The sequence below is a fragment of the Pinus tabuliformis genome, chromosome J, assembly GCF_031772625.1.
Source record: "Pinus tabuliformis cultivar Carrire ecotype Pingquan chromosome J, CPIR1, whole genome shotgun sequence".
Classification (NCBI taxonomy): domain Eukaryota; kingdom Viridiplantae; phylum Streptophyta; class Pinopsida; order Pinales; family Pinaceae; genus Pinus; species Pinus tabuliformis.
This window is the reverse complement of record NC_142295.1, coordinates 106,459,910-106,531,998: the sequence shown is the minus strand read 5'-3', so window position 1 is coordinate 106,531,998 and position 72,089 is coordinate 106,459,910. Positions and strand designations below refer to the sequence as shown.

Sequence of the window (72,089 nt, the reverse complement as noted above, 5' to 3'; positions counted from 1 at the left end):
CAGTCAGCAAGACCCCCCCACTGACTGTTGGGATTGTGTAATGCATAGTTCTAGCTGGAAGCCAATCACCTCTATGAGCCAAGATTGTGAAATCCTTCCCAGCAGTTGCCTAGTTTGTTGCTTGGTCTATTCTTGAAGTGCTTTTAGTTTCAAGCTAACATTTGCATGCCATGAGTGTCCTCTTTGTCTCCAAGTACAACATTTTTTGAGAAAATCTCTAGTAGTTACAAGTAACATGGCTTCCAAGAGAGCTACATCAAAGGATACTGTCAAGAGTAGCACTGGGGAAGCAATTGAGTAGGTGTCAGTGAATTTTCTAGTTTATGCAGACACTTAGTTGTTCATTGAGAAGGGCATGAAGTTAACATGGCAGGAAATCAAGGATATCTTTGCACAAGACTTCAAGGAAGATCTAAAGGATCGAAAGGTTTATATCAATTTCCATCAGTCAAGCTTACATGAGGTTGCATGCAGGTACCCTGCTTTCACATATGCAGATGTCATCCACTAGATTGTCTCACACACTGATCCAGAGACTATGACATTGAGCAGTGCCAGTGGGATACAACTTACCAAATCCAGGGTGGAGAATGATCAACAAATGTATCATTTACCTCAGTCGGTGAACCACACGGATACAATTTTCTATGCCACGCACAACTTTGGGAACAATAGAGATATTGTAAAGTGCTGGGTGAAATAGTCATCAAAGTTCAAAGTGACACCCAATCATGTTTACAATAAAAAGTGACTTAGGAAGGCCTACTAGTTCTTGATCCTGTTTGCATGTTGATTATACTGTCAAGAGAGCATAGAGACCTTTCTGGAAAATTGGGTGGTTGTGTTGGACCAGTTGGTGAATGATAGAAGGCCATTCAATTTGTCAGATTTGTTGTCTCTTCTGCTAAAATCCCATGTGACTAATGCCCGAAATCCACCCAAGGATGAGAAAGTGAGATTCTACATATCTATGTATCTACTTGATGAAATCTGTGCCCAACATCAGTTTCCTAGCATGAGTTGTACATGGACATGAAAAGAGGCTTCCATCAACATTTATTGCAAGTTTCTTTATGATTGTAGCTACCAAGGAGTTATGGTGAGGCTAACTGACCATTTCATCATCCTGGTGTAAAAGTTTATGTTTGAGTAGGATCCACCTTGCATGTCCCACGAAGCAATGGAGGCAATACTTAACATTGCAGATTGGTATGCCTCACCTAGTGGCACCTTCATCAGGATGTTTGGAAGAGAGAAGCCTCTACATGTTCTACCAAGGTATGACATAGACAACTTAGTCATGCAAGAGGTCTAATATCATATCTCCATAGGGTTATTAGTAGGGCTCCATAGGAGGAAGAAGGCACCATGGCCCTCTTTTCCTTTGCGGATTGAATTGTACGAGATTAAGAGCTTCAAGTACGTGGATGCCAAAGTTTAGGAGATAATGAAGTTCGAGTTCAACACCAAAGACTATAATGATCCCCATGGTATTTTCAAGACCCATTGTGCGAAGGTGTACTATCCATGGATCCATGAGACATTTCATTGGGCAAAGGAGGACCCTTAGAGGTACTGTTACAACTACTCCAAGCTTAATGAACCGATCAATATAGCCACAACATAGAAATATGCTCTATAGGTAGTAACAAAAACAACAATAAGCAGCAAGCCAACACAAGAAAATGGTAAGAGGAAGATTGTTGATAGCCCAGAGGGGTAAAAAAGCTACAAGTTCAAATAATATTCTATCATTGAGAAAGAAACTTTGGCAGCGGAGGCATAGAGGCAACAATGCATAAAGAGTGTAGAGCAAAGGAAGAAAGAAAAGAAAAGGCTGGAGGAAGCAAAAAGGAAGTTGTAGGAAACAGAGAATAATTTGAAGGAAGAGCAGGAGCTAAGAAGGAGAGAGAGGGAAGAGAAGTAGAAAATGGAAGAATAAGAAAGCCAAGGTGCGATGACAGAGAAAACAACACCCATACAGGTTGAGGAGTTAGAATAACCAGCAACTGAAGAAGAGGGTGAGAAGATGTAGGATCAGGAGCTTGCTCAACATATTGAGAACCAGATCGAGGTGATGGACATGGAGTTGGGGCAAGAGTCACAAGACCAAGGCACTGAACTGATACCGAGAGCACACAAGGGCTCCTCTCAGTCCCCACCTCCTCCAATGTCAGAAGCAGTCCCGAGTGAGCAAGGAGAGGCTATGATCCTTGATGATCATACAGTGATGGATGTGTACAATATATCATTTGACGAGTTGCAGAGGAAGATTATACAAGCATAGAGAAAACATTTCCTAGATGATCACACGTCACCTGCATTCATGAGGGAAAGGGTGATAGTGACAGATGTGAGAAAGCATCCAATTTCCATGGCCGATGCCACCTTAGCTTATGCAGGAGACACGAGCTCAAATGTCAAGTTCCTGTTAGCTGAGAATGAACAGATGGTAAAGAAATTGGAAGTAGCGAGGAAAAAGGAAAAACAATCCGTAGGTTCTACAATGGTAGAGATAAGAAAAGTGATACTTGATGAACTATCAACTCTTAGACTACCATGTAGAATCTCTATGACGGATTTGTTAACATGCATAAGGAAGTTTCCCATCTGTATGGATTTTAGTAGTGGAGAAAAAGAGTTGTCCATACTCTTAGGGATGTATATGCTACTATCACCCATGTGCAAGAATGGACAATGTGGTACAAGGGAGCCTCGCTTCACTTGCCAAAGATGATGAAGTCGCAGGCAAAGTTAGACATAGAAAAGATATGGATGTTGATACAGAACTCTGAGAAGCTCACCCCATTTGTGAGCAACATACATGTTTCATATGCACGATTGTATAAGAGTTTGGATGTAATGGTGAGAACGCATAGGATCTTGCCAATCAGTTCTCTCACCGAAGCTAAGCATAAGAACCAAGTCTAGCTAGAGATCGACATGTACATGGAGTAGCTAAGGCGAGAGGCCACCAACGATGACTTGGAGCTAAGTGCACAAAACATGCATAAGTACATTGGTGGTCCTCCATGGTCAAGACCATGTTGCACATGCTTTAGGATGACTTGGACAAAGGTTCTAGGACCATATACCCAAAAGCTATGGAGGCAAGAGTCTGGTATCATAAAGACACCATCAAGCAGTTTGGGGACATCTGTGGTGTAGGAGTATCCTCTCTGTGGACAGAGACAATCCCTCTAGCCCAAGATAGTGGTTATAGCTGCAAACAAGAAAATCTAATGTAAATTTCCCTAGATTAGAATCGAATAAGAGGGCCTACCTCTTATTACTCTAATCCACTTGATGGTGTTCTTGCTTCCTTGCTCCAGCTTCCTTTTGTTCCTTTTGTTCAGATACCTGAAACAAACATGCAAGAGACAATAGAAAACGTGATAGCATAAAATCGAATTCAATATACTTAAAAGTTCAAGGAGTTCTAAGCTATCAAATGTAATATTACACATGATATAGGAAATAAACCATTAGTTGTATTAAAATAAACTTCAAAAAGAAATACAACTGAAGCCTTGACGTTGCATGTTCCCTTTGATGTGTCTAGGTTCCAACACCACTATAAGCATCTCATGATTCACCCTCAAAACAATGGAAGTTCAAGGTCTCTTCCCCTTTGCTCCAAACCAAATAAAACTACAAGCTTATTCTCCCTTCACACACAAACTAGAAGGCTAAGGTTCTCAAGATGGCTATCAAGATTTGCAGATTATTTCAGCCCTTTCATTAGTTAGTTGAGGTTGGAAAATGAGGAGTTTATATAACTTTGATAGAGGGGAAATGGATCCTCTTATGATGGGAGAGGCCTTATCCCTTTTGGTTTGTTCCATTTTAATTGGGAAAATAATCCCAAACAGTCTCTCTCGGCTCTATCTTGCTCTAACATTTACTAGACTTTTCTTCACGAAGCTTCTAGACCTGGAAGCTTCGACTTCATTTTTAAAAACTTGCCAAAAGAGGGTCGGCGCGGGTCATGAATGGCTTACCAGCATCGTTCAGTGCTAGGCCCAATGTTAGACTCTACAAATCAGCGTAGGGAAGAAACTGAGTGCTAGTGTCAGTCTTGAAAACTAAGTTTGAAGGAATATTCTTGGGAAATGATGTAAGAGGGAAATGTTCTGTAGATGAAGAGAGATGTAGGAACATGTTCTTCATGGCAGGAAAGCACATGAGGGTAACTGTAGAGGTCCTCCAGGATCGAGGAACGAGGAGTACAAGGACAGTGACAAAATGCAGTGTAACAATGCCCTGTAAAGCATGAAGGTCGAACAAGAGTGAGGGGTGAAATGATTTACGAGTAGATGCATGGAACCAGAGACCGCCATCGGAAAACCTGCAAGCAAGCATAGATACATATACATCACTGAAATCTCTGATACATGAATCATGGTATGGACACAACCATCCAGAAGAATATCATGTAAATGGATCCAAGGTATGGGCGCAACCATCCAGTAAGAAGGATCATATCAAACCCAAGGTATGGTCGCAACCATCCAATAATGAGAAGGATCACATATAATAGACTCATGGTATGGTCACAACCATCCATCTGAAAGAGACATGTATGTAAGCATGATCATGTCACATTGCTCTGCAACTTGGACTTGTGTAATCTGAGTCCAGGGTCTTGCGCTCCAACATGACCCAATCAAAGTACAAATTCTAGCATGTGAATAGATGTGATTACGTCGAACATGTTGAAAAATCACTTGATTACAAGTCAATGATGTGAAATGTTAACAAGTGTGATAGAAACCACCAATAATGACAATGGCTCTCAAGGTACCAACAACAAAATTCACAAAGTGTGAATAAGGAACTAAATTTGAACACACGTGAAGTCACTCGATCGAAAGACAATAATGAGAACTAGTCATTGAGTGTGAAGAACTTGCCATTAGGGCATGCAAGCTCTAAGGTAATGGAAGGGAGTCTCTTAGCCAACTTCCCGGATAATGAGTTGAAGTCAACATGAAGTGATGTTGTTGAAGGAGGGCCATGATGTATCCCACATCATCAACACGAGACAAGGGATGCAATGATTATGGATGATAACGAGAATCAGGAATGAGTGTAAACTGTATAAGGATTAACTCTTGAACATATCGGCGACACGACTCTGGAGTTTGGTAGCTTTTGGATCCATAGGGTTGGAGGTCATGATGACGTGGAAAATATCATATAGAAAGGAAAAAAACGGCGGCCCAAACCCAGGAAGGTCAATGATGAAGTGCGGATATCCCAACCCAACATGAAGAAAAAAAGTGTCATGCTTAAGAGTGACAAGCTGCCAACACAAATGGTAAAAATTTCCAATTTTCCCCCACCATTTCTGGCAAGTACCCCAATTATTTTTTATCACAAGCTTGAAGGGGATAACATATGCTTGTAATGTAAGTCTATCCTTTAGATAGATCTGACCTAGTAAGATTAATGAGCCCTAGGAAGGAGAAGCTTGTGTCCGTCATGGTGACGAATCTGATGCCATTAAAGTTTAATGAGTTCAACAAAGGGAAAACTCGGTATCTTTTTCATGTTTAGAGAGTTTGAAAAGACACAGAAAAGAAAACTCCAAAAGGTCCCTTTTCGTAAAGTTGTCTCTCGAGCCTGAAAAGGTAGAAAACAATACTCGAAAGAACCTCTTGACCATGTCAGCCAAGGAGTACCATTTACGAGGTCAAAATGACAAGAACTCAACAATATTTTCATGTTTTGAGAGTCAAAAAAGGGCTTAAAGTGGAATCCCCATTTTTATATATATTTAACGAGTCAAAAAGGGAAAAATACTTGGCAATCTTTTCATTTCAGTTTTTTATGAGTCGGGAAAAGAGCTTAAATACGACTCTAGTTTCACATCACCATCAATAAACCATCACCTGTCATTTCACAAGAAGCAAATGAGTTATCCATTTCTAAGGAAAAATGGTAAAAAATAATTTTTTTAAACCCTAGAATAGAAAAAAACCTTATAAAAAGGGAAAAAGTAAAGCATTTTTTACCATTTACCTCTTTTACCTCATTTGGAGTAATGTTTACCCACTTGTGCCCTAAATATTCAGGAGCAGATTGCTGTTGATTTAGGAGGTTGATCGTCGAACCGTCTGTTGCAGGTAAGAATTGTGGCCCTACTCTTTGTATTGATGACCGTTTTTCATGAATTTAACCATATTTTTGGGGTTTTAAGGGACTTTTGGAAAAAAAATTCACCCTCGATCGGTGTGGGATCCAGGCATGGGACTGCGCCAATCAGGGGATTTTAGCACGGGCTCTCATGCCATCAACACACTTGTTTTAAAAATAATCGCGCTGGCAGAATGAACTGAAATTTTCAATTTTCACCCAATTTCATTGCCTTAAATCCGAAATTTCTCCTTCAAGGATTGATGTTAAGTTGAATGCAGGGTTTTTGCAGGAAAATTACAACAAGAAAGATGGTGATCGAGTGGAAAGAACATGAGCATGAAAGAATAGGTTCATTGGCATTCGAAGATCCAAATTGTTTGGATGCATTGAGAACCATGGGCTCCTCAAGTTCTTTCTTACACCAGGGCTATGGGCTCAACTTGAGCTACTATAATACTTGATCAGTTTATGGGACATTGGACGGGAGGTATTTGTGATCCATGACCAAGAGCTAGAGCTAGAGACCTCAGACATTTACTTCATTACCGGACTGTCTCACAGAGAGGAACTAGTCCAATTGTATGGAGGTAGACCCATTTGGGCAATTGTAAACATGCTCCTTGTCAAACATTGATCAGGAGCTTTGAAATCTACAAGTGGCAATATCGATATCATGTTGATAAATGATATTGTATTGAAGGTGTTTCTCTTAACCATTAATCGAGTGGTTGGGGATCAAGCACCACACAAGTCAAACAAATCTAAGTTCTAGTATGTGGTAGACTACATGATGTCCACTGTCTTCAACTAGGTAGAAGCCATGAAAGTGAACATGAAACACCAATTATCCAAATGCAAGGCATGGAACCTAAGGCAATTTGGATATGGTTCTGTTCTAGTGAATTTCTTCCTAGAACGGATCTCACTATTCCACTATTAGTTAGCGTAGGTGAACCCCCCGATGCCACAAGATCCATAGATGGTCCATTGGGGTGAGCTGATGCTTAGGACTAGAGGGGGCCAGCACATGTCGTACAATCCCACCTTCTTCGTGTGGCTCAGATGATAGTTGATCATGGTGTAGGATTGGCCATACAGCGAGACTGACTTCCACGGTGATCCTCACATGCCACTCCTAAAGGGAGAAGACTTTGATGATGGAGGTGAGAAAAACAATTTTGGTATTTTGTTTTTTTATTGTTTTTGCATATATGTATTCGTGACATCTTGATTTTGTAACTATAGATGTTGGACCAGAAAGACCAGTGGGGATGTCCCCTATAGCTAGATGCGTGGATTGATAGTTCGAGGTCGCTCCTTATCAGGAAGGAGTAGACAACAAAGAAGAGATTGCCCGAAATATAGAGGGCTTGACCAGAGGAATCCTAAAGTACACATGGATCGAGGACATTCCTTGTTGTTATCAAAGGCACATGGTGGGGGTGTCAGATTAGATTCAACAATTACTAACTTGTGTAGTACGAGCAGTAACATGTTATCATGATCACCACGAAGAGTAGTCCATAGTTTAGAATTTATAGTTTTGAGGCCTGCGAGCCATGGATGTATTCAGAACACATATATTATTTTTTGGATGTTGATGTATCACACTCAAACATTATCAACATATATATATATATATATATATATATATATATATATATATATATATATATATATATATATATATATATATATATATATATATATATATATATATATATATATATATATCTATATATATATATCTATATATATATATATCTATATATATATATATATATCTATATATATATATATATATATATATATATATCTATATATATATATATATATATATATATATATATATATATATATATATATATATATATATAGATATATATATAGATATATATATAGATATATATATATATATATATATATATATATATAGATATATATATATATATATATAGGTTATATTTCTTGTTTATTATGATATAATGTTTTTTCACATATTGTGTAAATGTTTGTCTAAAACATAATTAGCCAATGCATCTATTAATGTATTCATATGCCTAGGAATGTGATGATATGTAATATAATCAAAATTTCTTTCCAAGAGACGAATACAAAAATAAATTCTCAATATCTAAGGGTTTCTGACAAAATATTGCTCATTGATCTGAAGAACAACAAGTTGTGAATCAAGGTTAACAACCATTTCTCAAATGTCAAGAGCAATGGCCTCTAACAAGAGTTCGATAACTCCACTATATTCATCAATGTTATTGGTTGTTTGACCCAAACAAATACCTTGAAGACAAATCAACTCACCATGAGGGGCATAAATAGCCCATGTCATAGATGATAGATTCCGGGTACTACGACAAGCACCATTAGCAAAACTAACGTAAGGATTCATAGACATCTGCAAAGCAGGTGAAGACATAATAAGCAAGAAAGCTGCTTGAAAAAGCACACCAAACCAAATTTCAAAAAAATGAATAACACACCTATGTACACAAGTAACCATGCAAGATTACTCACGCATAATACTTTTTGAGGTACAACCCATTGCAAGGCTTGCTCAAAGGGTTACCCTCATAACCAATTAGCTCATAGGACCCTTTTTATAATACACACTTGACAATAATGGGCCCATGCCACATGGGTTTGAATTTACCTACCCCTAGCTTATAGTTAGCTTGGTCATACAACAATACCAAATCACCTTCAGAAAAATCATGAGGAGAGACTGACTGATCAAAATGGGACTTAACTCACTTTTTGTGAGCTTCAGTGACTAAAGAAGCAAGACGGTGGGTTTCATCCAGTCATTCCAAATATAGGAGACACTCTTCTTGAGGTGAGGTTTCAGGGAGTAGTTTGACAACCAATTTGAGTGAGGGAATTTCACATTAAATCGGTAGGGTATATTCCAGACCATAGACAAGATGGAAAGGTTTGAATCTAGTTGCATCTTTAGTCAAGGTTTGGTAGGCCCATAGAGCTGAAAAAATCATGAGATGCCAATTGGATTTGTGCATCCCAATGGTGCTTTGAAGCATAGTAACTAAAACTTTGTTCGTTGCTTCAACTTGGTCATTGGCCTGAGGGTAATACAGAGTTGAGCTGTCATGACAGAAGCCCAATTTCGAAGTCAGCTCAGCCATCATATAATCATGAAAATGGGAGCCATGGTTAGTGACAACAGCTTGAGGCACTCCGAACCTGGTAATCACATGATTGAATAGAATTTGTGTCATCGTTTTACCATCAACTGAATATGTAGGCATCACTTCGACCCATTTGGTGAAGTAATCCACGACAATGATAATATAACCATGTCCCCCTGCTGAATGAGGGTTACATGTTATAAAATCAATGCCCCATTTTGAAAGGGGACCAACGATAATAAAAGAGTGAAGGAGAGTGGGTGGGGCGTGCATTTTCCATTGATAAATCTGGCACTAGTGGCATTTTCGGAAAATAAGAATGCAATCCTTAAAAATGGAGGGCCAAAAATAACCAACATAGAGGATCTTTTGAGAAGTGGCATAGCTAGACAGATGAATGCCACATGCGCTAGAATGGAAGTCATTTAAGACTCTTTCAGCCTCATCGAGAGTTAAACATCGGCGAAGAACCAAATCAACACCGACACGGTATAAAGTATCCCTAATGATGCAATAAGGTTGGGATTGATGCTGAATGCGTCAGTGATCATCCTTGGACAACGCAGAACGAAAGGTAGAAGTTTAGAGATACACGATGATATCACCGTACCAAGGATTGAGAGGGATAATTAGAAAGAGAGTCTCATCGGGTCATTTCTCATCAGCACTAGCAGGGAGAGAAGCAGAGGGAAAGGAGCAAATTAACTTAGCAAATACAATTAATTTCTGTGATTTTGTAGTAGTGAACACCAAATCAAATTCCTGGAGGATGACAATCCACTTGGAATATTTTCCCACAAGCAACTGACAAGTCAGAATATAAGTCATGGGATTGCAATTAGAAATCATGGTTGTAGTGCCAAGGAGAATATAATGTCGAAATTGTTGGAAAACCTGAATAGTAGCCAAAGCCAACTTCTCGACGTGAGCATAACGAGTCTTAGCATCGAGGAGATTGTGACTATGGTAATAAATGACATGTTCATGACCTTCATTGCCATGTTATACCAAGACCATAGAAATAGTGTTAGAAGTGGCAGCTATATAGGGGAAATAATCACGATGATAGTTTAGAGGATGCAATAAAGGAGCATTAACGACGATAACTTTCAAGTCATCAAAATACTTTTGTGCAGTGTCATACCAACGAAATGGAGATCCTTTCTTAGGATATTGAGTGAAGCCTGAAGCTAGCTCAGCATAGTTAGGCACAAAGAGATGAAGGAAATTCGCTCTTCCTTGTAGACTTTGTAATTGATGAGACGAAGAGGGAGGGGGTAGATTAACAATAGCCTTGACTTTGAGAGGATCAAGATGAATACCATCATTCAAAACAATGAAACTAAGAAGTTGTTTGGACTCAACACAAAAGACACACTTATGCAGATTAAGCTGAATGTTATAGTGTCAACAATGAAGAAATATTTGTCGAAGGTGATCGGGATGGTCACAACGCTTACGTGAATGAGCAGGGAGATCATCCAAATAAGGTTGAACGATGTTTTTAATGTCATGAAAATCATAAGACATCGCCTGTTGGAAAATAGCCTCGGTATTTTTAAGGCTAAAAGGGAGCTTTTTATATGAAAAAGTCCCCCATGGACAAATAAAGGCGGTCTTGTGTTGATCAACGGGTGCAATTTTTATCTGGTTATAACCAGAAAAACCATCCATAAAGGAGAAAATCTCACTCCTAGCACATTCATCTATAATTTGGTCTATAAAAGGAGTGGGATAATTGTCCTTCAGACAAGCACAATTAATGTCATGGTAATCAACACAGACCCGAATGGTGCCTTGCTTCTTAGTCACCGATACAATATTGGACACCCAATTTGTCAAAGGAATAGGATAAATAAATCCAGCTTTAAGAAGTTTTTCAACTTCCCCCTTAATGGCAACCGCTTTTCTATGGTGCACAGGATGAAGCTGTTGGAAAATGGGCTTTGTGTCAGGATAAGTCATAATTTCATGAACGACTATAATTGGTTCAATTCCCAGAGTTTCTTCATATGACCATGCAAAAACATCTTGAAACTCTTGAAAAATATGAGTGTAAAGCTTGATCTCATCAGGAGAACAAGTTACCCCAATGTGAACGTTTTCAACGATACCAGACTTAATAGAAATGTCAATAGGCATCGTTTGGGTAATATTACCCATGTTCCCTTCCGACCAAACTTCATGGATCATGATAGGCGTCTGAAGTGGTTGGGTCAAGAGACGAGAAGAGAACTTCTCAAGATAGGTAAGCATGGCTCCTTAGCTAGGTAAGAACGAGGAACGATGATGAGTATAATTCCAAGGTGCTTCCTCAAGAGATATAATTTCCATGATACTTTCGTCAGTAGGAAACAACTTGATTAAGGGATTGGAAGATTCCGAAGAAGAAAGCTAAGGAGATTGAGAATACACATCGAGAGATGTACATAAAGGAGTATGATTAGTAGATACCAAAGACGAAGCCAAAACAATCTCCACATAATTAATCTCGTCGGGGCTTAACGGCATGACATCATCCCATGCATCAATCTGATCAGGAGGAGGAGGAATGACCCAAGGATCAGACTTAACCGAGATCATGTTGACTGAGGCAACATGTGGAGGTGGGAGAGGAAAAATACCCATCAAGGTGGGATCTTTGAAAAGTCCATCCCCCACACTCTCATATGAAGCACCAATATGCTTCATGTAAGGAATATTTTCCATTCGAGGAAGAAGAGGCAAAGAAAGATAATTGGTCGGCCGTGATGATTTTCCCTTGATGAGGAAAACAGAGCACACAAAACAGAGAAGAGGCTAATGCATGCATGGCATGGGTCCAACTCCACCCAAGTAGAATATTATAGTTAATATTTGCATCAACAATTTCTACTTCGACATTAACTGTCTTACCTTCTAAAGTAATGACAAGATTAGGAAGGACACCGAATGGTCAAGAATCATGTCCATCAAATGCTTCCAACATGTTAGGTGATTGGTTTAGGGTAGGAGAACCGATTGTCTTCCAACAAGACATAGACATGATGCAGGAAGAAGCACCTTCATCAATGACATTCCTGCGAATTGTCTTTTCATTAATGATCACTTGAATGAGAAAGGAAATTTGATGAGGTAAGCACGAAACATGGTTTTCCAGATAAAAGAAAATAAGGTTTGAATCAGATGGATCAACACCTCCAATGGCTGACGGTAATTCTTTTCGCTGAGAGGGACAACTTTGAAGGACCTTGAGAGCAGACATAGCTGATGGTGCTTGAGCTAGAAATGAATGAGGAAAGCCATAGCGAGAGTGTTGAAGTCACTATAGGTACCTCGAGGTAATTTGATGTACCATTTCACTGCAACCCCTGTGAGAGTTCTTTGAAAAAGTCGGCGGCAGATAGAATCATCAACATACGAATTGGAGGAGCACCAGAGGTGATATGTCATCAAGTGGGCTTACGGATCCTCCTTTGCTTTTCCCTCAAATTTCAGGAAATCGCTTGGAACTTTTGTTGGAATTGGAGGCCAGTAAGGTGAATGAAGGATATGATCATTGGTGAGCCTTGAAACATCTAGCAGTTACAACGTGGCCAAGAATGGAAATTGCGTATTAAAAGGCATTTGGGGCCTTTGAACAAACCCAAACTGTGGAATCCCTCCTTGCTGGTAAGGATTTTGCCCCCACAGAGGAGGATTTTGTCCATATGGATTCTAATTTCCCCCCATTGTAGGTTACCTTGCCCATAGGGAGGATTTTGTCCCGAGTCAACTTGATACTGTCCTGCCATAGATCGTTGATAGGCATATAGGTTAAAAGGCTGTTGAGCCTGTTGACCTTGGATGTAAGGATTTTGAAATTGCTTACCCTGGACATACAAATTTTTCACCTGCTACCCCTAGACATGAGGATTTTAACCCTGTTGACCTTGGACATAAGGGTTTTGCACATGCTACCCATGGACATAAGGATTTTGAACTTGCTACTGTAGGGGTTGACCTTGACCTTGCAAAGTTTGATCATGGCCCTGAACAGGTTGACCTTGCTGATATGCATAGACGGCCTGCTACTACAGAGGTTCGTTGTGCTATTACAAAGATTTACCTTGTGGCTGCTACAAAGGTTGGCTTTTCTATTGCACCGGTTGACCTTGTGGTTGTTGCAAATACTGCCCCTGCTATTGCAAAGGCTAGCCTTGCGAGGACAAAGGTTGGGAGGATTGTTGAACAAACTACATCTGTGACTACAAAGGTTGCTACAACTGTTGTAAAGGTTTCCCTTGCAGTTGTAGTAGTTGTCCTTGTTGCTGTTGTTATCACTGAAATTGCTGTAGTTAAAATTTTTTAGCCTGGCTTAAAGAGTGGGTGTTTTCGCAGCACCTGAATTCTTTTCAGCAGTTTCGCAGCGCTACCTGTTTGAGTGGTTTCGTAGCGTGCTATGAAACTGGGGATTTGTTCGAGTTTTCATTGAAGGCCCAGACTTCAGGGGTTAAACCTTGTATTCAAATGCATGAGAAGGATGGAAGTGAATGATTAAAGTGAATTATTAACTGGAACTACATCAGCAATATAAATCAAGGTGGTAATGGAGAAGTGGCTCAAGGCTTTGCTGCCTTTTCTAATACACCGGTTGCTTATTCTGTTTCCTCTTAGTCTATCATTTCAATGTTCACATAATGGTTGAAGAATGATTTGTCACCTTAAATACTGGTATTTGTGAGATCCCCAGAAGATTCCTCTGTGAGAGCGAAAATTGCAGCAGTTGCCACATTAGATGTCCTGGCAAAGAAATTTGTAGGGAACTTTCCCAGTACCTTTAGTGACTGTCTTAGTCCTGTTGTTGCAAATCTCACAGCAAATGATGTAGCCCTTTCCTCAGGTTGCTTGCATTGCATAGCTTCTTTTGTTACTGAACTGGGGCCACAAGCATTGGCTCATCTTCCTCACATTATTAAATATATCCTTAAAAAGACATGGCGGGTTTGCTTGTCTTCATATAAAGAAGCAACAGTGTCTAAGATGGCAGACTTTGAAGGGAACACAGCTTCTGGGGGAGCCTTTTTGATTTCTGTTCTTAGTGTTTTAGAAGCAATTGTGCAGAAGCTGGGCGGGTTTTTGAATCCATACTTGGAAGAAATTGTTGGTCTTTTAGTGTTGCATTCACAATTTACTACTGACTCAGGTTCAACAGTATGCACAAAGGCTGCTTCAATCCGCATTCTCATGTCTGAAAAGATCTCAGTGCGGCTTTTGCTTGATCCGATTGTTAGAATTTATGGAAAGGCTGTAGAGAATGGAGAAGCTTCTGTTTCAGCCATTTTTGAAATGCTAGCAGTTGTCTCTTCTAAAATGGACAGACCATCTGTTGTAACTTATCATGCAAAAATATTTGAGTTATGTCTGATAGCTTTGGACCTTCGTCATATGTTTTCGAGCCTCTTACACTATTATGGAGGATTGAACCCGCGTTATCAAAGGCAAACAGAGCGAAAAGTTGTGGAAGGACAATGGGATTTCCAAGAGCTAAGGCCGCTGCATTACTTGTATCATTTTGTCCGACAATATCCATATGGAAGAGGCGAAGGCAGATATGAAGAATGCAGTTCTGAAAGTGTTCATGTCGAAGATCGAAGAAGCTAAAAGCCAGAACCTTATCAATATGAAGGTTGAATCAATTTTGGAAGATTTGTCTTCGGGATTATTAGAGTCTATGAAGAGACACGTCTTTTGGTCCCGTGGCAAATTCATGGAATAGCTTAATGTATGGGCGCAAGTGTTTGATGAAAGAGACGTAGCTCATTATCATCGTGGCCTAGCTTCATAAGACCTCTTTTTCTACGCAAACAGGTGGCAGGGGTGATCAATAGTCACTGTTGTTATAATGAGACATCTGGCAATTATGTTTCCAGGAAAATGATCAAAATGCGTATCAATTCTGTTTTCAGCTTCCCAAATTATCGGCTTTTATTGGAAGCACGCCAGAGAAACTATTTTATAGGAATGACAACCTTGTTTCAAGTGAAGCAGTTGCTGGAACCCGCGCTCGAGGACATAATAGCATGGAGGATTTACAGATTGGACTATTGATTTCTTTGTGCACCTGTAGCAAAAAGGTTAAATCAATATGCTAAATATGTAATACAAAAGTCAGAAGCATAGCAATTTGGGTAGCCTGTAATGTAAACCGCTCTACATAATAGGTGGTCGATTCCCTAAATGTCAGTTGAATACCAGAGAGTTGTTGACGGATTGAGGTCGATTTGATTACTTTGTGTTTACTGTCGGTTGTTGGTATAATCGTTGTGGACCTGTGGTTGTTATATGCATTGAATGGAGCATATCATGGTACCGGTGAATGAGGGAGGTCGAGAGTGCCTGATGAATTAATGTGTTGTTGTGTATGAAAGTTGATTGTCATGTGGTTGTTTGAACAGAGTGTCTGCAAGCTGGATTTCTTATACCTGAAGGATGATGGATGGGCAAGCAGATGATGACTCACAATATAAAGATGGGGAATACAGGAATCTAATTCTTATTATTGGGATGAAGACAATACTATTCAACGGGTTAACTATCAGATAAAACGGGAAATATCAACCATGAAGTTGATTAAGCATCCAAATGTTGTCCAGCTGTATGAGGTTATGGCCAGTAAGACAAGAATTTACATTATACTTGAGTTTATATCTGGAGGCGAGCTCTTTGACAAAATAGTTAACCATGTAAGGTTGAAGGAAGATGAAGCAAGGAGATACTTCCAGCAGCTTATTAATGCTGTTGATTACTGCCATAGTAGGGGTGTCTACTATAGGGACTTGAAGCCAGAAAATTTGCTTCTGGATACATATGGAAATCTTAAAGTATCAGATTTTGGCCTAAGTGCACTGTCTCAACAAGTCAGGGATGACGGTTTGCTTCACACTACTTGTGGAACACCCAATTATGTTGCTCGTGAGGTCATCAATGATAAAGGTTACGATGGGGCAACTGCAGACTTGTGGTCATGTGGTGTCATCCTATTTGTTTTAATAGCAGGTTACTTGCCTTTTGATGATCCAAACCTTATGACATTGTATAAAAAGATATATAAATCAGATTTTACATGCCCTTCATGGTTTTCTTCTGGTGCAAAGAAATTAATTACAAGGATTTTGGACCCAAACCCTAAGACACGAATTACAGTACCTGAGATTTTAGACAATGAATGGTTCAAGAAAGGTTATAAGCCACCCAAGTTTAATGAAGAAGAAGATGTAAATCTGGATGATGTTGATGCTGTTTTCAATGGTTCAGAAGAACATCTTGTTACAGAAAAAAAGGGAAACAAAACCAGAGGTGATGAATGCATTTGAACTTATCTCCATGTTCCAGGGTCTCAATCTTGGCAATCTCTTTGAAATGGACATGGGTATGGTTAAGCAAGAAACGAGGTTTGCATCTAAACGCCCTGCAAACGAGATAGTATCAAAAATTGAGGAAGCTGCAAAGCCTCTTGGATTCAATGTGCAAAAGAGAAATTACAAGATGAAGATGCAAGGTTCAAAGACTGGAAGAAAGGGTCATTTGAATGTAGCTACAGAGGTATTTGAAGTAGCTTCTTCTCTTTTTATGGTTGAAGTCCGCAAGGCTGGAGGTGATACCTTGGAATTTCATAAGTTTTACAAGAACCTTTCGGCAGGCCTAAAAGTATCTCCAGAAAGCAGAGGAATCCGAGCATGCTGTTTGAGTTTGTTTTTAGGAAAAGCTATTGACATTGAAGCCTGGCAGCTAAACAGGATTATTTGCAAATTGTTGTTCATTTGTTGGAATGAGGAAGATCATTAATAAATGTAGCACAGTGTTAGCAGAAAACCAGTGAGGGGGACTGTGTTTTTAAATCACACAGCAGTTTCGTAGCGCGCTACGAAACTGCTGTAGGTGATGATTTTAAAAAAGCACAGAGCAGCTAGTGTAATACTGTGAGCAGGACTTGTGAAAGAGAGACATCTGTCTATGCCACCTACAGTACATTCAAAAACATGGTAGTACTTCATGCCTGGGGTTGTTAAATGATTTGGGAACATGTTGCTACACTTTCGGAGAAGGTTGGGAGACATAGACCATTATAATAGGAGCACACTTTCTGGTCATTAAATGAGCCATCAGCGCTTTCAAGCATCCCAAGTCAGCGTTCATTGCATCCGTAACTCAGCCATATCAGATTAATTGAAGGAGGACAGCTGCCAAAGCATTCAAGAAAGTATCAAGTATACGAGGAGAATGAAATTAGTATTTTAGTTTTATTAGGATTGTGTGTAATTATAGTTCAGCATGTTTGTAATTAATGCATTAGTTAGTAGCATGTAGGAATAGTTAATAGCCACCTTCGAGGCTCCCCTCATGCTGGAGGAGGAAGCTCGAGGTGTTTTAGTTTTGCTTGCCTATATATGGGCCAAGGTTAGATGTAGAAAGGGTTGGATACTTAATAGAAAAACAGTGTTGTTTTGGGCCATTGTAAGACCTTTTTTGACAGTAATAGTAAAACAGAGTTATTCTCTTCTCAAGATTCTCGAAGGATTGTCATGATCAAATGTAGTGATGATGTGTTATACTTTATGTTATTTTATGGTTTTGTTGTATGCAATCACTCAGAATTCATAATTATATGCTCTGACTTCCTGTGTATACAGCAAGCTATGTGTTGGTGGAATATGTTTGACATGTAATGCTTAGAGCCTTGATTTCCATGAGGTCACTGTGTTTTCCTTGTTTACTTGATATTATAGACTCCATAGCCCAATGAGAGCTAGTTTGATGTGTTTCCAACCGGTTATGCTTTCATAAGTGAATAAAGAGTTAGCCATCTAGTGTTTGAAGGATTTTATTAAGAGTTGTGAGAGAGCCCTCTCTGATTAGGAAGGCTAATTCCTAATCTAAAGTTTGGTCTGAAACAGTTACATGAGACCTTGCTTGGTTGCAGTCCCTAGTACTGGTTTTGTGATAACAGCTGCAATGCTTTCCCTTGTTGCTGCAAAGGTAGCTGGATAGTTCCTAGGTAGTTCCCGAATTGAATCTGGCCACACCCACCAGACACAACAGATTGGCCAGGCTAAACATAAGGCCTAGCTTGAGGAATGTAAGGTGGGGTGACCAAGGCTTGTGAACCATATGGAACATAAGACGGTCAGAATGGACCATCAACCACGTATAGCTGCTGGTATTAGACGTTAGCTAACCCAGATGGATCGACAGGGTTAGGAATAACACTGTAGAAAGGTTGATTCATTCCAACCACGTGAGTTTGTGATCCACTCACATTGGTTTGGCCTGACATCATAGAGATATTCGGATCTTGCACCCCAGGTAGTGGCATAGTCTATCCACTCACTGGAGGGGTAGAAGAACTTATTGAGACCTTACTTACCGAGACTGTCGGTTGAACCAGAAGAGTTGGTTGAAATGACGAAACAAGCGGAGACAAAATGGTAGGTTGAACCGAAACTAAAGTAATTGCAGTTCGTACAATCGGTCAAGAGGTCTTGTTCTGGATGAATGAACCTGATGTAGGCATGGTGTCGGAAGACCAGATAGGATTCTAATACAATGATGAGGCATTGGGAGTGCCCAAAACCAACTAAGCTAGAGAGGTATAACCATGTGCCAATAAAGGCTCACTAAACTAAGGATAGATGCTAGACGGGATGGCTCCTGTATAAGAGAAACCTTCTGGAGGGAACTCATATGGCTGCTCATCACCCACTTGAGGAGTGTGAGTGATAGAAACTTCCAATTGACTCGGAGAGGAGACTGGAATTTCTACTTATGACTCCATAGGAAATAATCAGCGACGAGCCGAAGATGAATGTGCAGACAACTCCAACAGAACACCATGCTGATCGTATGGACTATAAGGATGCTGTGGAGATACCACAAAAGGGTCTATAACCAGTCCTCATGGACTATCAAAAGTATAAGGACTCTCAGGAGTATGGATAGGATTATCAGGGGATTCCAGGCCAGATTCGTAAGGTGCCCCAATATCTAATAGAGGTGGATGAGAAGACAAAGGTTGAATACTTAGAACAATTCCAAGTTCAACACCTTGATCCTCAAGTGACTGCGGAAGTTCAGGGAAAGTTTCTCTGGATGACCTTCCAGATGGAGGAGAGGAAAAGAAACAAGGCAAACCTAATGGTTCAACCACGATGACTTTGTCTCAAACAAAAGAGAAGAGATATTAATTTCAAGGATTTAAAAATATATTAGGGATATACTCATGTTGTGGTCCAGAATACGACTATCAGGAATGTGATGTGATCGTGGGAAAAGAAAATTTAAGATGTTGAAACACACTGATGCCTTTTCATGTTTTAAGAGTCAAGAAAAAGGCAAAGATGACTCTAGTCTCTTTCGGTTTGAATGAGCTCAAAAGGACAAGTGCTCGATGATATTTTAAATTTAAAGAGTCAAAAAGACCAAAATGACTTCTCAGGATAATCTAGGAAAAAGGGATTACTAGGTAACCATGAATTGTAGAATACCTCTCGGCGAACCGAGAAGTATGGGCAGACAATCTCCTTGAATGCTATGTTCGGTTTATCATGTTTACAAGGTGACATACTCGTATTCCTATGGATAAAGGATTGTAAACCTAGTGGGGTCTCCCTTCATATACACGACGATACAGGGAGCACAAGTTCATACTAGCATTGTCTAATGCCAAAGTGAACGACAACTGCTAGGTTTAAATACGCCAGAACACATTTCTAGCCTAGACCACTAAATGTGAACATTTAGTTTCAAATGCAGCTTAGGTTAATTGAATATATTTTAGAAGTTTATCTTGAAATTAAGTCTTAGTTTTTAGGCCCTATTGATGTCACCTAAAAAACTCTTATGTGCAGCTATATGAGACAAAACCCTTTCAATTCGATGAATGCTTACACTAATTGAGAGAAGGGAAAACAATCAATGAAGCAAACAAGAAATCGATAATAAGATGACTCTTCACTACTTCGCTTTTCAAAACAAAATAATGAAAATCCTTTCCACTTCCTACTCTTCTTATCAGATGCACTTCAACTAGTCCTTTTAATAGTAAAAGAAGTTCATTTGATTTCATATGCTCATGATGATGCGATTCTAGCTTTCAATGATGCCAATCAATGCAACATATTAATTAATCAAACTAGAATGATGTATTTTATTCAATGGAATGTTAAAATGAATCTTTCACATAAACATTTCAATGAATATTTCCAAACACCCAAACACAAATCAAATGCAAAGCATGACAAGAAGAACTCCTTTCAAATCAAATGCAAAGATTCAACCGAAACAAATTGAGCAATGTGATCTATTTTTGGAAAAGAGATGTTCAAAAAGAGAAGAGTAAACGAAATTTTTTCATTTGTTCAATTGAAACCAAAGCAAGATAGATGCAAGGACCAAAAAATGAAATGCATGAAGCAACAAACCAACAACTTGACTTGATGAGCAGACAAACAAATGAATGGACAATGACCTAGATGCCCTAGGGACACAAACCATCCAAAAAATCAAAAAATCAAGTATGGAAATCTCAAACCAATCAAGAAAACAAATCAAGCTAACAAAGCATTCTAGCCAGGGAGAATACATGCAAATAGGCCGAGAATCAGAACCTATGAGGACAAGACACATTGGCAATGATTTAGGGGAAACCCTGATTTAAACCTACAGGCATCAATGCAATTGTGTAACTCTCAGCATGCGCCAAAAAGGGCTGTGGTGTGACTGTTGAAGAGGAACTTGTGCTGGTCAGCGGGACTGTCAGCAAATTAACATATCAATCAAGGGATTCTTAGAAAAAATAAATTTTTTCACAAACCAGAACCAGATCTGTCACTCTAAATTCAAGAATCAAAGCAGCAGATGACTTGAAGTATAGATTACCAAAGAGAAAGAGTGAAACAAGAAAAGTTGTCACAAATCATGAAATGAAAAACAATCCAAAGAGAGGGATGGGTCCCTAGCAGAGTTGCCAATTTTTGGAGTAGGAGTATCCTCTCTACGGACAAAGATAATCCCTCTAGCCCAAGAGATTGGGTCTAGCCACAAACAAGACAATCTAATGTAAATTTCCTTAGATTAGAATCAAATAAGAGGGCCTACCTCTTATAATGCTAATCCACTTGATGGTGATCTTGCTTCCTTGCTCCAGATTCCTTTTGTTCCTTTTGTTCAAATTGTAGGTTTTAACCCCGTATAGAAATTACTTGCATAAAAATTCTAAAACATAGAAAATAAACAATGTGAGATCATAACACATAAAACACATATACACAAAGATTTTTCCCTGGATCCCAAAACTGGGACTACTAGCTTGATTTTTCATTATGTTCCTTTCAATGTTACAATACATAATTATACATGCCGAAGCATCCAATACCATGTACCGAAAACCATCACGTCCAAAGCACATGTGCGAAAATCATGCACAAAACCATAGGTGGGTCTGCCCAACCTAACATAGGGTCCAAAACCAAAATTTTCTGGGGTGCTGCCTCGGACCCCATAAAGTGGGGTTAGGGGTCCCCTTCAAACCCCCTGTTAACTACGTGGAAAGAATATAACACAACCCAACATTCTCCCACTTGTTGTTTTCTTTCCATACGGGGCCACAAGAGAGCTTAGTCATTTTCCCAACCCTGAAATTCCCATTATCTCTCTACACCAAGAGAACTTCTCAGAGCTCATAGATCTTGTCAATGCATCTACAATATTCTTCAAAGTGTCCACCTTTACCAGCAACACCTTTTTGTCTTCTATCATATCCCTCACAAAGTGATACTAAACATCAATGTGCTTTGTCTTTGAATGATATGCAGGGTTCTTTGCCAAGAAAATTGCACTTTGGTTGTCACAGTCTATCCTTATAGCTCACTGTACTAACCCCATACTTGAACACAATCTCTACAACCAAACTGCTTCCTTGCTTGCATGAGTGGCTACCATCTATTCTGCCTCTGTATTTGATAGTGCCACTGCAGATTGTTTCTTACTCATTCAACTGACTGCACCTCCAAATAGGTTAAACACATACCCACTTGTAGATCTTCTCTGATCCAAATCTCCATCCCAGTCTGCATCAACAAAGCCACGAATATCCAAATTTTTGTCCAATCCTGGTCTTCCTTGGTAGCACAAACCATAATCACTAGTGCCACGCAAATACCTGAAAACCTGCTTCACTGCTGTCCAATGCTCCTTTCCTAGTTTTGACATAAACCTGCTCAATACTCCCACTGCATGTGCAATGTCTGATCTAGTACAGACCATTGCATGCATCAGGCTACCGACTACACTTGCATATGGAACATGGGACATGTTTACTTCCTCTTCTTGTGCCCTGGGACATTGTTTAGTAGATAACCTCACACCTACAGGAATAGGAACCTTCACCGGTTTACTATCCTGCATATTAAACCTCTGTAGTATTGTCTCGACATACTTCCTTTGGTTTAACCAGAGCTTCCTCTTTGTCCAATCTCTTTTAATTTCCATGCCCAAAATATAGTTTGCAGCACCAAGATATTTCATGTCGAATTTGGAGGACAATTGGGTCTTCAAATCCTGGATAATTTCTTTGTCATTTCCAACCAGCAACATATCATCCACATACAAGACCAGATAAATAACACAGTCACCAATTAATTTAAAATACACACAGTGATCTGCTTTACTTCTGGTGAAGCCAAGTCCCTATATAAATGTATCAAATTTCTTATACCACATCCTTGGTGCACTTTTCAGATTTACTATCCAACTTGGTTCATTTCTCCTTTGGAACATGTACATATGCATCACATCCAAATACCCTCAGATGTGAAAGAGAGGGTTTCTTACCAGTCCATACCTCTTGTGGAGTCTTATCATCCAACGCTAATGAAGGTGACCTGTTGACCAGGTAACATGCAGTATCCACCGTTTCTGCCCAGAATTCTTGTCCTAACCCGACACCACTGAGCATGCTTCTTGCCCTTTCCATCAACGTCTTATTCATTCTTTCTGCAACTCCATTTTGTTGAGGTGTATATGGAGTAGTCTTCTACTATGCTATACCACACTTCTTATAGAATTCTTCAAATTCCTTACTGCAAAACTCTCCACCATTATCTGTCCTCAGCATCTTTATCTTCTTCTCTGTCTGGTTTTCCACCAGAGCCTTAAATTCTTTAAACCTGTCAAAGACTTCAGATTTCTTCTTAAGGAAATATATCCATGTATTCCTTGAGAAGTCATATACAAATGATACATAGTACACAGAATTACCCAGTGATGGAACCTTCACAGGTCTAAACACATCACTGTGCACAAGTTCTAATATTTGTTTCACCCTCTTACTACTAGAGGAGAAACTCACCCGATTCTGCTTCCCATATACACAATTTTCACAGAAATCAAAATCTAGAGAGCTATTACTCATACCTTCTACCATACCTTTACCATGAAGTATTCGAAGGCCTTTTCTCTAATATGTCCAAGCCTTTGATGCCACAACATGGTCTTCTCTCTAGAGACCACCAGATTTTCTGCTCCACTATCAAGAACCACAGAACTATTGCACCCATCAATAACAGTGATACCTTGCAGCTTGTACAGAGTTCCAATCTAAACTCCTCGCATCAATGCCGATGCTCCCCGAACCATCTTGTAGGTATCCTTCTCAAACACTGTTTTTACACCTGCATCATCCAACTTGCTAATAGAAATCAGATTTCTGGCTAATGCAGGAATATGTAGAACACATGGAAGTGTTCTAACCCTTCCACCTTGCAACTTCAACTTTACTTTTCCACGACCAATGATTCTAGCCTTCCTGTCATCCCCCAAGAAGACATCACCACCATCACATTTCTCATACTCGGAGAACCACTCTCTATTGGGAGTGAAGTGAAAGGATGCACCTGAGTCAATCAACCATGCCTCATGATCTACATGTGTACTTGAAGAAGCCAAGTACACATCCCCACCTTCATCTGAGGTGGTTTTCACCTCTACAAAAGGAGCCTCATCAGATCCCTTTCCTTTGTCATGAGCTTTAGATTTACAGTCCCTTTTGTAGTGCCCTTCCTTTTGTCAGGCGGAAAGAGTCGATAGTGCAGACACAACCAACCTCCCTAGGAGCCTAAGACTCTCTAGTGACAAACAAGACAAACAAGAGCGATCCTTCTCTAAACATGCATTTACTATACGAGAAATCAAGTGTTTAGATCCTACCTGTAGTCCAACGCTGTTGTAGCAGTCCAGCCTCGTCGATCCGGATGAGCTCCTCCTTCACTTCGAAGCCTGCATTCACTAACAATCAAACGATTAAATAGCACTTGATAATCTCATAAAATAAAACATATTTAACACATAGACCAAGGAGTACATGAAACAACTCATAAATAACAAGTTATTGAGAATAATGGACTCATTTGCATTAATAGGAAACAAAAGGAACAATTACAACCTGAGCCTTGGTGTTGTGCAAGTTCCTCCCAGGGTCCATCAAGAGTTCTCCTTTACTTTGACAAAGCTCACCCACTTCCAAATAGAACAAGAAAAGATGGTAATCTCTCCTCACAAGCTTCTAAATGGGAGTCCTAATTCCAGCAGCATCTACCCTTAGAAATGTTTAGCTTCCAACCTCCCCTCCTTCTGGCCCAATGCCTGTATTTATAGTGCTCAAGAGGAAGTTAATCAGGTCCACCATCAATGGGATAATCCCCTCTTTGGATGGGATAGCTCCCTTATTGATGGGATAAGTTCCTCTTTGGTAGGGGTACATGAACCATCTGGAGGTGCTTCATACACGTCAAACATACTTCTAGAAACCTCTAGAAATGACCACAAGTAACTTTTTAAAGATGAAACTTGCGCATTTTGACCTTTACAGGGGTACGCACCTGCCCCTTTACATACAGAGCGTACAAGTATGCAGCTTTTGCGAACATTAGGTGCGTACCCGCAGGTAAGGCCGAGAGAATCTGCGTACCCAGAGATAAACATATTTACAGAGACTTTCTCTCTTTCTTGAAGTTTGACATGGAGAGCAGAGGCATGAGACTTGCCCAGGAGGATAGCATGACTGTTGATGGAGCCATACTAACTGTAAATAGCCATGGTGACATTTTTTAATGTAATAGATTGCCCCCTAAAGTGCGAAGCCTGTAGTAGATTAGGGTTTTGTATTATCTAGGAAGGGTGAAGCGCTTTATCATTTCAAGGATTATCTCGTGGAGAGCCTGGTCAGAACCTGCAATTTTCAACACAAAATACATGTATAAGATTATATCATCGTTGAGGTAGGCATTCCCATACTCAGATCAAAACTTTAACTAACAGACTAACTACTCTGATACAGGAATGATCTTGCAGTACATCATAATCATATACTTTTGTAGACACAGTATGGGCGCAACCATCTGTTTATGATTAGTCTACTTAGATAATGAATACAAAACTCCTTGCAGCCTGGATGGTGGAAACTAGATCCAGGGTCTTCATTTCTACCTCCCGAATTGGTACGATTCTAACCATGCGAATAAATGAGTTGATGTCGAACATGGTAGAAACCACTTGATTACCAGTCGATGATGTAAACTGTTAACAAGTGTGAGAGAGACCACCAGTAATGTCAATGGTTCTCAAAGTACCCAGTACAATCCATGAGATGTGAATGAATGAGTTGATGTCGAACATTTCACGGAATCCTTCGATTGAAAGTCAATGATGTAAACTGACGTCAAAGGCGAGAAACCTGCCATTGATGCATGCAGACTTCAAGGTACTGACGATTTCTAAGTCATCTCTCTAGATAATGTGCTGATGTCGATAGAAAGCGACCCGTTGCAGGGCAAAGCCCACAACACGAAATCATTGTTCAAGTTGAAGAAATGTTGCTGTAAGAACTGACTCAGGGATGGTCAAATGGATGACAAGTATTTTGCAGATGAAAGTTTTGCTTGCAGAACTCTTGAACACATAACGACACAACAGATGGCTTGGTGACGAATGACTCAAAGTTAATCCTTGGAACCCGACTGAAGACTTTCAAAGTGGTTTGATCAACTGTGAGGCAAAGGATTTCCCAACCCAGGTGAATGAAAAGTGTCGTGTCCAAGAGTGGTAATAAAGTTTCTTCTGAGACAAAAGATAACAAATAGGCTCATTCTTCTCTCTTTTCCCCCACCATTTCTGGCAAGTACCTCTTTATTTTTAACAAGCTTGAGGAGGATAACATATGCTTGATTATAAGCTCATCCTTCGGACGAGTCCAACCTAGTTTTGATTCGAACCCTAGGAAGGAGTGGTTCATTCCTGTTTGTAATTGAATAGGTCCTTTACTGTAAAATTTTAACGAGCCCAGTATAGGAGAAACTCGGCGTTTTTCAATTTTAGAGAGTTTGAAAAACTTAAGAAGACTCCAGGTTGAACTTTTTCGTAAATTTGTGTCCCCCAAGCCCGAAAAAGTATAAAATAATACTCGGGAGAACCGCTTGATCTTGCGACCAAGGAGTACTTTCATGATTAGTGTCTCTGACTTGAAAAGTAAAAAGCGATCAAGGACACGTCGTTTTATTTCCATATCGAGTTTAAAACGACAAAAACCCGGCAATCTTTTCCTATTTTTACGGTCAGAAAAGAGCTATAAGGGGACCGTCTTTTAATTCCGTTTTAACGAGTGTAAAAGAAACGCTCGGCAATCTTTTCATGTTTTAGGAGTCAGAAAAGAGCTTAAAAGATGACTCTGACGTGAAAAATGATAATTTACCCTAAAGTCCGTTTGTCCTGCACAGAAACAACACATTACTCATACCTGTTTAAGATGGGTAGAAATACATTGAAAAATGTCCTTTCATGGTGAAAAATAAACAAACTTAGCATTCATTCATCCAAAAAACCTATAAAAAGACTTTTTACCATGTCATTTTTACCATTTTACTGTTGAGGTTGAGAAAAGGGCTTTTGACAAGAAACTTCCCGTGGAGATTGCGGAGAATCCGACCGTCATAATCGAACGCCGTTTCACCAGGTATTCTACAACATCCCTCTCTTGATTTCCATCCATTTAGAATTCATTTTTAAGCTTTTATTTGATTTTTTGGGGGTCTTGGGGTTTCAAGATGCGCACTTCGGGGTACGCAGGTCATGCACTGCTGACCTGCGTACCCCGATATTTTCCCAATGGGAAAATTACGGGGTGTACGCATCCGGCCTTAAGGGAAGCTGCGTCCGGATGCTCTGTCACTGCTGACCTGCGTACCCCGATATTTTCCCAATGGGAAAATTACGGGGTGTACGCATCCGGCCTTAAGGGAAGCTGCGTCCGGATGCTCTGTCCCTAAAGGCCAGGGTGCGTACCCCGCAAAACACAAATTGAAACCCTCATATCTCCAAAATAGACCAAAATTTTTAAATTTTATGGATCCTAACTGATGTTTTATGATGCGCAGGGAGCACACCATGCTTGATTGGCGTGAAAGAGAGCACGAGGACGTTGATTTGGCCGCAATAGGTCATCAACCTTCCATTGATGCATTAAAAGCATGCGGACTGTACAAATACTGGGCCATACCTGGCATGAGGGGCCAAGTGCCTTTTCTTGAGTGGCTGGTTGAAAGGTGGAACATTCAGGAGCAATGTTTCTACATCGGAGAGCACCAGCTCGAGATAGAGCCCTCCGACATATATTTTCTCACTGGCTTGCCTAACAGGGGTGAGCAACTTTCTCTATTCGGGACTAGGCCGGGTGGCCAATCCCTTGCTAGTCTCCGGCTAGAGTGGTGCAACAACCAAAACCATGAGAAGGGGATAGAAATCAAGTACATATCACGACCTGAACTTATGGTGATAGCCTTTACTGTTACCAGACTTTGCGGCGCGGCCGCTTTGCACCAAGCCATCGGGTCCCAAATGCGGATGGCTATAGACTGTTTCCATGGCACCATTTTCAACTGGTGTGATGCTGTGTTGGCTAATTTGAAGGGCCAACTAACCAGGGCAAAAAGAGGACAACTGAAGACCTTTGGATATGGGCCTATAGTCGTGAGCTTTGCCCTAGAGAGAGTTCCAATGCTGGTCCCCCAGCATCTTACAGTTCCAGTTGGGGCGCCTCGGGAGCCTAAGTTGACGAGATGGGTTGCGGTAATGGCCCGGCATCCTGATGAGGGCGTAGCAGTTGTTCGATTTCCTGATGGTTACTTTCACTGGCTAGAGAGCCAGGTCTTTGCTATTCAGGACTTTCCTTATGCCGGAATGGATTTTCGGAATGATCCGGACATGGTTCTTCCACAGGGAGAACAGTGGGACGACAGAGGTATTTCATTTTTCACGAGTTTTCAAATTATGTATATATTTTTTTTGTTTTTATATATCGCCTCAAAACTGACAGCACAAATTTTCAAAATGCAGATGTAGGTCCACGGCGTCCAGCCAACCTCCGGGCTTTTGAGAGGAGAGTACCAGCTGTACCAGCACCAGCCCCACAGGATGCGGCCGCAGAGACCTTAGCCGAGCTGGAACAGGATCTAGAGCGTCTGACGGCGGATATACCAGAGACCACCATAGATGACATTCCCATTCGACTTCAGCGCTATGTGGTTGCAGTCCCAGGACCTTTTAGGAGGTTCTTGTGTAGGGTAGCGCGGGCAGTGGTCTCGTATAGAGAGCACCACCAGTGATTGACTAGTCACTTTTGTAGACACATATGACATTTTGGTTTTTTGTACTTATCATTTTTGCCGATCATAAGGTGTTTTTCAACCTATGATCGAAGACGATGTATATTTTTGACACACTCCTATCTATATATATATATCATTATTACCGGCTCATTTTGTTTAACATATGTGATGAAATGTTTTTTAAATTTACTTGCATGATTATCGCAAATGTCTGTCCAACATTCGAGAAGCAATTGCATCTGCTAATGTATTTAAAGACCTTGGAATATGCTGATATTCAATGTAATCAAATTCACGTTCCAAGAGACGCACTCTCAAAAACAACCTTAATAACACAGGATTTCTAATGGCATATACTCTATTAAGCTGTAATACAACGAGTTCAGAATCTAACCTCACTATCAAACGTCGAATTCCAAATGAAATAGATTCAGACAATAATTCAACCACTGCACTGTATTCTGCAATGTTGTTCGTCGTTTGACCGAGGCTCACCCCATGCATAGAAACTAACTCGTCAGAGGGCGAATAGATAACCCAAGCTGCGGAAGAGATATTCCGTGTACTACGACAAGCACCATCGGCAAATCCAATGTACGTTTGGAGAGGCGTCGACATCTGCAATATCAAGAGTAAAACCAAGATAAGCCAGAATAACGACGAAAAACACACTTCCTAAGCTAAGCACACTATCTAAACTTAACAAACATACTGGCTAGAAAGAAAACCTAACCTAACTAAAAATCTCCATACCCACCATTTAAGCATAATACCTCTTTAGGTAAAGTCCATTTCTGGGTTTACCCAAAGAGTCCCCATCAAAATCTACCAGCTCATAGGCCCCTTTTGCTAGCTTTCGCTTTACAATGTAGGGTCCATGCCACATAGGAACGAATTTTCCAGCACCTAGCTTATCGTTAGCTTGATCATATAATAGCACTAGGTCTCCCTCCGAAAAACTTCGAGGGGTCACATTTCTATCATACTGAGCTTTCATTCGCTTCGCGTGAGTCTCGATTGCCAATGCAGCGTCACGTCGAGTCTCATCTAATTGAGCTAAGTATAATAAACGTTTCTCCTCTTCGGAAGTAGCTGGAAGTAATTCGACAGCCATTTGAAGTGATGGGATTTCGCATTCAATGGGTAACACAGCTTCCAAGCCATAAACTAGCTGGAAAGGAGTGAACCCTGTTGAAGTTTTCACTGAAGTTCGGTATGCCCATAGCGCTGAAAATAACATGTTGTGCCAATTCGACCGATGAATACCAATGGTTCGTCGGATCATGATAACCAGAACTTTGTTGATAGACTCAACCAAACCGTTGGCTTGCGGATAATAAGGAGTAGAGCTATCGTGGCGCAAACCAAGCTGGCTTGTAAGCTCAGTCATCATGATGTTTCGAAAATGGCTCCCATGGTCAGTGATGATTGCTTGTGGGACACCAAACCTAGTTATAATGTGATTGAATACGAAAACTGCAGCTGTTTTGCCGCTTGCGTCGAATGTAGGCATCGCCTCGGCCCATTTAGTAAAATAATCAACCGCGAGGATGATATACGCATGCCCCCCGGCCGAGTGAGGGTTACAAGTAATAAAATCGATACCCCATTTGGCGAAAGGACCAACGGCAATTATAGGATGGAGAGGAGCAGGTGGTGCGCGCATCTTGCGATCAAACACTTGACAGTTGTGGCATTTCCGGACCGCAATGATACAATCTTTAAACATGGACGGCCAGAAATAGCCAGCGCGCAACACCTTCTGAGCTGTGGCATACCCAGACATATGACCGCCACATGCTCCAGAGTGACAATCATTCAAAACCCTCTCAGCCTCTTCGTGAGTTAAACAACGTCGAAAAACTAAGTCTGCCCCCCGGCGATAAAGTGTATCTCCAATAATCCTGTATTGCTGGGATTGAAACCGAATTTTTCGACGTTCCGACTTTGAAGCTTCAGGCCGAAAGGTTTGGGTTTGGAGATAGATGATTATATCCCCGTACCACGGATCTAAAGTACTGATAAGAAACAAAGATTCGTCCGCAATGGACTCCTCTGCCACAGTTTCTGTGTCAGCACGCGGGAAATCACACATCAATTCCGCAAAAACTAAGGATTTCTTAGACTTGGACTTCTCAAACTCCAAGTCGAACTCTTGCAGGATAACGATCCATTTAGAGTACTTGCCCCCTAGCAGTTGTTTTGTCAAAATATAAATCATAGGGTTGCAATCCGAAATAACTGTAGTTTTACGGAGAAGAATGTAGTGACGAAAACGCTGGACAGCTTGAACGGCTGCCAGGGCCAATTTCTCCACATGCGAATATTTTAGCTCAGTGGGGTTTAATGTCCTACTAAGATAATATATCACATGTTCCGCTCCGAATTCATCTTCTTGAACTAACACCATTCCAATGGTGGAATGCGAAGCTGCGAGGTATAAGAAGTAGTCCTGGTTGTAGTTGGGAGGATGCAACAACGGTGCATGGGTCAACGCGTGCTTAAGTGCATCAAAAGATTGTTGGGCAATCTCGTCCCAAAAGAATTGAGCGTTCTGTTTCAACAACCGTGTAAAACCTTTAGTGACCTCGGCGTAGTTTGGAATGAATCGGCGTAAAAAGTTTGCTTTCCCTTGCAAACTTTGGAGTTGGCGCAAACTCGAAGGAGGAGGCAATTTGATGATAGCTTCGACCTTCGAGGGATCGACGCGAATGCCGGCTTTTGAAACAACAAATCCCAGCAATCGACCCGTCTCTATACAGAAAACACACTTGTGGGGATTCAACCGAATTCGATAATGCCTACACCTCATAAAGATTGCTCGTAAGTGGACAAGGTGATCAGCTCGATGTAAAGAATGAGCAGGCAAATCATCGAGGTACGGTTGCACAATGTGCTTGATGTCATGAAATGCGTAAGACATCGCCCGTTGAAAAGTGGCTCCGGCATTCTTAAGCCCAAAAGGTAATTTGCAATAAGCAAATGTCCCCCATGGACAAATGAATGTCGTTTTTGGTTGATCGGCAGGTAGAATATTGATTTGATTATAGCCCGAAAAACCATCCATAAAGGAAAACATTTCACTTCCGGCACAATCATCAATAATTTGATCGATATAAGGCGTAGGATAGTTGTCTTTTGGACAAGCTCGATTTATATCCCTATAGTCGATACAGATTCTTATTGTTCCTTGTTTCTTGTTGACCGGAACAATATTCGATACCCAATCCGTTAACGGGATTGGATAAATGAAACCTGCTTTCAACAGCTTCTCGACTTCTGCTTTAATCGCAGCCGCTTTCCGAGGGTGAATCTGACGCAACCGTTGCCGGACGGGTTTAGCGTCCGGGTAGGTCTTTATTTCATGAACAACAATGGCAGGGTCGATTCCTGGCATTTCCTCGTAAGACCAGGCAAACACATCGCGGAATTCTTGGAATAGGGCCTTGTAAGTTTGAATTTCATCTTCTGTACATGAGGCACCTATATGAATGTTTTCCTCAATTCCGGGCTTCACTGAAATGTCAATGGGAATAGTGCGAGAAATATTCCCTAAATTCAACTCTGAATCAGAATGTTTCGTTGGATTCTGAGCGTCTTTGACATATTCAGCGGTAAAGATAGATGAAAAATCATTTTCAAAAGCATCATCCTCAGGTAAAAACGAAGATCTATGATGGAGATCTTCCCATGGTAGATCGTCTACACTTAGGATTTCGCGAAGTTGCTCGTCAGATGACACGACTTCGGGAAACGCTATCCGTTCTAAGGTTGATGTGAAAAGTGATTCTTCACTGACCACATTCATTTGGTCGATTTGGGTTGAACGCGAGTCGGTAAAAGACATGACGGCTTCATAAGCAATTTCATATGGACTCAAAGGCATAGCATCACCGAATGAGTCTATCTCAGATTCAGATGGGACAATCCAAGGATCATCGTAAATAATGGTGTTTGATGTAATCATATGAATTGATGCAAATGAAGGGTCTGCGTTGATTGGAGGGAAAGGAAAAGTTCCCAGTAAACCGGAATCTTTAACTAAACCTACGCCAACGTCCCTATAAGGGATTGTCGTCTTACCGACATGCTGGATACTCTCTGAAGAGGCTGGGTCGGATGAAAAGTATGTCAGCTGATCAATTGTCACGATCTTACCGTTATGTGGAAACTTTATTACTCTGAAGACCGATGAAACGACCGCTGTCATAGCATATGACCAACTTCGACCCAAAAGAAGGTTGTAGTCTAGAGGGGCATCAACCACCTCCACATCCAGACTAACGGTTTTACCTTCTACCCCTATAGGCAATTCCTGTAGAATACCAAACGGACGGAACCCACGGCCATCAAAGGCCTTAAGGATGGTCGGGGATTGGTTCAGCGAAGGAGAACCAAGCGATCTCCAACATTGAATCGACATAATACACGTAGAAGCTCCCTCATCAATCACAGTCCGATGAATAGGCCTGTTTTTGACTATCACTGGAATTTGGAAAGCCATTTGATGGGGTAGACGCGGTGTACTATTTTCTAGATCGAAGATTATCAGATTCGGGTCCTGAACATCAACAGCTCCGATAGCCGACAAAAGTAATTTTCGTTGTGCTGGGCATGATTGCAGCACTTCTAAAGCCGACATTGCTGAGGGTGAAACAGCTAAGTCCTCAACAATGTTGTAATTCTGGGCCGCTCTCGCATGTGGATTGAAAGCAGACCTTCGAAGTACACCCTTGGCGGGCGGTTTGATTACTAAGTCCGGGTTAGGTTTTTCGATCTGTAGTGGATCGGAACCAGGAGCTGAGGTTGATGGATTAGAATGAGAAGATTCTGCTTCCTTACCATCAACAGGATTCTTACTACCATAATCTTGCGACCGAGTCGCAATCCTCACATGAGACATCATCAAAATGGGTTCTTCACTGGCAGTCGAGGAAGAACCTATCATCTTACTCTCCTGCTTTGGAAATGGATCTTTTAACACAGCAGGAGTGGGAGAACCTTTGACTATTTTCACAACCTCGGCCCGATGAGGGCAATCTCTTGTAAAATGATCCTCTTCACAAATAAGACAAGGATATCGAGGTTTGCGCTTTTCGTCATTGGTTTCCGACTTTTCCGTTTTCTCCTTCGGAGCCTTGTCTGCTTTAGCCTTCTTCTTTCCTTTCTTCTTTCCACCGTTTTTTGATTTGGCCGTAGATGACTCTACAGCGTGAATATCGGCGGAAAGTTCAGGAGAAGACTCTCCTGTCGGGGAATCAGGCAAGGTGATTATAGGAGTAGTAGAATTCTTGGAAGATTTCTTCTTGCTCTTTGTGTTCACCGTACCAATCATACCATCAGCGGCATGAGATCCCGAAGGAGCAGCAGCGATTTGATTCGATTTTGGAAGATCTGGGATCTTCTCGTGTAACGTACCTGACTGAGTATAAACTAAGTCAAGGTACTGCGCCTGAGCAATGACTTGCTCCTCAGTAACTACTCCGGCCTTAGCTACATCTTCAGTAATCTTCGGTAATAATGATTTAACAAACCATTCAGCTAAGATTTGGTCCGGAATAAAAACTTTCACTAACCTTCTTCGACGTCTCCACTCATGAATGTGATCAGAAATATACGTGGACGTCGATTGTTTTAGTGAAGTTAATAACTCCGTGCCGTTATCGTATCTGACCGGCAACTGAAAGTGAGTTAAGAACGAGGTAGCTAACTGGCTGAAATTGTAAAAAGAGGCCCGTGGTAACTCAATGTACCACTTGGCCGCGAGACCAATGAGTGTACGCTGGAAAAGACGTAAGCGGATCGAATCATCCGAGATAGAATTTGAAGCACACCAGAGGTGGTAAGTCATCACATGATTGGACGGATCCTCTCCAGACTTACCTTCGAACTTGGGTATATCACTGGGCAACTTATTTGGCATTGGCGGCCAGAACGAAAGATATTGAATTGGATCGTTCGTTAGGCGCGTCAAGTCTGGTAAATCCAAAGTTGCGATAAACGGTAATTGCCGGTTAGGATCTCTAAAACTCTGGGTCACAAGACCAGTCCCAGGAGGAGGATATCCAGGATAACTAGGAACAGGAATCGCATTAGGGATATTATATCCTCCTGGAAAACCAGGATTAACCGGACCGTACTGGGGTTGTTGAGGTTGTTGATAAGTGTACCCAGGATACGGTTGATACTGGTAAACCGGCTGTTGGACAGCTTGCCCATGTTGGTACTGTCCCTGGTACGGTTGTTGAACAAATTGAGGTTGAGTAGTGACAACCGTACTTATACCAGGCTGACCTGTAGGCATCTGGACCGTGGTTTGAATCGTAGATCCAGACAACGGTAAAGATGTCTGAGGAGTGGTTGCAGAGACAGTAGAAACCGGAGCTGTCGATACTCCAGAAGTAAGTGCGGCAGATGTAGCGGTAGTTGCAGCAGCCGTTTGAGATGGAGTACTAGGTGCAATTGGCGGCTGAGTAACTACCGAAGTTACAGAAGTTTGAACATTTGACTGGACAGGTTGCGGTTGCTGGGGTGGACCAGAAACTACGGGTTGTCCAGCTTGAGGTACCAACTGTATACTTGGCTGCAACACCTGTTGACCCTGTGATGGATCCCACACTAACATTCCGGGGTATTGACCCGTAACAGGTTGAGAATACTGAGATCCATAACCGGATTGAGGATAGGATTGATAATTGAAAGGTACAGTTCCCATACCTTGAACATATGACTGACCTTGAGGTGGTTGATAACCTTGACTTGAGTATTGACCTTGAGGTTGATAACCTTGGGGTAAATACTGATACTGGGGTTGACCCTAGGGTACATATTGAGGCTGGGGTTGACCTTGAGGCATGTATTGCACCATAGGTACATACTGACCTTGAGGTTGCCCCCCAGACACAATTTGTGTACCTTGAGGTTGCCCCCCAGGCGTTAATTGAGGCTGCCCCCCAGGCGGTAATTGGCCACCTTGAGGTTGAGAAACGGGAACTGAACCTGACATCATGTAAATGTCTCCTACACCCAATGGTATATTACCATTGTTTCCAGCTAATAACCCATGATCAATGGGTTGAGGAGATGCCCCCGCAAAGGTACCAGAAAGTGATTGATACCCAGTGGGAACAGAAGGACCGCCGTGTAAGAAAGATTCAGGAGTTTGAGTAAACACGGACGACTGACCAGACATATTTACAGGAGTATAAATACCTCCAGGTGGAAAAGGAGTACGAGGTGTAGAAAAACCTAACCCTGAGTTGTCTAAATAATTGGTTAACGAAAGGTACCAAGTAGTACTTCTAGGAGGACTGTAAAAGATAGATTCACGCTCCCTTAGATCAATAGTAAGTTGATCTTCAAGGTTAGAGACGCCTATTTCTTCCTCTGGAGCAAGTTCTTCAATAGCAATCAGACCAGTAGGAAGATTTTCGGTGATAACTCGTTCTACTCTTGGTGAATCTGGAACACTAGAAGTCGGAGTAACAGGTTCAGATATTTCAGGTTCTTCGCCTATATCACTAGTAGACGAAAAACTACCAGCAAGCTCAGAAACTGTAACAGCTTCGGGATTATAACCTGTCTCTAGACTTTGGTAATCTGGATGGACTACCAAGGAAGATTCTCCTTCTTCAGGTGAACCTACTCTACTGCCACTAGGAGGAGTTACAAGGACTTTCAATCCTTCGTACTGACCCGGGACGTCTTCAGGAGATCCACCCCGTGATCTACGGAGTTTCCTCAACAAATCAGTTCCGGTAACAATCTCAGGTGACTTGCCCCGAAGTCTACGGGACTGTCTCGGTAATTCCGCCACAGCTAAAAACTTTTAACTACTACACACGAAAACAAAGTAAAATCTCAAATCAAACCACCTAAAGTCGCTAAAGAACCAAACAAATTTGAATCACACGCCTAAAGAATCTAGGGCGTCAAACCAAGCACAAACAGTAGCCTTCCAGACCGAAAACGCTAGTTGGAGATGAAACCCAACATCGCCGGATTCAGTACAGAAGTGGCGGGTGGAACAGTTACCCCGGCAACCTGCTTAATGAATAGACCGGCACAAGTTCCTCCACTTTAACCGTCTCGAGTGAAGTGAACCCCCGGAAAATCCAAGTGAGTCTAGCCGACGTCTGCTCCAGGTACAGTGGGATCTTCCCTCCACCGTCACCTCGGTAGAATCCTAAAGATAATGGTCACTAAGGTTACCAACCGCAACAAATGCACCTGGGGGAACAGTCTACACTCCGACAGCACGCAAGGGCAGAGTATCAAGCTCAATCCCCTTGCCGGTTCCTTGACAATAATCCAAGGTTTACCGACAAGTGACCCCTGGCTCCTCGACAATGGTTAATCCGAGGTTTACCGTTTGTAATACGTGCGTGTCTGGCGTCGTTCCCAACGAGGGAGGATTGATCCCCTCACTGGTTCGGACACGAGCTCGTGCTTCTCCTTTAAGAGGAGCTTTCCCAGAGTACAAATGAGACAATTGGATTTATTCTATCACAAGATAAGCTACTTGTTTGGTTTTTTTGTCTTGGAGAGTTAATTACTCTCCTACTCCAAGACACTAGCCTGATCTAAATTGGTGTTTCAGAGCCCTAGTAAATAAAAGTTACTAAGTTGATTTTACTTTAAGCGTTAATTTTATGGTTTTTCTTAAAGACAAAAGGTAGCGGAAATGAAACCAATGGTGTGTAGACTCGACTCAAAACCACTACAAAGATGCACCTAAGATGATTTACGCTACTTTTCTCTTTCAATGAAACTCCTAACTAAGAGAGTTGGAAAATGCAAATTTTATAGAAAACAACTTTCTTAGTAAAGACAATCAAAGAAACAATTCTCTTTATCTTTCCAAGCATACAAACATGACCACTCCTTACGTGCACGAAAAATTCTTTTTCTTTCAAAATCTCTCAAAGCTACTTGAAACAAAACTTTTCAAAGGAGATGTTTTTGTATTTTCTTTTATTTAATAAAGCATATAAATCTATTTTAACGAAAATCAATCTCAAAAGCTATAAAATCTATGAAAACTTGACTCACAAGCAAATCAAAAAGAAATTTACTCTAAAGCAAACCTAACGAGGCAAAAGCCTACAAAGATGATTCTAGGTTGTTTTACTTGACCACAATCAAGCCAAGGACCAGCTAATGCAGAATCAAAAGACTAGTCAAAACAAAACTCAAATCTTTTTGTTCTTTTTGTAAAATGGAATTCAATACTCAATCAACAAGCACTTCGAAATTTGCCAAAGAGACAACTCAAAGGTAAGTTGCTCTCACAGGTAGACTTTATGACAGGTCCGACTTCTAAGAAGGCTGACAAAACCAGAGAGATCTAAGGCTTGACAACTTCTACCGCCAAAGTCACTACAAGACCTACTCAAAAATCAAACCCTAGGGCTTAAATTTCTATGAAATCCACTAAAACACTCAATGCTATCGAAACAAGTTCAGGTGAAGATTTTTGACAAGAGACTAATGGATCTGGGCAGTAAAAACTAAGAAAAAGCAAAATCTAAGAGGAAAAATGTAAAAAATGGAAATTTCTTAATTTTTAGCAGGGTACGCAGGCAACCTGTTAAAACAGGTGCGGGCCCGCTCTGTGCACACAGTAACAGTGCGTACAAGTACGCACTGTGCAATACTCAGAGGGTGCGTACTACTGAAAAAACCAAGAAAAGCTAAATTCAATCTAACCCTAAGCTAACCCACCCAAATACAAAGTCACAGAGGCAAAAACCAGAAAATAAATGACTTTTCTCAGATCAAAGTTGCATACAAAGGAAAAGACTTTCACATCAATGGAGTCCCCAGTGGAGTCGCCATTTTGTCAGGCGGAAAGAGTCGATAGTGCGGACACAACCAACCTCCCTAGGAGCCTAAGACTCTCTAGTGACAAACAAGACAAACAAGAGCGATCCTTCTCTAAACATGCATTTACTATACGAGAAATCAAGTGTTTAGATCCTACTTGTAGTCCAATGCTGTTGTAACAGTCCAGCCTCGCCGATCCGAATGAGCTCCTCCTTCACTTCGAAGCCTGCATTCACTAACAATCAAACGATTAAATATCACTTGATAATCTCATAAAATAAAACATATTTAACACATAGACCAAGGAGTACATGAAACAACTCATAAATAACAAGTTATTGAGAATAATGGACTCATTTGCATTAATAGGAAACAAAAGGAACAATTACAACCTGAGCCTTGGTGTTGTGCAAGTTCCTCCCAGGGTCCATCAAGAGTTCTCCTTTACTTTGACAAAGCTCACCCACTTCCAAATAGAACAAGCAAAGATGGTAATCTCTCCTCACAAGCTTCTAAATGGGAGTCCTAATTCCAGCAGCATCTACCCTTAGAAATGTTTAGCTTCCAACCTCCCCTCCTTCTGGCCCAATGCCTGTATTTATAGTGCTCAAGAGGAAGTTAATCAGGTCCACCATCAATGGGATAATCCCCTCTTTGGATGGGATAGCTCCCTTATTGATGGGATAAGTTCCTCTTTGGTAGGGGTACATGAACCATCTGGAGGCGCTTCATACACGTCAAACATACTTCTAGAAACTTCTAGAAATGACCACAAGTAACTTTTTAAAGATGAAACTTGCGCATTTTGACCTTTACAGGGGTACGCACCTACCCCTTTACATACAGAGCGTACAAGTACGCAGCTTTTGCGAACATTAGGTGCGTACCCGCAGGTAAGGCCGAGAGAATCTGCGTACCCAGAGATAAACATATTTACAAAGACTTTCTCTCTTTCTTGAAGTTTGACATGGAGAGCAGAGGCATGAGACTTGCCCAGGAGGATAGCATGACTGTTGATGGAGCCATACTAACTGTAAATAGCCATGGTGACATTTTTTAATGTAACACCTTTCCACATTTCCAACACACCACCTTTACAGGTTTTCCTGGAGATTTAGATCTCCCACTCGATGACTTATTTTTGTTTTTGTTCTGGGTCCGCCCTTGTATAGACAAGGCATCACCATTTTGGCTCTCCATATTTTTCCGTCTCATCTCCTCCGTCAGCAAGGATGAGACTATTTCATCAAAATGCAAGGCAGTTGCATTGCTACCTATTGCAATAACCAGACAATCCCATGAATCTGGTAGAGAACACAAAAAACTGATGCACATATCATCATCTAAAATTTTAATATCAATAGATTCTAACTGACTTACCACAGTATTAAATGCATTCAAATGATCTATCACCGAGTCTCCATCTTTCATCCTCAGGTTATACAGCTTTTTCCGTAGGAACAGTTTATTCACCAGAGACTTAGATTGGTACAAAGTCCCTAACTTGTCCCACAAAGCCTTCACCGTAGCTTCCCTTGATACATTCAGCAATACTGAATCTGAGACACACAATTGTATTGTGCTCTTTGCCTTCCAATTCAACTTCTTCCATTCTTCATCGGACACTCCCGTTGGTTTAGTACCCGGATCTACCGTGATCCACTGGTCCTTATCCACCAACAGATCCTCCATCTTGAGTTTCCACATCTAAAAACTCTGACCGTTAAATTTCTCGATCTCTATCTTTCCACTGCTCGCGATCTTCTTTCACCACCAGAATCGATCTCGCAGATCTCCAGCTGAACAAGGTTTACCACAGGCCCGAGCGAAACCCTTCAGCAACAAAGGCGTCCCCTTGAAGCCAAAACAGCTCTGATACCAAATGTAGGTTTTAACCCTGTACAGAAATTACCTGCATACGAATTCTAAAACACAGAAAATAAACAATGCAAGATCATAACACATAAAACACATATACACAGATATTTTTCCCTAAATCCCAAAACCGGGACTACCAGCTTGATTTTTCATTATGTTTCTTTCAATGTTACAATACATATTTATACATCTCGAAGCATCCAATACCATGGACCGAAAACCATCACGTCCAATACCGTGGACCGAAAACCATCGCGTCCAAAAAACATGTGCAAAAATCATGCACAAAACCATAGGTGGGTCCACCCAACCTAACATAGGGTCCAAAACCAAAATTTTCTGGGGCGCTACCCCGGACCCCATAAAGTGGGGTTACGGGTGCCCTTCAAACCCCCTGTTAACTACGTGGAAAGAATATAACACAACCCAACACAAATACTTGAAACAAACATGAAAGAAACAACACCAAATGTGATAGCATAAAATAAAATTCAATCTACTTAAAAGGTCAAGGAGTTCTAAGCTATCAAATGCAATATTACACATGATATAGGAAATAAACCATTAGTTGTATTAAAATAAACTTCAAAGAGAAATAAAACTGAAGCCTTGACGTTGCAGGTTCTCTTCCACGTGTCTGGGTTCCTACACCACTATAAGCATATCATGATTCACCCTCAAAACAATGAAAGTTCAAGGTCTCTTCCCCTTTGCTCCAAACCAAATAAAACTATAAGCGTATTCTCCCTTCACACACAAACTAGAAGGCTAAGGTTATCAAAATGGATATCAAGATTTGTAGATTATTTCAGCCCTTTCATTAGCTAACTGAGGTTGGAAAATGAGGAGTAAATATATCTTTGATAGATGGGAAATGGATCCTCTTATGATGGGAGAGGCCTTATCCATTTTGGTTTGTTCCATTTTAATAGTAGAAAGAAGCCTAAATAGTCTCTCTCGGCTCTATCTTGCTCAACCATTTACCAGACTTCCATTCACGAAGCTTCTAGACCTGGAATATTCGATTCCATTTTTAAAAACTTGCCAAAAGAGGGTTAGCATGGGTCATGAATGACATACTAGCACCATTTGGCACTAGGCCCAGTGTTAGACTCTGCAAATTGATGTAGGGAAGAAACTGAGAGATAGCTCTAGTCTTGAAAATTGATTTTGAAGGAATATTCTTGGGAAATGATGTAAGAGGGAAATGTTCTGCAAATGAAGAGGGATGTAGGGACATGTTCTTCATGGCAGGAAAGAACATGACGGTCACTATAGAGGTCCTCTAGGATCGAGGAGCGGGGAGTATAGGGACAGTGAAAAAATGTTGTGTAACAACATCATAGCACAGTACCAAGCTTGGCATTAGTACGTCAGCGAGAAAAATCAGGTGGAGGTTGCTGAGTTGGTCTTTCCCCAAACTTCTAAGTCATAGTGTTTTGTCTTGTTAGACCATATCTAGCCTATTTTGTCTCACATGGGTACATGTGGAAAATGTGTAATATTATTTGTAAATATGTTGTAAGTGAAATTCCAAGCGTCATTAGTGGAATGTGAAGAGTCACTATGTAATGTAATGAGTTATTTGTAAAGAAGTTGAAGAGTCATGAGGGTAGTCAAAGAGTCACAAAGGGGATTGTCAAGGGTCACCCCACACTTTGTTATAAATAGAACCTCATAGCTCATAGAAAATTCTTTTGGGAGCCAAGATTTTGGCTAGGCTTAGGCTTAGGCTTAGAGAAGGCTTGGGAGTCTTGTGACAAGCCTTTACTTCTCCACAATGTAGAGCGAGTATACTTCTTTGGCAGAGAAGGTGTTCTTGACTGTAATGTTACACTATTAGGGCTAGTGGTTGTCAATGGTGTATTTATGGATGGAACTTTCACTTATAATAATAATAATTGAGCCAACATTGTTTCATGCATATGTTGTTATTGTAGTTGGGCTATTTTGGTTTCTTTAGAAATGTATGTTGTTTGAATTACACATTTTATAATGAACTACTTTGTATGCAATTGTATGAATCTTGTTAAATGTGTGTTTTTGGATTAACCCGTCACTTTGTTTTGTGGACTATTCCACATTTCATCTTGTGATGTCATTCTTCTCATGTATTCCTTTGAAGCTACATGCTATTATAGGCTTCTAAGGGGCACACTTCCTTTTCCCGTTCGTGTGTTAGAACCCCCATGCATCTCACTTGACTTATTGCAAGGTCACGCACTTGCTTCTGACCAAATTCATCATACTTATCTCTATGCGCTACTACATTTAAGACACTACATTACCACCCACTGCTGGGACTCCCACTCGAAATGGATTGAGGTCTAGTTGGGGATTCTTACCAGGGAGATCCTCTAAATGTTGGCAGTTCCAGCACTATCAACACCTTAAAAAAACAAAACTAGTATATTCCTCATATCAAATATGATGATATTTCCCATGAAAGAAGTATGAACATTTTTATTTCTCATGAAAAATAGTACGAACATTTTTATACCTTTGTTTTGCATATATATGATCCTTGCATATTTAAAAAAGATCCCTAAAGTATGAAAAATATTTAGTGGGATTATAATTTTTTATCTGATTCAAACTTGGTAGATGTAACACCCTCCTCCCACATCTACCCAAGTAACCAGCCAAATGAGGTTAACATGCGATGAGAGGCTACTATGGTTGGATTCGACCTCCTATGTGACCTTACGAAAATGGAATCGATGGAAATACAATAAACATACCTTCCACATAAGCTACAAGACCCCTGAGAACCATGCCAAAACTTCAGGCAGCTTGCACCTGGGTCCCACTGAAACTTCTGATGACTTTCCCTCTAGATGCTATCATGCTATGGGCATGCCAGCGTCTAGGGACCTCTAAACACTCTCATAGGCCTGCATGCAAGCATCCAAGGACCGATTTGTCTAGTTTTGTGCCAACATCCCAGGATTGAGCCACTTTTTTTGGCTCAGAGCCCTGGTCACTTCCTTGAATGGAATGATATCTTAAGAGAAGTAAAATAATAGGGAAACAATGAAGTAGAAGCAATTAGTTAAAAAATCCCTTAACTAGATCCCTACTAGCCTTGATAGGCATTTCATCTAACATATCGCAAACATGTAACTTACATGTGTAAACAACAAAATTAAGCATAGGGATATCATACTTATTTGAGAATCACTAAGAATCATTGTTCCCTCATGTATTTTTTTACATTATCATATTTTAGGTCATAGATACATTTTCCATTCAAATACAAGTAAAAACATATCAAGAGCCATACATAGTTGCTGTCATAAAACATACACATAACCAACATAGTAACAAAAAAACTACCATAAATATATCAGCCATTAAATCCACACATAAACCAGTACATTTACACATGAAAACCAAGGGAATGAATTTCTCAATAATGGATGCAAAATTGAACCATAGATGGGACTACCATGTTCCACCCGACCATAGATTGGCTAAGACAACTCTCTCTTTAGCCAATCACCCCCATTCCATATTCCAACCATGAATGTGGAACTCATAACCAATCGAAAAGAACCAAACAAGCATGGATGCTACCAGATTTATCCACCTACACCATGAAGAATTTGAGTGCCTCCTAGTTTCTCAGGCTTTACCGTAATCCATAATCTAATCTAGGGATCACTAGGCCCTACACCGAGACCTAATCTCCAGGCTTTACCATACATTCCATCCCAGGAATACTAAGCCCAATGGAGATAAATCCACCTCTTGGCTTTGTCGTATATCATGTCATTAACCAATAAGGATTCCTAGGCCCATTGTGGCACATAATCCTTGCTTTACCGAAAACCGTAGTCTGGTTTAGGGGTTACTAGGCTAGTGGCTTTACTGTGATCCATAGTCTGGTTCAAGGACCACTAGGCCATGTGTTTTTCATTTCGAAGATCCACCCCACTCAGCTTCAAATCCATTCGACAATCCAATTAACCGAAGTCTGAGAACCCATCTCATCAAGGCTATCAAGAAATGGCAAGGCTAGGCTAAAGAACATTGTCACACCTAGAAAAGCCCATGCCATGATAGAAAACAACCACATGAAATACGATGCATGCCAAATATAGAAAGGAAAATACACATGCAAACTGATACTTGCATTGAATCCTACTATAGATGCTTAATCCTACCTTTACCTACTTGATCTTTTCTTTCTCTTGCCTTCTTTTCCTTTCTTGATCTGATACCAAAGTGCTCCAAGAAAACTCTAAGTCTCTAAGAGTGAGAGAAAGAGAGAGAATAATGAGAGAGCTCCAAAACTAAACTGAAAAAAGGTTCCTAACTTATCCTCATAAGCCTTTTTATGAATGAGGTCTATATTGTCTTCATTTTCCATTATTTTCCTTCATTTTTCTCCTCACATGAAACCCGTGACCTTTCACCTCCATTTTCTCCTAATTTCCATTATTTTCATAAATAAATGTGCCAAAAATGCCATTTTTCCTTTCCAAAGCCTTAGCCATTGCCTTTGCCAATTTCCTTAGCCATAAACAACCAAATGAACACCCCTTAGGATTTATTTCCCAACATTCATCTTGGAATAAGTGTCCCATCAACTGTGGTTATTATTTTTAACTTTTATTACATGAAATTCTCAACGGGGCTATTATAGAACCCTCCCCCTTGGGGGACATTGTCCTTGGTGTTCAATCACACATATACCTCAACAAACCGCTGGAAAGAAAACATATTGCTCATGGATCTTTATAACATAGCTCGATGTAGTATTTACAATGATCACCCTGCTAAGTGCCAACCTACATTACAACATAACAACATGATAACATAGTAACATGACAATATAACAACATGATAATCATAGTGACATGAAAACCATACCTCTTATACGAGCTTTATAAGATGGCTTCATCGGGACCAAAGTGCTTCCACTTCACTTTTGCTACTTGATTTCTCAGTTCCAGAGCATGAGCACCTTTTTTTTGCAATATACGCTAAGGCTCTGGCTGGAATTTTCCATTTGGTTATACCTGCAATACATAACAGTCAATCACATGATCAACATCCTTAACATACTTCTTAAGAAATGATACATGGAAAATGTCATGGACCTTCACTCTCGGAGGCAGTGCAAGTCGATAGGCTATTGGCCCAATCCTCTCAATGATACTAAAGGGTCCACAAAACCAAGGTGCTAGCTTCACACATGATCCAATTCATAAGGATCTCTTCTTTAGTTTGATACACAAGTACACCTGTTCCTAAAACTGGAACTCCTTGAACAACCTGTTCCGATCTACATAGCTCATCTACCTATCCTATGCTGCCTTTAGATTCCTCTTAATCACCTGCAATTCCTGTTCCATGTCTTCCAACATGTCTAGTACAATAAACACCCTGTTAATTGGATTACTCCAACTGACAGGAGTATTGCAACTCTACCCATATAATGCCTCGAAAGGACTCATCCTCAGTGACTCCTGATAACCATTTTTGTATGATAACTTAACCAAGGGAAGATACTCCTCCCACTTCCACTGCTGATGCATCACATACATCCTCAACATGTACTCTAATATCTTGTTGACCCTCTCTATCTATCCATCTGTCTACGAATGATATGTTGTACTAAAGGCCAACTCTGTGCCCAAACCTACAAACAAATCCTTCCAAAACTTGGAAGTCAACTTTGCATCTCTACCTACCACAATATTCTTTGGAACACCATGCAACCTGACCACATCTCTAATGATACCTATGCCACATCGCTAGCTGAGGATGTAGACTTCAGTAGAGTGAAGTGTGCAACCTTTGTCAACCTATCCACAACAACCATGATGGAATCATGATGTCTCACTATCTTTGACAACCCATGATGAAGTCCATGGAAATGACCTCCCATTTCCACTCTGGAAACATGATCGGTTGTAGTAGTCCACCTGGATGTCTACATTGTTCCTTTACTCACTAACAATAAAAACACCTATCTACAAAATCTACTACATCCCTCTTCAGATTCGACCAATAATAAAATTTCTTCACTACATTCAATGTCTTCTGATAACCTCGGTGACCTAAATAAGGTTTCTCATGAAACTCCCTCAATATCACCTTCTTGAGATCATTACTATCCAACACATATATCCAGTCTATGAGTCTAACCAATCCATCTGCCATTAGAAAATAGTCCACATCCCATGCAACTGCACCTGTACCTATACCCATGCTACCACATGTAGCTTCACATGTACTATCACTTGTACCTATACCTATACTACCACCTGTACCTGTACCAATACTCTGCTGCAACCTGTGCACAATCTCCATATACTTGACATCTTGTTGACTTGCCTGGAAGATCCTATCCTGTAAATCTATCCCATAGGAGCTGATAGCTACTAAGTGATTTAACTATACTCACCTACTGAGAGCATTTAAGACCCTATTCTATTTACCTTTGATGTACCTGATCTCGAAATCAAACTCAATGATCATGGACAACCATCTAGCCTGCTGGGCATTCAAATTCAGCTAGTCAAACAAATATCTCAACCCAATATGATCAGTAATCATTACAAAACTCCTACCAAGAAGATAATGCCTCCACATCTTCAATGCATGTATGATCGCTGCTAACTCAAGATCATGTGTTGGGTAGTTCTGCTTGTGCCCGTTTAGCTTCTATGACTCATAGCATACCACATGTCCATCCTGCATAAGGACTCTACCAAGTCCTCTCTTGCAAGCATCTATACATACTACAAATTCTTTGTCCAGATTTGCAATCGTTAACACTAGTGCTTGTGTCAACAACTTCTTAAGCTGCTCAAAACTAACCTCACACTCCTCTATCCATTCGAACTTCTTACCTTTCCTCTACAATGATGTGATAGGATAAGCAATCTGTGAGAAGTTCCTAATGAACCTCCTATAATAGCCTTCCAACTCCATGAAAGATCTCACCTCATCCACACTCTTAGGAGCTACTCACTCCATGATGGCCCTTATCTTCTCTGGATCTATTGTAATGCCCTCCTTGGAGACAACATGCCCCAGTAATGTACCTCAGTCTGAAAGAAACTACACTTGCGGAGCTTAACATACAAATGATGCTCCCTCAACAACCTCAAGATTGCTGTTAAATGCTCGACGACATGCTATTCCTCATTTTTAGAATATACCAATATATCACCGATGAACACAATAACAAACTTATCCAAATATGGATGCAACACACTATTCATCAAGGACATAAACATAGCTGGATCATTAGTTAGGCTAAATGGAACTACAAAAAACTCATAATTCCCGTATCTGGTCCAAAAATATGTCTTGTAAATGTTGTCCTCTTTGATGCATACCTGATAGTATCTAGATATCAGATAAATCTTCGAGAACACTACTTCTCCCTTCAGCTGATTGAACAAGTCATCAATCCTTGGTAAAGGGTACCTATTCTTGGTGGTCACTCTTTTCAACTTCCTATAGTCAATGCATAATCTAAGAGTACCATCTTTCTTTTCATAAACAATATTGGTGTGCCCCAAGGTGATTCACTTGGACTAATGTATGCCTTGTAAAGAATTTTCTTCAACTGCAACTTTAACTCTACCAATTCAGGTGTGCTCATCCTGCAAGGTGATTTTGATGCTGGAGCTGCCCTTGGCACTAACTCAATAGAAAATCTACCTCTCTATGAGGTGGAAACTCTATAATGTCCCCAGGAAATACATCCTTGTACTTCTCTAAAACTGGGTACCTTCTCAACACATATGCATCTTTAACCTCCTTACCGTTATCACTAGAAATGTGCACTGCAAATAACATACACCCTTTCCTACGACTATGCTTTGCCTACATAGCTGTCACCATCCTAACTAATGTGGATTTCTTCTTACCCTGCAAAACTCTTGGTTGTCCATTGTCATCAACACACTCAATTTCTTTGTCATAACAATTCACATTGGTTCTATGAATATACAACCAATCATGCCCAACAACATGTTGTATGATCCCAATGGTAATATATTCAAATGTGTTGTTGTAGGCATATCATTCAAATCAAATGCACAAGATCTTACCCAATGATGAACTCACTTCTTTGTACCTACAACCAACCGCACTAACCATGACTCTGCATGCAATTCCCTACTCAAACCACACTTATCCACCAAGTCAGAACTAACATAGATATAATTAGATCCAGGGTCAATCAAAATAGAAATAAATTGATCACTAATATTACCATCCATCTCAATGATAGATGTCTGGTGCTTTGCCTGTCTATTTTCCATGACTGCATAAATACGAGGAATGCTCTACCCCACATCCCCAATAGTTTTCACCTCCTATGCACTTTATATCTTAGGCCTACCACCCTGATTATGCGGACAATCTCTCCTAAGGTGTTCCTCACCACATGTCCAACACTCCAACTGACTAGTTCCCTCACCTCTAGGCTGTTGCTATGACCCGTGTCCCTGTCTAGCTGCATTAAACTTCTCATTCGGTGCCATATTTTCTTTCCCATCTGCATTCTAAGGCCTTGCTCTCTTAGGTTGCCATTTAACTTTACCTTTGTCTTTCCCTTTCCATCCTTGTTGAGATTCATTCTTACGCTTTTAGTATTCATAGCTATGCTTCAATTTCCCAATGAATTCCTCAAGTGACCGAGGCTCATCATAGTCAATCCAATCTCTAAATACTAATGGAAAATCATTGACAAATTGTTGAACTTTAGCCTTCTCATATGTGAGGTACGGTACATACCTCAATAGCTCTAGCAACTTGGTCATGTACTCTTCATTTGTCATTGACCCCATCTTTAGCTCATAGAATTATTTGGCCTTGCTATCATAGTACCTTTCTAATAAGTACTTCTTCTTGAAAATCGTCCTGAACTCCTGCCAAGTCAAGTCATACTTCCAGATGCCTCTGAATCGCTTCACATATTCCCACCAAATCTCTTCTTTACCTTTCAAGCCGAAGATATCTATTCCGGCCTTCATTTTATTTGTGTACTCATGCAACTCAAATAATTTTTTCATCCCAAGTATTCAAGCCTTTGCATCTTCAATATTCTTCACATCTCCATCAAAAGTAGGTGGCTTTGCTTTCTTAAATTCATCTCGCAAGTATCCCCTATCACTCCTCTTGTAAGGATGATAACGATGATGATCATGATGATTGTTAGAAATGAAACTAGAATAGTACCTGTACTCATCACCTCTCCTATTTGAAGTGTCCAATAGTCTACCATCTCTCACTGTGTCACGTCTATATGACCTGTGTCTACCAAGATATCTACTGCCATATGCCCCATTACTTTTGTCCTCTTGTCCATGGTTGATCTGAAGTGGCCCCTATCATTGAAATTCTAACAAGATCTGAAGGAGTATTGCATTAAACTCCACTTGTTTCTCTTGCACTTGTATGATCCTATTATTATCTGCCTTACAACTCCATATTTCTTCCTTTAAGCTTCTCAACGTGTCTGCCAAATCAGAAGAGTGCCCACCACGCTACTCATCTGATTCATAGGGAGAGTCCTTGTAGTCTACCATCCTTCTAGCCATCTGATATTTCTTCCTACAAGATATATCATGTCATATAAACTAAATCAAAATAAACCAATGTAATTTAGCATAGCTCGGGGAGGATGTCTCATTTGCAAGATCATCAAATCATCATGATACATGTATAACATTATCATACCAACATATACACATATACCAATAAGTTCATCAACACATAAGCATCATTTTAGTTAGAGTCCAGTCATCATTGCAAGACCATATCAACAATGCATGCTATGACCTCATGCATGACAACAACCATTAATCCACTGTACAAATTTCCACATGCAAACATCAACTTGCATGAGCAATGCATAATCAACCACACATACGCATGAATGCATGTAATTGAGCATAAGTGAACAATACTTGTAACCAAACCTACAAAACGGATACATGTAACCAAACATACAAGAATGCAACCTAACATACAAGGATGTAACCAATGAACATATAACAACATGTAAGAAACATATAACAACATGTACCAGTCATACACTCTTGACAATGCACTCCACAATAACAACATCAAGTTCCTCATGACAACATTACTACAACCATGATCAACATTATGAAATACAACGAGCACATGGAATGCAAGTGTAAGAGACACACATGAAACTGACATGCATGCATGACCAACACAAAGCCCATCTAGTCTGAGGGGTGAACCATGCTCTGATACCACTTTGTAACACCCTCCTCCCAAACCTCCCGAGTAACTAGCCAATTGGGGTAAATATGTGATGCGAGGCTACTATGGTTGGATTTGACCTCCCATGTGACCTTAAAGAAATGGAATCGATGGAAACACAACAAACAAACCTTCTACATCAGCTACAGGACACATGAGAACCATGCCAACACTTTAGGCAACTGGCTTCTGGGTCCCACTGAAACTTCTGATGACTTTCCCTATGGACACTCTCATGCTATGGGCATGCCAAAATCTAGGGACCTCTGGATGCTCTCACAGGAATGCATGCCAATGTCGAGGGACCAATTTGTCTAGTTTTATGCCAGAGTCCCCAAGATTTAGGCCACTTTTTCTAGCCCAGAGCCCAGGTCACTGGCCATAATGGAATGATATCTTAAGAGTAGTAAAATAACAGTGAAAAAATGAAGTAGAATCAATTATTTAAACAAGCCCTTAACCAGACTCCTTCTGGCCTTGACAGGCATTTCGTCAAACATATTGCAAACATGTAATCTACAGTGTAAACAACAAAATTAAGCATAGGGATCACACTCTTATTTTAGAATCACTAAGAACCATTGTTTCCTTGTGTCTTCTGCTGCATTATCATCTATTAGGTAATAGATACATTTTCCATTCATTTACAAGTAAAAACATATTGAGAGCCATACATAATTGTTGTCATAAAACATACATATAACCAACATAGTAACAACAGAAATACCATAAATATATCAGCCATAAAACCCACATATAAACCACTACATTTACACATGAAAACCAAAGGAATGAATGACTCATTACTGAATGAAAAAACTAGCCAGAGATGGGACAACCACATTTCGCCTGACCATAGATTGGCTGAGCCAAGTCTCTCTTCAGCTAATCACCCTCGTGCCATATTCCAACCATGAATGTGGGACTCATAACCAACCGAAAAGAACCAAACAAGCATGGATGCTATTGGAGTTCTCCACCTACACCATGAGGAATTTGAGAGCCTCCTAGTCTCTCAGGATTTACCGTAATCCAAAATCCGATCCAGGGATCATTAGGCTATATACTGAGACCCACTCTCTAGGCTTTACTGTATATCCCATCCTGGGACCACTAGGCCCCACAGAGAGAAATCCAACTCTTGGATTTACAGTATATCATGCCATTCACTGACAAGGATTCCTAGGCCCACCGAGGCACACAATCTTGGCTTTACCACAACCCACAGTCTGGCTCAGGGGTTATTAGGCTAGTGGCTTTACCATGATCCACAGTTTGGTTTAGGGACCACTAGGCCATGTGTTTTTCATTTCGGAGATCCACCCCACTCAGATTTGAATCCATCTAGCAATCTAACTCAACCGAAGTATGAGAACCCATCTCATCAAGGCTATTAGGAAATGACAAGGCTAGGTTGAAGAACAATGTCACACCTGGAAAAACCCATGCCATGCTAGAAAACAACCGCATGCAACACCATGCATTTCAAATCTAGCAAGGAAAATACACATGCAAATCGATACTTGCAATGAATCTTGTTGTAGCTGCTTGATCCTACCTTTCCCTTCTTGACCTTTTCTTCTTCTTGACTTCTTTGCTTTTCTTGCTCCAATGCCAAAGCGCTCCAAGAAAACTCTAATTGTCCAAGAGTGAGAGAAAGAGAGAGAATAATGAGGGAGCTCCAAAACTAAATTGACAAAAGGCTTCTAACTAATCCTTAGAAGCCTATTTATGAATGAGGCCTCTATTTTCTTTATTTTCCATTATTTTCCTTCATTTTCATCCTCACATGCCACCTATGACTAGCGAAAACTTTGAGGATGGAAAATTATCTTGAAGTTTAAAAACATTGGCGAATCTCACTAGTCCCTATTGTACAAACTATAAAATATTTATTGAGGTATTTGTAAAATTATTTGAATTTATAATTATTTTATATATACTCTCTATATAATTTTGGCAATTTCTAAGTTAAAATAATTTTATATTGTAAAATTTGGGCAAATCACTTTTATAAAAAATAGAGATTGACAAATCTTTTTTTTTGAAAAAATAATGGAAAATTAGCCCACTTGTGAACATTAGCCCCTAAAATTTTCCATGTCTATGACCTTTCACCTCCATTTTCAACAATGTAAATTTTGAAATGGGAACTGATACGATTACCCATTTTTTTGAGGTAGAAAAAAAATAAACCGATTTTGAAAAATGTTGATTCATCATATATATATATATATATATATATAGCATAATTTTTGACATTTAATTTTTTTTTTTTTTTTTTTTTTTTTTTTTTTTTTTTCTTTTTTTTTTTTTTTTTTTATGTACATTATTTTTAAAAAGTTAGTCATTTTCATGCTGATTTTAAAAAGTGTTGATGTAGCGTCAAGCCCTTTTTTTAGAAGACTTATTTTTTTACTTTAAATTTTCTAATGTGTTAAATGTGAATAGTTATTTTCTAAATTTAACAATTTTTGAAGTAGTCGTCGTCTTCTTTTTTTTTTTGTTTTTCTTTTAGTTCTTTTTTGTAGTGAGATCTTTAATATTTTGCATGGTTAAAAAAAAGGTCATTATTTTAAAGTTTCGATCTTGTATATATTTATATGTTGTTAATAAAATTTTCAATGCGCATCAAATAATTGTCTCTAAAATAACAATAATTTTTAACGATTGACATAAAAATACACATTTTGGACATAAACGTAACAAAAAAATTACACATTTTGAGACTTTTTTGCTAAAAATGGTATGTCAAAATCACAATTTTTATAAGAAAATTTTAACAAAAAATGGTTAAATAATAGCTTTTTTCTATGAATTTCATGTCAAAAAATAATAATAATCACAATTGTTTTTCAAAAAATAATGATTCACATAAAAATTAATGCGAAAATCACATAATACAAGTATTGAATGTTATGAAACCAGATCACAAAAAGATAGAAAAGATAGATGAATGCCTTAGAAATAAGCCTCTTCGAGGGGGAAACCTCCTTTACATTACACAAATGAACAATTCTTAGATGATACAAATGACAAGACCTCCTTTCTATATATAGGAGTCTAAGGGGTCATAATATAATCAGAGTCGACATAATAATAATTATGTAAGGGCACAATAATAACAATAGTGGGCTTCTATGGCGCACAATAATAACAATATGGGGACTACATGGGCATAACAATATAATAAGGGAGTTGTACTAATAACAATAAGGGGTTACACTAGTAGTATAGGGACCTAACATGCCCGTCTCCTTTAAAAAGTGTTGTCCTCAACGCTTGAGTAGTTCTTGATGCTTCTATATAAAATTATTGCCCTCCCATGTGGAACATTTAGAGGGTAAGTTCATCCACTTGATGAGATACTCTAAAATTGATTGATTTTGTAGCTGTCAGGTTCTTGTTTTTGTGACTGCTCCAGTTTCCAATATGATTTTTCCTTCCTCGTCAAGTTTTGGTAATATTGTTTGAACTAGGTTCTTCTGCAACTTTTGAATGAGTGGTGAAACTTCTTTGTCCTTCTTCCATTCATCCCTTGCTTGGTTTATCCAATCTGGTTGGATAATAGAAATAGCACAAAACAATGCCTCTACATCCTTATCCTTTCTTGAGAGTGCATCTGCAACAACATTTTTCTTCCCTTTTTTGTAGATGATTTCAAAGTCATAACCCAACATATTTGTGACCCATTTTTTTGTTCTTCTAAAGATAATCTTTCTTATAAAAGGTATTTAAGACTATCATGATCTATTTTTACCTTGAAGTGTCTTCCCATTAGGTAAGGTCTCCATTTCTTAAGTGCATGTAGTATTGCCAACATTTCATTCTCATAAATAGCTTGCTCTAGATGTAGCCGTAAAACTACCCTATCACCTACATCAAAACTTCTTTCACTGCGATGTTGATCTGCCTATTGTTTCATTCAATTTTGCACCAAAGTTGTGTTATCCTTTAAAAGTTGGAGAACTTGTTGTTGATGCTTGATGTGATCTTTCACTGCTCGAATATTTTTCTTCTTGACATGTCCTTCTATCTTGAGAGTTTGAGGAGTGGTAATTTATTCCAATTCATTACAAGATATGGTCGGATTTATTTCTTGATGCTCAATGTGATCTTTCATTTCTTGAACATTTTTCTTCTTGATATCTCCTTCTATCTTGATAGTTTGAGGAGTTGTAATTCCGGCCAATGCATTACAAGATATGGTCGGATTCATTTCTTCTTTCTTGATGTGATCTTTCACTTCTTGAACCTTTTTCTTCTTGATATGTCCTTCTATCTTGAGAGTTTGAGGAGTGGTAATTATTTCCAATGCTTTACAAGATATGGTCGGATTCATTTCTTCTTTCGTTGGGGTTGGTTCTTGGTGTATATCCTCTTCTTTTGATGTTTCTTAATCCTTTTCTTCCTCCTCTTCAAAATCAATGTAAAATAATTTCTTCTCAACACACTTATGACATTTATTGTATTTGTTATCACAATTGTAACAAAGTCCTTTTGCTCTTTTTTTCTTCCAATTGTTGTGGTGTTAACCTTGTAGGTTTTGGAAGGCTAGGAGAAACAACACTTCCCTATTTATAGTTGTGAGGGGTAGAATTCCTTGTTGCCATAATTTTTCTTTCCACTTTTCTTGCCAACCTGAATGCCTTCTCCAATGAATCAGGTTCCCAAAGACAAACCTCATGTTGAATGTTATCCTTTAAAGTCCCTATGGAGACATCAATCCTTTTCTTCTCTGGAATATCATTTTCCATTATATTCAATTTTTGAGAGTCCTCAATGTGCTCTTCCATTGAACACTTTTGTTTGAGAATTATCAATTGGTTAAAGAAGGTGTTTCTCTTTATATCCTCATAATGTGCTATCATTTCCTCCGTAAAAATTGACCACGTAACAAGTGGTTTAAGAGAACAAAGCCCTTTATACCATAAAAATTGATCTGGTTCTAAATATGAAGATGCAATACATACCTTTTGTAACAGTTGCACCTCTTGTAGATCAAAATATTACTCCATCTGTAGTGTCCAATTTACAGGATCCTCGCCATCAAACTTCCCCATATTGCATTTTCTTGATTTGAGGAGCTCGATCTTGAAATGATTGTAACTCTATAAGTTTGGATCTTCCAGTTCTGCAATCACGACCTATAGTAGCCCTCTGTGTCCTCTTTCTAATGCCACTAGTCTAATAGAAATTGGATTCTCCAAGAAAGGTTATGCACAATATTCCAAGATGACCAGATTATATACCTTTTCAAAAGAGCAAACTTGTATGAAGTTCCACGTGTCATTGTTTTGACCTTCGGATTTGAAAAATATACACAGAAAACTAAAGTCTATCCTCTTTATGTAACTTATTAGGAAATTTCAATCTGATGCTCAGAGAGAAATTTATGACGATTTTCTCAAGGTCACCTGTTTAAGATGTAATTCAGGAGTCTGCAAAAACCATAACCTCCTTAGATCATATATCTGAAAATATAACGAGAAAAGATCTGATATTTGGATCCTAGTTTCAACGAGATTTTGTGTTAAATGGGTTTTTTTTTAGCTTCTAAAATATCACAGAAAAAGTTATAGTGAAAATGCACAATGACCTGTTTGGAGTAGCAAAACCTTAGAATCCAAACTGCTGATACCAAATATTATGAAACCATCTCACAAAAAGATAGAAAAGATAAATCAACGCCTTAGAAATAAGCCTCTTCGAGGGGGAAACCTCCTTTCTATATTACACAAATGAACAATTCTTAGTTGATACAAATGACAAGACCTCCTTTCTATATATAGGAGTCTAAGGGGTCATAATATAATCAGAGTTGACATAATAATAATAATGTAAAGGCATAATAATAACAATAGTGGGCTTCTATGGGGCATAATAATAACAATATGGGGACTACATGGGCACAAAAATATAATAAGGGGGTTGTACTAATAACAATAAGGGGTTACACTAGTAGTATAGGGACCTAACATTGAACATATAACAACATTAACTGAATACTTATTCTTCTCATAAAATGTCAAAGCCAAAACATTACATGTATAACTAATTAATAGTTACAAAAAATGATCTTGATTTACAAGAATTACTTAAATTTAATCAATAATATCACGTAATCCATACTCTTCATCTTCTAGAGATTCATCATTGTCTTCTTCCACAATATTTTCTACTTTAGTTTGCTTATTTTCCTCTTCTGATGGATCTTTGATGTCTGTGAATATCCTAGTGTATGCCTTTCCAATTATTCCATTTAATGGTGGTTGAGATTCCTTTGCCTTTTTTTTTCCACACGCGATTCATTAAAATCCCCTTTCCTCAAACCAACTTCTTGCATTGCATCTAGAAGAAATTGAAGAGCATTAATTCTTTGCTGAATAAATTTGCAATGTACTGGGTCTTTTTCAATGGAAATGGAATTTCTTCCTTTCTGTAGGCAACATACTAGTGTTGTACCTAATTATCAAGCACAAAAGAAATGATGAAGTAAATTAGTATAATAACATATAAATTAAGAAATAAGATATTGAAATTCAATTTTATATAATAAAACTTACCTGAGCTTGAGAATAAATCCAGAACCCAATCTCCTTCATTTGAACATAAGTCTATAACATAGTTAATCAATTATTGTGGTTTTTTTATTAATGCTAACTATCTCTCATTTTGCTTCTTTACCTTCATATGTTATTTTTTTATAACAACATCATAAACCAATACATGGCTATGACTCTTTTCATTTACCCAATTAAGAAGCATAGGCTTATATCTATCATCTTTTGTCCAACTTTCAACATGGATGAACTCACAATCAGTTATAATTGGCTGATTTCCATGGTTAATAAGATTTTATTTTTTCCTGTAACATGAAATAGTAAAGGTTCAATTAACTTGTACATAAATGATTTTTTTAACTTTAATCAAACATGCAATTTCAATATCTTACCATGTAAGCTGCATCCTTGAGTTTTCTTTTCCCTTGAAGTTTGTCAATAACATTGCAAATTGTGTGTCTGAATGAAATGTCACAGATCTCCATAATGGTGATGTTGTGATTTCTACAAATCCCATAACCACTTTACTAAGAGCTTGATAAGTATAAAGGTCACTATCATAGTCAATATTGGGATATTGAAGCCATGAGGAATATTTGCAATAACTAGGTAATAATCCCTTTTAGGTAAGAGTTTAGCAATGTCTTCACAATCACCTCGTATTATTTGATATTGGATAGTATCAATCTCATTCCGAATGAAATGAGTAAGACTAGGATGAAGTTCAACATTACCACGGGGGCTTCACTAGAGGAGAAATATCATACCACATGGGTTCATATTGGGGGATATTTATTGAGGAAAAAACCACATAATATATTGGGGGAGATATAGGGGGTAGAGGGTTTTAATAGTGGAAAATATAAAAAATGGAGCTTAATGTTAATGAAAATATATAAAAGGGTATAAAAAATGTTAATGAAAAAATGGATACTTACAATATCTAGTGAAATTAGGGGTTTTCTAAGTTGGGAAGTTATATTGGGTTCTATTGGTAGGAGGTAAAAAAATGTGATTTTTAGAGGGATTTTCCAATATTTAGTCAAATTAAGGGTATTGTTTAATATGCCACGAATGCATGTGATATGTCAGAGGTTCACTGAGTGAATCCCCCATGAACATTTTTTTTCTCAGTAAAAGCTAGCTAGTCTATTGTATTATATTTACAGGTAAATTTTACATGCAGTGAGACAGGCCATCCAGGCCCAGCAATGGCACCTTGGATGGCTTAGCTTGATGCAAAAAGCTCCCTCGCAGGGGCAGCATCTACAGGACTTTCCCAAATTCCTCCAAAGCTTGCTGAGGCAAAAGACCAAAAAGACCAAAATGACATGACTACACCAGAACATAGAACAACGCTGAGCTAAACATGAACGAGACGGCCCGCGCAGGGGCTTCCATCAAAAACTGACTGTGAACCTTGTCCATCAAAGAACTTACAGTGGACCTTGTCCAAACGCGAGACCGATAGAAACAAGACAATATTAAGAACTGAAAATAAACAAACACAGTGACGAGCAGTACCCAAGTACCCGCAGAGACCGTTAGCTTAGAACAGAGCCGAGAGAGAAAGGCGTGTGCTGGAACGTGCATCTGAGGATCATTCTTCGGTCTCTTCTTCCACGGTGTGGCTCCAACCTTGGCCCTCAGGGATCCCTTCCCCCATGGCCCATGGATCCTTTGCGGTGGCCTGAGGTTCCAGCTCCGGGGGATGAGAAGGGGCTTGCTGGATCGCTTTCCCAGAGGAGCCCGCCTCAATTGGTGGCTGCAATACAGGACTCTCCTCCCCATTGCCCTCTGGAGGTGGCTCAGCCATAACTGGCAGCATTCCACCTTCATTTCCCTCAGGAGCTTTAGTAAAGAGGACTGAAATATGAGCACTGATACCTGCATTATCCTTTGAGCTGCCCAAGGTGAACACGACTGAGCCGAAAGCGGGAAGCACTGGTTCCCCTTCACTTGAGCTGCCAACCTCCATAAACTGCCCGGCTTGGAGTGGTGTGGCTCTTGCCCTCCTGTGGCAATAGCAGCAACAGCAGTGATGGTGCTCATCCGCTGCAGGGTGGCGAGAGGATGCACCTCGCCCAGGACCCCTTCTGCTTGGTTGCCGCTCTCGCAGTTTTGCCATGGACGTCCCAATGCCTTCTTCTTGCTCCTGAAGTGTATAGTAATAATAAGTACAGTGCGGACCTTGCCCCAAACCGCACGCAGGCGTAACGACCACCAAACAGATTTTGCCTGAGGGAAAAATTTCACTCCACGCCTCCAATTTACCTCGATTGCCCTTAAATTGCCGCTCCCACCTGAGGCAATTGCTTGAGTTACAGCGACGGAATGCAGTGACTGCGTATTGAGGTGGCAGAGCGCCCACCCATTCAGAGATCCTCTATGCCTGCACCGCCCCGTCTTCAACATACAAATGAACTTGCATCGATCCATCTTCCCTTGAAAACTCACATCATTCCCTCGATGTGAGCACACATTAACTGCGACCTGCATCCCCATCGTTTCACTCTGCTTGGCATTGAATGCCTAGAGCGCGGGCGACTGAACAATATACTTTGGCGGTGAAACACCATTACATTCTGTTGCTAGCACGGGGCGGCACATGCTGGGCATGTGGCTCGTCCCCATCTGACGTGCCATCACCCGCATCCGGGGGAATCCCCCATGAACATTACTAAGATGATGTTTTCTCAATATTTCCTTCTTAATTTTTTCAATAAAGCTTCTTAATACTATCTGGTTCTCCATTTTCATCCTTCTTCATCTTTAATGAAATAAACAAATATATGTAGAAGTTATAAAATAAAAATAGTATACATATGAATAAAAAAGAACGTATAAATGAACATAGATTTTTAATACAATCTTTTAGTGTTGATGTAGAGCTTGATTATGGGTAGTTGCGTACAACCTCATCTCAACTATCTTCATTCAACAATTTTACCATTTGTTCTTGTATTTTCATGTAAACCTTGTGACTGAATAAATAAAGTAAAAAAAATTAAGATAATGATATGTATAAACTAATACTACCAACAACAATATGTTATATTTAAAAAAATTTCTAATTTGGAAATAAGTAAAAATAATTCAACAAACTTACTTTTGAAATTCCTCACACATTTTGTCTAATGATAATTCCCTTGACTTCACTTGAGATACTATTGTTTTGACAAGATTTTCTTCCTTCACTCCTTGCAATTCTCTCCAAGGTTTGACAGTCATATAATCTGGAAGGAGCTTCATTTCAGGACCTAATTTACTGCTGCTACATATCAATGATATAGAATTATCATCCCCCAACAGGCCAGGGGGTCGATTATGGGAATCGACATCAGTCCTCCCTGGTAGGCCAAGGGGCTTATTCCCAGAATCGGGGTTGATTCCTAGCATCAGACCTCGATAGGCCATGAGGCTGATTCTCAGAATCAACCCCTCGCCTATCAAAGGGAATCAACGCCTTGGCCTTCCAAGGGTCTGCTTTGACCCAAGTAGGCACACCCACGGTTGGGTGTGCTCCCCCACAGGTTCAAGCAGTGCCTATGCCTGTGGGTGGGAGCATCCAGCCATGGTTGTGCCTACCTGCGACATAGCGAGTGTGTTGCCTGCATGCCCGCTTTGACCTAGGAAGGTACACCCATGACCGAGCGCACCCACCCACAAGCACAGGTAGTGCCTATTTTTGTGGATGGGTTCACCTGATCGTGGGTGTGCCCACCTGTAGAAAAATAGGTGTGTAGGTAGCACGCCCGCTGTGCCATGAGCGTGTAGGTGGGACGTTAGCTGTGCCACGGGTGAGTGTGCCATCCTAGGAAAAAGTGGCCCCCTGGTAGGCTAGGGGGCCAATTCTGAGGATAAGCCTCTTGGCTTGCAAGGGGTCTGACTCTGGGAATCAGCCCCTTGTAGGCCAGGGGGCTGCTTTGACCTTGGTGGGCAAGCCTATGGTCGGGCACGCCTGCCCACAAGAACACACCCACCCACAACATGTGCTTGTGCCTATGGGCAGGCGTGCTTGGCCGTGGCATGCTCACCTATGACACAATAAACATTCTGACTATATGCTCACTATGCCGCGAACGGGCACACCTGACAACACTCTCGTTGTGCCGCGGGCGAGCACGCCCATGGCCGAGTGCACCCGCTTGGGTCAAAGCGGCCCCCTGGTAGACTAGCTGAGAATCGACCACTTGGAAAGCTAGGGGGACGATTCAGGGAATCGACCCCGTTGCAGGCTAGGGGGACGATTATGGGAATCAACCTCTTGGCATGTAAGGGGATGATTTTTGGAATCAACCTCTTGGCCTGCCGGGGGCCGATTGTGGGAATCGGCCTCTAGGCTAGGGGGTGATTCTAGGAATCGGTCTTCGGTAGGCCAGGGGTCTATTCCCAAGATTGATCCCATGGTCTCTTAAGGGGATACTCTATCCAAAGCGAGCACACTCACAGGCATAGGAACTACTTGTGCTTGTGGGCGGCGTGTTTAGCCGTAATTGTGCCCACTTGCAACATAGAGGGCTTGTTGCATGCTCACTATGCATCGGGCAGGAACGACCATAGCTGATCAACCCTGGCAGGCCAGGGGTCCACTCTGCCCCAGGCACACCCGCCCTGTGCCTATGGGTAGGCTGGTGTGGTCGTTGGTGTGCCTGCCCATGACATAATGAGAGGGGGGCTGATTCTTGGCCCCCGACAGACCATGGGGTCGATTCATAGAATCGACCCCTGGTAGGCCAGGGAGACGATTCCAAGAATCAGCCCATGACAAATGTTGTAACATGCATTTTGTATTCTTTATAACTTTTATTTTTTGAAAATACTTAAAAAAAAAAGGGACAGAGCAAAAGGAAGGAGCAATAATGGTATATCAGAAGCCAATGGTTATATGGGTACACACACACACACACACACACACACACACACACATATATTGCAAAGCATAATTGTATCAGATTTACAAAAGAAACATGTTAAAGTGATTTTCAAAAAAATTTTGAAAAGAGATAATGCAAGTATATAGGAAATCAAAATACAAAAGAAATGAAGGAAGAGATTGGATTTTCAAAGAAAACAAGTGTTAAAACATTAACATCGGACCCGAAAATTTATATGTCATATTTTATAACATCGGCAGGTCCAAAACAACACAAAACACTTATATTATATGCATATGACCCTGCTAATCGCGATTTGTGATAAGGGTCAAACCCGAATATATATATATATATATATATATATATATATATATATATATATATATATATATATATATATAGATATATAGATATATAAGTCCGTTGGGTACGCCTTTATGCATGTATGTGAACAAGTGCCGATTGTGATTTATATGGTCGGACCCGATATTTTATGTGTTATATTTTATAATACCTCGCGTCCGTCATATTGTGGGTTATAAAGATTTTATTGGATATTCGTATATATTTCGTTTATACGAAGTTCTATTATATAAAGGATTATAATAAGATGGTTGGACCTAAAGCATATGTTTATTATATTTTGAAGCCCCGACGGGTCCGCCACCATCACATAGTACTTTATATATATATATATATATATATATATATATATATATATATATATATATATATATATATGACATGCCTATCGCGGGCCAAATCCTATGGTGATATATATATTATGTTATATAAGTCTAGCAGGTCTGCAAGGTGTGTGAAAACGTAGTTTTCAAGTTAGAAGGAAGATTTTCGTGTGAAGAAAAGGTGGTAGATGGATTTTATTGAAACTCACCCGAAACCTTTACAGATCGTCTGATCTGAAAAGCACAGATTAACGGTGGGAATGAATCGGCGGGAAAGTATACCTCAAAAACTGTGCAAAGCCTGTATTTGAAGCGGAAAAGCATTGTTTTATCATATATTTTCATTATAAAAGGGATTATTGGGCCGATTGCGATTTGCGATGGAAGTCAACAAAGCGTGGAATGAGTGGATTTGATAGGGATTAGAGCCGAAGCTGAAGAAGAAGACAATCTGATATGTTTCTTGGAATTTTGGCTAATCAGAATGCCCATGTAAGCCCAAGATTATACAAACTAAACACATTGCATTATGGCTAAGAATAATTAAGCATCATTAGAGCATTTATAGAGGAATTCGGCAACGAATCAATAGAGCAAGCTAGCAATTATCATCTCCTTCTAAATTCAGTTTTGTTCTTGCTATTTCATGTTCTTTGAGGTGTTTTACCCTCTGTAAATTCTGTAGTAATTTTACTTCATATAGTTAGAAAATAGTTAGATAGCTTTCAGAAATCAACAACTGTTCCACAATGTATAAAAAGTGGAAAATTTACTAAGAAATGGTTGGAATTTTGGAGAACCCAACCACTGTATTCTGAGATGTTCTGGTCATACATGTATTAAGAGTCTAAGGCCAAGTTTTCCTTGTCCTTCATTTGAGAACACAATAAACAATAAGTGACAATAAATAATATTTATTAATGTCTTAAGAAAAATTTCCCTACAGTCATGAAATTGGTTTCTTAAGGTACAACATTAATTGGTGTCGTTGCTAGGGAGAGAATACAAGAAGGTTTTTCCCTTGGTTTCAATATTTTCCTCTGGTTGTTCAATGAGGAGGAAATATTTGGCTGTTTTGAGTCAAAGAAATAACTCTGGCTTCAAGAAGGCCCCATACAAGATCAGACACTTCACAAAATAAGGTTCAAGCTCTTTCAGATCCTGAAAGGCTGGTTTCAAGTAGGGTTAGGAAGTATAAGATCTCAATTAAACCAATTCCTACATTATCTGTGACAAGCAACAACTTATCTGAACATTCATCTGATAGAGATTCATCTTTTTCATCATCTTCATTTCAGGAACCTAGCTGTCAAGACCAATTTTTTGAGTCTGTTACTTTTCATTTACCTGCTGTAATTAATCAACGTCAACAAATAACCACATTACCTCCTTTGCACATTCCATTTACCTCTCAATAAAGTTCCACATCTGTTGGTAATCAAAGTTCAGTAAACATGGCAATGCCTGCATTTTTAGTGAATAGGTATGCACCTCTTCAACTACCACAACCTTTCAATCAAATGCCACATGATTACCTTAAAACTCTTCCACGTTTTTCAGGAGAAGATGAACAGACAACAGAGAATAATGTAGTAGTATTTTGTAACTTTGCAGAAAGCCTAAATGTTGAACATTTAGATGTTGTTCTAATACTTTTTGTTCAGTCCCTGGATGGAGAAGAGAGGAAATGGTTCAAAGGAATTCCCAATAATACTATTCCTTCTTAGGAAGAGATGGAACGTGTGTTTATTCAAAGATGGGGAGAAAAAAGAGATCATAGATATTCATTAACATAATTTAATGCCATAAATAAGAATTCTGATGAAACTGTGGTTGAATTTGTTAGAAGATTTAACAAATTGTATAATAGTCTCCTAGCAGAGATTAACCCTCCTCTTGCTATTGCAAAAATAACTTTTGCAGGGTCTTTTGAATCAAATTTTGGATTCACATTAAGGGAAAGAAGACCTCCAACCCTTGATCAAATCCAAACAGACGCTTTAGAGATAGAAGCGAATCTGGTGGCTACAGGAAAAGAACCAAAAACACAGCCTTCCCAAGACAAGGGAAAGGCAAAGATAGAATCCTCTCAAAGTCAATAATTGGAATAGGTTAGAGTTAGAAAATAAGAACTATCAGAGACAAACAAAGTATAATAAGAACTTTAATCCCCAATTCAGAAGACAACCTTTGCAAATCTTGCAAAAGGAAAGAAAAGATCAAAATCAAATTCAAGCACCATTATATATAGAAGTAGATCCTGGTGAAGAACAACTTGAAGATAAAATTTATACATTATATGAAGTTGATGAAGATGAACTCGGCATTGAAGGAGAAGAGTATATGTATGAAGAAGCAGATGCTATTCATAATGAAAATGAAATTGATGAATATTGGAAACAATTCTCTGATTTTATGTAGGCTGAACTACATAAGAAATATGACCTAAGATCTAGGAAGAGATCGAGAAATCAAGAAAATGAAAGTGAGCAGCAAGTTTCAACTTCCTCACCAAAGGCGACTCCACAAGAATCTCATCGTGAAAAACAAGTAAATAAAGGAAAGCAACAACAAAATACGAATGGCAAGACATAGATACTTCGAGGTGAGTCTTCTCAAGATCAAACTGGAAAAATTCATTTGGAGAAACTTGTTTCAATTCCTCAAACAATTCCAGTGATGAAGAACAGTGAAGATGAGAATGAAAAGATTGCTAAATAGGGTCACTTGTTTAGTCTTACCAAGGAGTTGGAAAAGGTAAGAATACAAGTTCCCCTTACAGAATTGGCAAAAACACCTTCTTATCAAAAGGAGATTGCTGAGTTTATTAATTTAAAAGAAAGTGAGAGTGATACTATAAATCTGTAGGAAGATAAACCAGTAGTAGTTTTTGGCCCGCATGTAGAGGAAGTAGATTCTTCAATACCTCCTTTTTATATTTCTGTATTGGTTCATGATTTCCTCCTACATAATTGCATGTTTGATTTGGGGGCTTCACATAATCTTATGCCTTTATTAGTGATGAAGCAACTAAATCTACAAGAGACCAAACCTTACAGGGATTTGTATTCTTTTGATTTAAACAAGGTCAAGTGTCTGGGGGTTATTAAGGATCTGGCAGTGTCACTAGTCCAAATTCTAGCTAGAAGGTTGGTCATGGATGTTGTAGTAGCAGATATTCCTGCTAGATTTGGAATGCTTCTATCTAGGTCCTGGGGGGCTAAATTGGGAGGTGTTTTGAAGTTAGATTTTACATATGTTGTTATACCGATTTTTGGTGGGGAGGAGAGGAGATTGTACAAAGAAACTAGGTTTGTAAAAACAATTACAAAAAATGGAGCAAGCAACTCACCTGTATATAGTCAGGAGAAGGATGATTTTGATTGTTTCACACTGCATGATAATGCAGAGCTGGTTGAAGATAATCAGAAGCATCTTGCTTCAGCCAATGTAATTACAGAGTTGCAAATGGAAGAAGTGTGGAAATGTTTCTTTGACTGAGCTTATTCCAAGGAAGGAACAGGTGCTGGTTTTCTTCTAATTGCACCTAGAGGTAATATGTTCCCTTTTTCTTTCAAATTAGATTTCGAGGCAACTAACAATGTGGTAGAATATGAGTCCTTGATTATTTCTCTACAAACAACCAAACAGATGGGAGTCTAGTCAATTTTTGTTTTTGGAGATTCAGAGCTAATTATTAAGCAGATAAAAGATCACTGTCAAATAAAGCATCCTAGGCTCCGGGCATACAAAAATGAGGTATGGGATTTGATTGAAAATTTCTTTGAAGCTTTTAACATTCAATTCATTCCAAGAGATGAAAATAGATTGGCAGATTCATTGGTTGTGGCTGCTAGCACTTTCAAACCTCCTATTAATCCAAGATTAAGATATGAGGTAGAAATGAGACACAGACCTTCTGTTCTTGATAATGTTAATAACTGGAAAGTTTTTGAAGATGACTAGCAGATTAAGGAGTTTTTGACTATGTTTGAAGAGTTCTAGGGTACGAAAATTGATCAGAATGAAGAAGAGACAACAGAAATTGTAGGAGCCAGTGGTTTTAAAGATTCAATAGCAAATCAGAAGATTTTTCAATTGAAAGACAATTTTCTACCAAAGGGACTTGTTCCTCTTGAAAGGCTTTTTAATTCCAATGATGTGGCTGTGGACTCAGGGAAAATATCACAGGATGAACATATTCAAGATCACAACATTGGAACTCAGGAGAATCCCAGGTTAGTCAAATTATATGCTGGAGTTTCACCTAATTTTCAAGAAAGATATATTAAACTTTTCAAGAATTATGTTGATGTCTTTGCATGGTCCTATGAAGATCTCGAAACCTATGATGTAAATATTATTTAGCATAAGATTCCTTTGAAGGATGTTGGGTTGTGTTATATTCTTTCCATGACTAGCCCACGTAGTTAACCAGGGGTTAGTGGGGGGGGGGTCACATGGGGTTTGAGGTGTACTCGTAACCCCACTTTATGGGGTCCGGGGTAGTGCCCTGGAAAATTTTGGTTTTGGACCCTATGTTAGGTTGGGTAGACCCACCTATGGTTTTGTGCATGATTTTCGCACATGTTTTTGGACGCGATGGTTTTCGGTCCATGGTATTGGATGCTTCGGCATGTATAAATATGTATTGTAACATTGAAAGGAAAATAATGAAAAATCAAGCTGGTAGTACCGGTTTTGGGATCCAGGGGAAAATATTTGTGTATATGTGTTTTATGTGTTATGCTCTCACATTGTTTATTTTATGTGTTTTAGAATTCATATGCAGGTAATTTCTGTATAGGGTTAAAACCTACATTTGGTATCATAGCTGTTTTGGCTTCAAGGGGATGCCTTTGTTGTTGAGGGGTTTTGCTCGGGCCTGTGGTAGACCCTGTTTAGTGGGAGATCTGCGAGATCGATTCTGGTGGTGAAAGAATATGGTGAGCGGTGGAAAGATAGAGATCGAGAAATTTAATGGTCAGAGTTTTGAGTTGTGGAAACTCAAGATGGAGGATCTGTTGGTGGATAAAGATCAATGGATCGCGGTAGATCTGGGCACTAAACCAATGGGAGTGTCCGATGATGAAAGGAAGAAGTTGGATTGGAAGGTAAAGATCACAATACGATTGTGTGTCTCAGATTTAGTATTGCTAAATGTATCAGGGGAAGCTACGGTGAAGGCTTTGTGGGACAAGTTAGGGACTTTGTACCAATCTAAGTCTCCGGTGAGTAAATTGTTCCTGCGGAAAAAGCTGTATAACATGAGGATGAAAGATGGGACTCAATGACAGAGCATCTAAACACATTTAACACTGTGGTAAGTTAGTTAGCAACTGTTGATATTAAAATTTTAGATGAAGATAAGTGCATCGGTTTGTTGTGTTCTCTACCAGATTCGTGGGATAGTTTGGTTATTGCAATAGGTAGCAATGCAACTTCCTTGCAGTTTGATGAAATAGTCTCATCCTTGTTGACGGAGGAGATGAGACGAAAAATATGGAGAGCCAGAATGGTGATGCCTTGTCTGTATGAGGACGGTCCCAAGAAAGGAACAAAAATAAGTTGTCGAGTGGGAGATCTAAATGTAGAGGGAGATCTAAATCTCCAAGAAAACCTATGAAGGTGGTGTGTTGGAAATGCAGAAAGGAAGGGCACTACAAAAGGGACTGTAAATCTAAAGCTCCTGATAAAGGAAAGGGATCTGATGATGCTCCTTCTGCATAGGCGAAAACCACCTCAGATGAAGGTGGGGATGTGTACTTGGCTTCTTCAAGTACACATGTAGATCATGAGGCATGGTTGATTGACTTAGGTGCATCCTTTCACTTCACTCCCCATAGAGAGTGGTTCTGTGAGTATGAGAAATACGATGGTGGTGATATCTTCTTAGGGGATGATAGGAAGGCTAGAATCATTGGTCACGGAAAAGTAAAGTTGAAGTTGCAAGGTGGAAGGGTTAGAACACTTCCGGGTGTTCTGCATATTCCTGCATTGGCCAAAAATCTGATTTCTATAAGCAAGATGGATGATGCAAGTGTAAAAATAGTGTTTGAGAAGGATACCTACAAAATGGTTTTGGGAGCACTAGTATTGATGCGGGGAGTTTGAATTGGAACTCTGTACAAGCTTCAAGGTAGCACTGTTATTGATGGGTGCAATAGTTCTGTGGTTCCTAAAAGTGAAATAGAAAATCTAGTGGTCTCTAGAGAGAAGACCATGTTGTGGCATCAAAGACTTCAACATATTAGAGAGAAGGGCCTTTGAATACTTCATGGTAAAGGTATGGTAGAAGGTATGAGTAATAGCTCTTTTGATTTTGATTTCTGTGAAAATTGTGTATATGGGAAGTAGAATCGGGTGAGTTTCCCCTCTGGTAGTAAGAGGGAGAAACATATATTAGAACTTGTGCACGGTGATGTGTTTGGACCTGTGAAGGTTTCATCACTGGGTAAGTCTATGTACTATGTATCATTTATAGATGACTCCTCAAGGAATACATGGATATATTTCCTTAAGAAGAAATCTAAAGCCTTTGACACGTATAAAGAATTTAAGGCTCTCGCGGAAAATCAGACAGAGAAGAAGATAAAGGTGACCAGGACAGATAATGGTGGAGAGTTTTGCAGCAAGGAATTTGAAGAATTCTGTAAGAAGTGTGGTATAGCATGATAGAAGACTACTCCATTTACACCTCAGCGAAATGGAGTTGTATAAAGAATGAATAAGATGTTGATGAAAAGGGCAAGAAGCATGCTTAGTGGTGCTGGGTAAGGACAAGAATTCTGGGTAGAGGCGATGGATACTACATGTTACCTAGTTAGCAGGTCACCTTCATTAGCGTTGGAGGATAAGGCTCCACAGGAGGTATGGACTGGTAAGAAACCTTCTCTTTCACATCTGGGGGTATTTGGATGTGATGAATATGTACATGTTCCAAAGGAGAAACAAACCAAGCTGGATAGTAAATCTGAAAAGTGCATCTTTATTGGGTATAAGGATGGTTTAAAGGGTTATAAGCTTTGGAACCCAGTCACATGGAAGGTTGTGTACAGTTGAGATGTGGTGTTCAGAGAGGTAAAGGATGTTATTAAACATGAATTCCAACCAAAGGAACCTGAGAAGATAGAGTTTGAGCTTAAGGAGGAAGAATCAGAATTTATAGCAGAGGAGGAATCAGAAGATGAAGAGCCACAAACTCTGGGTGTGAGAAGATTAGTTCGAGAAAGAAGGCAACCAGAAAGGTATAGTCCATCTGCTTTCTGTTCAAATTTTGCTTTATCTATTAATGATGATGATCCTAGAACTGTGAAGGAAGTAGTAGAGTTAGAGGATGGAAAACTCTAGAAAGAGGCCATGGTTGATGAAATGGCATCTTTGCACAAAAATGAGGCTTGGGATTTGGTGGAGTTGCCAGCTGGAAGGAAACCCATTGGTAGAAAATGGGTGTTCAAGAAGAAGACAAATGCAGAAGGAAAGGTGGAGAAATACAAAGCTCGGTTGGTAGAAAAAGGTTATTCCCAGGTGAAGGGAATTGATTTTGGTGATATTTTTTCTCCTGTTGCCAAGGTAACTTCTATTAGGTTACTTTTATCTATTGCTGTTGCTTTTGATTTTGAGGTAGAACAGATGGATGTGAAGACAAAATTTCTTCATGGGGATCTAGAAGAGGAAATATACATGAAGCAACCTGAAGGCTTTGCGGTGAAGGGTAAGAAAGAACTGGTATGCAAGTTAAAGAAATCTTTGTATGGGTTAAAACACTCACCAAGGATGTGGTATTAGAAATTTGATACATTTATACGGGGACTTGGCTTCACCAGAAGCAAAGCAGATCACTGTGTGTATTTTAAATTAATTGGTGACCGTTTTATTTATCTAGTCTTGTATGTGGATGATATGTTGCTGGTTTTAAATGACAAAGAAATTATCCAGGATTTGAAGACCCAATTATCCTCCAAATTCGACATGAAAGATCTTGGTGTTGCAAAATATATTTTGGGCATGGAAATTAAAAGAGATTGGGAAAAGAGGAAGCTCTGGTTAAACCAGAGGAAGTGTGTTGAGACAATATTGCAGAGGTTTAATATGCAGGATAGTAAACTGGTGAAGGTTCCTATTCCTATAGGTGTGAGGTTATCTGCTAAGCAGTGTCCCAAGACTCAAGAAGAGGAAGAGGACATGTCCCATGTTCCATATGCAAGTGCAGTTAGTAGCTTGATGTATGTAATGGTCTATACTAGACCAGACATTGCACATGCAGTGGGAGTATTGAGTAGGTTTATGTCAAAACTAGGGAAGGATCACTGGCTAGTAGTGAAGCAGTTTTCAGGTATTTGCGTGGCACTGGTGATTATGGTTTGTGCTACCAATGAAGATTAGGATTGGACATAATTTTGGATATTCGAGGCTTTGTTGATGCAGAATGGGTTGGAGATCTGGATCAGAAAAGATCTACAAGTGGTTATGTGTTTAACCTATTTGGAGGTGCAGTCAGTTGGATGAGTAAGAAACAATCTATAGTGGCACTATCAACTACAGACGCAAAATACATGGAAACCACTCATGCAAGCAAGGAAGCAGTTTGGTTGCAAATATTGTGTTCAAGTATAGGGTTAGTACATGGAGCTATAAGGATAGACTGTGATAGCCAAAGTGCAATTTTCTTGGCAAAGAACCCTGCATATCATTCAAAGAAAAAGCGCATTGATGTTCAGTATCACTTTGTGAGGGATATGATAGAAGACAAAAAGGTGTTGCTGGTAAAGGTATACACTTTGAAGAATACTGCAGATGCATTGAAAAAATCTGTGAGCTCTGAGAAGTTCTTTTGGTGTAGAGAGACAATGGGCATTTCAGGGCTGAAAAAATGACTAGGCTCTCTTGTGGCCCCTTGTGGAAAGAAAACAACAAGTGGGAGAATGTTGGGTTGTGTTATATTCTTTCAACGACTAGCCCACGTATTTAACTAGGAGTTAGAGGGGGGTGGTCACATGGGGTTTGAGGTGTACCCGTAACC

The 72,089-nt window shown here is 39.7% G+C and overlaps 1 pseudogene; it reads left to right on the top strand.

Annotated features, from left to right (window-relative positions):
- The first annotated feature begins 15,865 nt into the window (after window positions 1–15,865).
- On the top strand, window positions 15,866–58,736 carry LOC149225756 (CBL-interacting protein kinase 23 pseudogene; annotated as a pseudogene).
- The last annotated feature ends 13,353 nt before the right edge of the window (window positions 58,737–72,089 follow it).